Genomic DNA, 72,089 nt, shown 5'->3' with positions numbered 1-72,089 from the left:
TTCTCAATTGAATATCACCTTAATCATATGCACACCTGCCAATTCAAGCATTGATTTTTGACAGATGCTTTTATTCTGCAGGCTTTTTGACAGCAACAAGCTCACTGGCAGTATTCCTTCTACCCTTGGCCTTGTGCAGACTTTGGAGGTTGTGTGAGTATCTATACGACAAACTTGAATGACTTCATGTTGATGTTCCTGCTGGTGAATTTTTTCTTGAATGTCTTATCTTGGTTGCAGGCGCCTTGACAGGAATTCATTGACTGGACCTGTCCCTTCAAACCTCAACAAACTTACCAATGTCAGTGATTTGTAAGTATATGGAAGAGAGGCATTCAGGATAAAGCTGTTATAATGGTTTTACCCTCATCATTAGTAGTTTATATGTGGATTTTCACTCTGTTGTGCCTCTTGGTGATCAATATCAGGTTTTTGTCCAACAATAAATTGAGTGGACCTCTTCCCAACCTTACTGGAATGAATATTCTCAGTTACTTGTAAGATTTTGTGCAGTCTATTAATATAATCAGTAATAGTAGTAGGAAAATAACTATATTGTTGTCTATGTGCATCTTTTAACTTGAAAGTTGTCTGCAGGGACATGAGCAATAATAGTTTTGATGCATCTAATTTTCCACCTTGGATTTCTACCTTGCAGTCTTTGACAACATTGTATGTCTCTCTCTATCCCCTCCCTCACACCTAACTTTCAAGTCTCAATGTCATATTTCTTTTCTCTTTTAATAATGGCATAAAGAAACATTAAATCATATTTGCAGAAAATGGGATAGTGCTATGTCTGTATTCTTTTTTGTGTTTAATTCAAACCTTGCTAGAGTATCCTACACCTTTAAGCAAGAGAGGAAGAATCCAAATACAAATTAAAATAGGAATGCATAAAAAAGATACATGATTTGAGTTTATGTTAATATTAACAAAGGTTTATCAAATTTATGTTGTGTCCTTTGGATTATATCCATTTCCTTGTCCTTTTGTTCTTACTCTCTACATGTTATTTCCTTTTATATAGTTGTCTTTTTTTTTTCGTTTTTTTTTTCTCCCTTGAAATAGTAAGATTTAAAAAGTTATTCTTCTCCTTTTTAACTGCTATCTCATTTATGCAAATACATTGATTGACCATTAGCAGTTTCTATCTAAAAATACATTGTTACTTGCCAATCTAAAGATGCTCATCTCTGTAGTGTGTTTTTGACATTTACATAAATTAATTTCTATCATTTTCTATCTAATAAATGAGAGTGGCAGAAATATGGATGTTAAGATGGATGTCTAGTAGGATAAGATTAGAAATGATCACATCTTTCAAAGAATACATGTAGTACATATTGGAGATAAAATGAGAGAGGATCGATTAAAATGGTACGGTCATGTCAAATGCGGAGAATCAAATGCCCCAACGAAAGTATGATAAGTTAGTAGAGAAATGAGTAAGAAGGGGAAGAGGAGACCTAAAATGATGTGGAGACAAGTGGTGTCAAAAGATTTATGAGTTTTGGATATTGATGTAGATTTGGTATCTAATAGAGCTGAATGATAAAAAGGGACACATATAGCCAACCCAACTAGTTTGAAGTCAAGGCTTAGTTGTTGTTGTTCTATCTTACAAAACATGGCTTTCTATACAATCATCTCCTTCTACATTAAGGATTAAAGAAGAACATAATAAGAATGAGAAAAAAAAAAAAGTAAAGATATCAATGCGGAGGATAGGGTATTCTTGTAATTGAGAAAAAATACTTTTGGAAAATAAAAAATCAACAAAACAAAGTTCTCCAACCACACTTTTTGTCAATCAACACACCCTTTGATAGCTGAATCTGTAAGAAGTACACCTCTTTTGATTCCAAATCTATAGATCAACATATATGTTGGGTTTTTAGTTTTCTAAGTTCTCCTTTCCGTCATTGTTTGGTTATTCCCTGATTTTAATTTTTAACTCTATTCATCTAAACTTTTCATCTCATTGTAGTTATAACATGTGATGTTTTGTGTTTGGTTTTGTTGATGGAAACAATGTTGTTTTCACATGCACGCTAGGGAACTAGTTCTTGTGTAATTATTCACGTCCTTTGTTACAAGTTTCTTAGATGGTACAATAGAACACAAGCCTTCTTCTCGTCTTATATATATATATTCATGTAATGTCGACATTTGTTATGAAGTCGATATCTATATTTATGTAAATATTGCTTTTGCTACAAGCCTTTCTACCATCTTATGTCTTAGGAAAGGCCATTAAAGAACATAAATAAAAATATATAAGGCCTTAAAGGTGGTACTACGGATATATGTGTCCCGCCTGTGTGCTTTTGTGTTTGTCATTGTCTGTGGCTGACATGCAATCGCTTTCTATCCAAGTTGAAAAGGGTTTTAGTCTTTATTGTTAGCATAACTTATAATTTTGTGTGGCGAGTGATGGAAAATACACAACTTCAAGGACAAATTCCAACTCGCTTCTTCACCTTCCTTATTTACAGAGCAGTGCGTATCATCTTGATATCTAGTAGCCAACATTTAATTTTAGGATGTCAAGAAACGCCAAAGGATAATCAATCGTTAATTTTTAGGATTCTCGCACAAAGAAGCCTAGCTAGACATTTATATCCGATGATGGCATTGGCTAATATGGTTACAGGATCTAAGTAACAATACACTCAATGGCACTTTAGATATTGGAACAAGCTACGAGACCGATCGCAACTCATTGATTTAAGAAACAATTTAATTGCCGAGTATTCTCCAATACCAGACAAAAGCAAGTTGAAGTAATGTGAGTTGCATTCTTTATTCATGCTTAAGAAATTTTAACCATTGTGCTAACAAAAACTTAAAGTTCAAGGTTTTAAAACGTTAAAATGGCAGGGATGTTCTTCGCTTCTAGTGACCAGCTTATGCTTGTTTCATTTGTTGGACTTTGCGCACTCGTGAACAACCTAGTTTGCAAGGAAACAGGAGTATCGGCAGACATCGTACCATTCCTGCACCTAATTCTTCTAATGTGTCACTACCAAATAATTGTGAGCCTATTCTCATTGCTCAAATCGGATATCCATTTCAAATGTAAATGTGCATATCCATACACAGGACTTCTAGTTTTCATAGCTCCTTCATTCTCGTCTTGGACAACAAAACAAATTATATTTTACTCGTGCAAAGAACTAATGGATTCTTTTAGTTCCAAGCAACTTCCTGTGGATTCAGTTTCTATAAGTAATCAGAGAAAGGATCCATTTTCGTACTTAGAATTAAAACTTGAAGTCTTTCCATCTAACCAAGATCATTTCAATCAAGTGTTATTTCTCGATTGCGTTTGTACTAAGCAACGCCAATTTCAATCCTACAAAACCATTTGGACCTTACTTTTTCATGGAGATTCTTATCAAGATTTTTTGGTACTTCCAAAATCCATGTATTATTAAGATTTTTCCATCATTTTCTTTTTCTTCTTATAACACCATTCTCTCCTCCTCCGAGTTGTCATTTAGGAGAGGCTACAGGATCAAACAACTCATTAAACACCGGCATTATCATTGGAGCCGTTCTGGTGGTTACGCCCTTTGTACTATTGTTGCTTCTTGAAGGGGTTTATGCTTACCATCAAAAGAAGAGAGCGAAAAAGAGCAACCGAACGGAACAATCCTTTCTGGTACAATAAGGATTTAACCATTACTTATTGTTTTTGATTCGGATGGAGTGCATCATGTTTAATTGTTGCTTTACACTGAAAATGCAGCACACTCGATTCAACTAAGAGCAAGGTGCTGGTGTTCCTCAATTAAAAGGGGCGGATGCTTTTCTTTTGAAGAGCTTAAAAAATACACCAGTAATTTTTCAGAAGCAAATAATATTGGATCTGGTGGTTATGGAAAGGTTAAGTTTGATTCCCTTCTCTCTATCTCTTTGAAAATCATTTTGTAAAAGAAATTTACTAAGCCTTTCATACCATGCTCTAGGAGCTTGCTTTAAACCATATAAGGCTTTAGTAAGTTTATAAACATGATTTGGATGTTCATGATTTTCAAAACATGGAGGTTGTGCAACATACACTTCCTCATCAATATAACCATTTAAAAATGCACTCTTGACATCCATTTGATAAAGCATAAAATCTTTGAAACATGCAAAGGCACACAACATTCTAATAGCTTCAATTCTAGCAACCGGAGCAAAGGTTTCATCAAAATCAATCCCTTCCTCTTGATTGTAGCCTTGAGCCACTAGTCTAGCTTTGTTCCTAACAACATTGCCTTTTTCATCCATTTTGTTTCTAAAGACCCATTTAGTACCAATAATTGAATGATCTTTTGGTCTAGGTACTAAATTCCAAACTTTATTTCTCTCAAATTGATTTAGTTCTTCTTGCATAGCAAGAATCCAACATTCATCATTTTGAGCATCTTCAAAACATTTAGGTTCAATTTGTGAAACAAAAGCAACATTACCAAAATATCTTCTTAATTGTGCTCTAGTCATCATCCTCTGAGATGGATCATCAATAATGTCTTCTTGAGGATGGTTTCTATGGAATCTCCAATCTTTAGGTAAATCTCCATGCTGGGGCTCATTTACTTGTAATTCTTCCAGATTTGGCATTTCTTCATTAGTTTGATCTTCATTGGCATCATGGACATCTATAGTAGTTTCTCCTTGAGTTTCCTCATCTTTGTCATCAACTTGTTCCATTTCTTCACTTGATATTATATTCTCTTTTCCAAAAACCTGCTCATTTTCATCACAAGCATTTTTTCTTCTAATAGAAGAGTTAGTCTCATCAAACAAAACATGAATAGTTTCCTCAATAACCAAAGTTCTTCTATTGAACACTCTATAGGCTTTACTCTTTGTTGAATACCCAAGAAAGATTCCTTCATCGGATTTAGCATCAAATTTCTTTAGGTTATCCTTCTTGTTATTTAACACATAGCACTTACAACCAAATGCTTTAAAATAAGAGATATTTGGTTTCCTTCCTTTCCATAGCTCATAGGGGGTCTTTTTCAAAATTGATCTAATCAAAACTCTATTCAACACATAACAAGATGTATTAACAGCTTCAGCCCAAAAATACTTTGGCAAATTATTTTCACTCAACATAGTTCTAGTCATTTCTTGCAAAGTCCTATTTTTCCTTTCTACTACCCCATTTTGTTGTGGTGTTCTAGGAGCTGAAAAATTATGATTGATTCCATATTTATCACAATATTTCTCAAACAAATGATTTTCAAATTCAGTTCCATGGTCACTTCTTATAGATGAGATGCAAAAGCCTTTTTCATTTTGAACCATTTTACCAAAAGAGGTGAATTTTTCAAAAGTTTCATCTTTGTGAGCAAGGAAAAATGTCCATGTATATCTTGAATAGTCATCAACAATAAATAAAGCATATGACTTTCCACCAAGACTAGTAGGAGTTACGGGTCCGAATAAATCAAGATGAAGCAATTCTAATGGCCTAGTGGTAGACACAATATTCTTAGACTTAAAAGATGCTCTAGTATGCTTTCCTAGTGCACATGCTCTACATTGAAATTCATTTTCATACTTAATCTTAGGAAGACCATTAACAAGTTCTTTCTTAGACAGTTTTGAGAGTGTATGCATGCTTGCATGACCCAGTCTTCTATGCCATAAATAACTAGAGTTATCAAGAGATACTAGACATGTACCATGATTAGTTTCAAAATTATTCATGTCAAGCAAGTAAACATTATTTGATCTATTGGCAATGAACAATGTGTCATTATCTAAACTATTGATTGTACATAGAGACGAAGTAAATTTTACCTCAAAGCCTTTATCACACAGTTGGCTTACACTTAGCAAGTTGTATTTCAAACCTTCAACAAGCGATACATCTTCAATACAAGGTTTGGTGCCAATTGTGCCATTTCCAATTATTTTTCCTTTCCCTTTGTCTCCAAATTTTACATATCCTCCATCTTTCATTGCAATTTTTGAAAACTTGTCTTTTCACTACCATGTGCTTTGAACAACCACTATCTATATACCATTTATCACTTTCCTTCATTCCTTTGCAACAAACCTGAAATTTAATCATTTAGCTTTAGGTACCCAAGCAACTTTGGGTCCTTGGGGTTAGTGACCTTAGGTAAGGTTCCTTTGGTACCCATACCTTCTTTGTCTTAAGATGACCTTTCCTAAATGCACAAGAGCTAATCATATGACCTCTTTTATTGCAGAATAACATGTAACATTAGGCAAGGAAGATGTAGATGCTTTAATGAAATGATTCTTATATTTGTCATAGTTCATGAAACCATCAAAACCAATTCCATATTTTTCACTTAATTCTTTGGTTTCCAAGAAGTACATCTAGAGTTTCTTTTCCTTTTGTGAATTTTGCTAAATCATTTGTCAAAGACTCTACCTTAGTTTCAAGAACTTTATTTTTCTCAATGAGCATCTCACATGTTTCTTTTGATATTTTCAACTCTAAGTCTAATTCTTTAAACAAAGCAATTTGTCCTTTGTAAAATTCATTTTCTTTATACACATTGGACATGGCAGTGTTTTGTGATCTCAATGATTCAATCTCTAAATTCATTTTAGTGCACTTTCTCTTGTAATTTCTATACTCATCATATACTCTAGCAAATGCAAGTTCAAGTTCTTCTACATTAGGAGATTCATAAGAATTTACCTCATTGTCGCTTTCTTCATCTTTTTGTGAGCTCTCAACTTTCTCCTCACATGCCATCAAACAAAGAAGAGCAGCCTCTTTGTCACTTGATTCATCATTTGAAGATTCTTCACTGTTGCTCCATACTACTTTCATAGCTTTCTTGCTCCTATCTTCTTTTCCTTTCTTCTTTTTGAGCAATGGACATTTTGGCTTGATATGTCCAGGTTTGTGACACTCATAACATACAATTTCTTCTTTTGAATCTTTAAAGTACTTATCCTTGGGAGTATGCTTTTTCAGGAATTTCTTGTATTTGCTTCCTCCTTTCTTGAAAGCTCTTTTAAATTTTCTTGCAAGCACTGACCATTTCATCTTCATCATCACTTGAAACACTTGAGTTGTCACTTGAGTCAGCTTTGAATGCAACTCCTTTCTTCTTATCTTCATCTTTGTTTGATTTGAGAGCAATGCTTTTCTTCTTCTTTTGCTCATATTCAACTTCATCCTTCTTGTATACCATCTCATGTGCAATGAGAGAACCAATGAGTTCATCATAGGTGAACGTTTTGAAATCTTTGGTATCTTGGATAACTGTTGTTTTTGCTTCCCAAGACTTTGGAAGTGATCTAAGAATTTTCTTCACAAGTTCAAATTTTCCTCAAATTTTTACCAAGTGCTTTGAGAAGATTTACAAGATCAAGAAACCTTGTACTCATATCCGCAATTGATTCTCCGGCCTCATATCAAACAACTCATAATCTCGAATCGTAAGGTTTGCTCTGGATTCTTTAACAACATCAGTTCCTTCATAAGTCACTTCAAGCTTATCCCAAATTTGCTTAGCAGATTGACATCCTGAAACACGATTGTATTCATTAAGGTCAAGTGAGCAATGCAAAATATTAATAGCTTTAGCATTTATAGAGATTTTCTTCCAATCATTGTCATCATATTCATCTTCATGTTTTGGAACCTTTGTAGTTCCAGTACCATTCTTTTGAGGAACATGTGGGCCATTTTTAATAATTCTCCATGCATCAATATCTACAGATTGTATGAAATTTCTCATTCTTACTTTCCAAAATGAATAATTAGTGCCATTGAAAAGCGGTGGTCTAGTGATTGAGTATCCTTCAACTAAAGGTGCAGGTATACCGGCAGTATTACTAGATGAACTAGCCATTATGGATCACTCTAAGGTTGTAATACCCTAAGCAAGAGAGTCAAGCTCTGATACCAATTTGTTGTCCCAAATATAGTCCAAGAGGGGGGTGAATTGGACTTTAACAATTTTTCGGCCCTTGCTTGTAGCCTAATGAAAAATTGTGGCTATGTTCAACTAAGTGTTTCTCTATATGTAATGAAAATAATATGAGCTTCAACAATGTGTTCCTAAGTTGCAATTTAACTCTCAATCAATGTATATGGCAATATCTAACAAGGCATGCACCATACAATATACAATTGATTTCTCAAGTCACTTAATATGTCCTCAAATATATCAACTCAATCTTATTCAAACAACATTCAATATCATGTATAGCAAGAAAAATTTAAATTGCACAAAATTAAGGAGGTAAAGGTTAGAGAGATCAAACACAATGATTTTTATAGTGGTTCGGCTTAACTAGCCTACATCCACTCTCTCAAAGAACCCTCTTTGAGTCTTGTCTCCACTATTTGCTCTTTTGAAGGCAAGAGACCAAAAGCCCTTTACAACACCAAGCTTTACCAAGGTAGCTTGAAACCTCTACAAATGCTATCACAAGCACTTTCTCTCTCAAGCTTCAATAGGTGCTTGTACAACCTCTCTTGAATGCAATTTAATATTTCAACACTCACTCTTACTCAATACAAATCAAACTATAAAGAAGAGATGAGTTGATTTGCCAATGGAAGCTCAAAATCTTTAAAGCTCTTGAATGAAAGCAATAAATGAAAAATCAATGTTGGAGTTCAATTGTTAGCTTTCATCAAATTGTAAATGAAGTAAAGAAGGTGTATTTATAGTCCCAAATTATTTTAGACCGTTTGAAACCCTTTTGGAACGTTATACACACTGCCCAAGACAAAATAGCCGTTATTTTGTCCTTTTGTGCGAAGTTGAGCAGCTCTGATAAATTAGCAAACTAATAAAATTTTAGGAGCAGTCAGCAAACTGGTTAGCAAACTAATGTTTTTAGCAAACATATTAGCAAACCGAAAATTTTAGCAAACCAGTTAGGAAACTAAGTCAACAGCTGCATGTCTCAACTTGCAATGCAAAATGATTTAGACCTTTAAAAAATATTTCAATAATTGTGTTCAAGGTCATGATGAGAAAAAGTAATCAGAAAATAAATTTTCATTTTTGAGCTCCATATGACTAAATTCTCATCTATTCTTTTTCACAAAAAGGCCTAAGACTCTAACACTATACTCTTCATACCTTTTCTTTGAGTCTTGGCTTCCATAGTCTTTTTCTCATTTTGGATTTGTCTTGGAATGCCTTTGAGTATCTTTTCTTCTTAGATGCAACTTCAAAGGTTCTTTATGCATAAGACAAAGAATCTACACATCACTTAAAGGTTAGGTTAGATAGATTCTCTTTGAGTTTTGTTATCATCAAAATCAATGCTCATTTTGAGCTACACGGGGTCAACATAGTGTTTATAATACAGTAATGGAAAATAGTATTTTATGGGTATTAATGTGTTTAACAGTATGTGTAAGAGGGAATAATAAATTAGAGTTTTAAGAAAGTAAAGTGTTTCAATTTCTAGAATTAGGTTTTACAAATTTATTTGAAGAAAAATATTGATTTTTGTATGTTAATTATGCATAATTTTGTAACTGAGTATTATTTTATGAACATGGCAGGGTCTAGAAGCCCTAAATATTTTACACTAGTTTTACATGTGAAAGGAACTAAGGGTGAATGGAGGTATTACGATGGGGTAAGTTGGTCAATGCATTATTGTTAATTGGATGATATGAGTTTGTTAGAATATATAAATTATGCTAGGGTATCAAAGTAGAAAGGTTTGGATAGTTCCAGGGCTTGATTATAGAGATAGGTTAAGGCCATTAGCTTGTGACAATGGTGTTCTAACAATGTGCTAACATGCATAATTAGAGGGGGAAGTAGATGTTTATGTAGAGCACCTAACTGTGGATGAATTAAGAAGAGAATTTAGGAAAAAAAGTGAGGACATGCAACCAAAGAGTAAAGGGGTTATACTTAAGGAGATTGATGAGGATTTAGGTAATGCTACTCCAGAGAATAATTCAACAACTCATCATTTAAATGACCATCAGTCATCACTAGGCCTTCATGTCTGATAGATAAAAAGTACTAATTTTTTAAATTAATATATAGGCATATGTGTATGATTAAATCATGTACTTGTACTTTTTCTATGGTACTTATATATATATATATATATATATATATATATATATATATATATATATATATATATATATATATATATATCATTCTTTGAATAGGGGCTTGTAGTAGTAATTGCTGAAATGTTTCCAAATTCTGAACGTAGATTACATCTTAGACATATGTACACCAATTTTAGAGGTAGTTTTAAAGGTAAAAAATTGAAGGATGTGTTATGGAATGCAGCTAAATCCACCTATAAGTAGAAATTGGATTATTGGTAGATAAAATTGAGGATAAAAACCTTGACGCAAGAGAGTGATTGAGAGAAAGACCTTGTGAGCACTAGTCTAGGGCCTACTGTACCATTGTCCCTATGTTTGATGTGCTAACCAATAACTTGTGTGAATGTTTCAATAGATATATTTTGGATACTAGGGATAAAGCAATCATAACTATATTGTAGATAATAAGGACAAAGTTGATGAGTAGGCTTTTTAAGAAAAGGGAAATGATGGAGAAAGTTAATGGTGCAATTTGTCCTAAAATATATTAAAAAAAAATTGAATGAGATGAAAAAACTTTATGTTATATTTACATCACAATTTTCAGGCGGTCCTGAGGTTCAAGTATTTGGGGCAGGATGTCAATTTGTTGTTAATGTTGTTAGAAGAACATGCACATGTAGGTGGAATTTGAATGGCATTCCATGTGCCCATGCATGTGCTGTGTTTTTTTGGTAACAATCAATCATCTGAGAGTTATGTGAATGAATGCTATTTAATAAAGACTTATTTAAAGGTATATGGGCATGTCATTAATCCTATCAATGGCCATGAATTATGGCCAAAAGCCTTTTTAAACAACATCATCATTCCCAATAGCCCAATTTAGAAAAAGAGAAGTAAAAAGCAAAAAGCTAGGAGGAAAGAGCCGAAAGAATTAGAGAGGGCAACAGTTGAAGGGAGGCTAAGTAGGAAGAGAAGAGTATTAATGAGATGCAAAATATGTGGAGTCATAGGTCACAATAAAAGGTTCCATGGCAAAAATCTCACTAATGCATCTCCAAGCAATCCTCCTTCTGGTGCAACTCCAATTAATTTTAAAAAAAAATAGGAAAGAAAAAAGGGAAAAACCATTGGAACTACCTTAGCTAAAGCTAGTGTAAGATTTAATCCATGTTTATAAGTAAAGTCATTTCATTTTATGTCATATATATATGTGTGTGTGTGTGTGTGTCATTCAAATATATATTTTTGTATTTGCATTGTTTAGGAATGTGGAGGCAGTCAACCTTCATCTGCCATTGGAATGACCTCATCACCTCATTTAAATCCTCCAAACATAGTCCAATGGATGATGGATGTAAGAGAAAATTTTCCATTAGTCATTTTATCCTTCATAACGCAAATAATTCTTTTTAGTATTAATTGCTTTATTTACTTAAAACAAGGTTCAAGTCAAATACCTCCTAGATCAGCAAGACTTACTCAAGAAATTTTACATGATTCACGAGTTTTTACCTCAAATATATTGAAAATGTTTTAATATTTGTTTTATCATCTTTCTTTAAGCTTAAATGACTATACTTACACTCACTATACTCTTTGTAGTCACAATAAAGTAATGTCACAAGTTCCAACATGCAGCCCATAATTCTATCAAGGATTCAAAGCAAGAAGCATGTTATTGCAAAGAGCAAACCTAACACTAGATCAACTGTTGTAGCAAAGAAGAAAAAGAAAAAACCAAAGCAGCAAGAAAAAAAAGCCTTGGAAACGAATATTTCTGGTGTCAAATATTTATATTTTGATATTTTGGCAATATGTTGATTTTGTATAAATGACTTGGGTGATTAAGCTTATAATATTGATAGGTTGTAGAAGAGATGGTTATTTTGGACAGTAGATAAGATGTTTTATTATAAGGTTGGGATCGTTTTGGTTCTTTTTGGTTTAAGGATAATTATACTTGTTATTGGATGATGCTTCGAATGTGAAATAGGATGAAGCATATTTTGTTTCAACTCAGAAGCATTCTGTAAATAGCTTATATGTTGTCAAAGTCAATGGAAATATTTTGATTTGGAATTCTTCATTATTGTACTATACTTTTACAATTTGTTTAAAGGCTATTTATTTGTTCTATTACAGATCAATTCTTAATCCATTACTTCCAATTAATCAACAAAACAATAATAAAACTAATTAATGCAAATAACAATTGGTTTTCATTAAAACTAGGTAGATATTTATTAAAACTTGTAGTTTCCATTTTACATAAACAACAACCCATACAAAACAATTTCCCTTCTTGCAAGCTACTATGAATTGCATTGGTAATTTTCACTTTACCAATAGCCTAGCCATCAGAAGACTTTGTCCAGCAGAAGATATAAACCCAAAAACAATGCATTGTACATCCACTTTCTCTCTTTGTCTCTCACAGCTTCCATTTCATGTTCATGGCTCTCAATTCTTTTTGGTAATCCTGAAATCACTTGAGTTGCTCTAGATGGGCAACGATCATCATATCATCATACTACCAGAAATACCCATAATACTTTGATGTATGCAAACACCCACTAGCACACTAAGCTATAATTTCTATCAAAAAACTCAAAAAAAATAAAATACTATGCATATTTTCATAACTTACCCCGTAATTTTTGCAGTCATGAAAATGCCCACTAGGGTTACCACTAGTCCAAGAAGTGCGCAGATAAGCTTGAATGTTGCAAATACATCTCCGAACGATCACATCATATTCACTTTACTCCATTGTTTTCCTTTGTTAGCACAAAATCACACAAACTTTCTTCTTTTACTTTGAACAGAGAAGGAAAGTGAGAAAAGTAGAGAGAAGTGAGAGATGTTTTAAATCGATGGAGAGAGATAAAGGAAAAGATTTATTTAAATATCAAAAGGGGAGTGAGATTTGACTTCTCCATGTACGAGAGATAATATAAGAGATAGCACTTTTTTATGCATAAAAATGCTACGTGGATTAGCCACGTTATCACATGACTGGAGCCATTGACGAAAATCGAGCAAAGTAATTTCTTTGTTGGAAAAATTGAAATTTAATGACTTGCAAGTAAAAAATTGAAATTTAGTGATCTTACTATAAATACTTTAAAAATTGAGTGTAACACCCCAAAATTTTATTAATTATGGGTATTTTTGATATTTAAATTTTATTTAAATTTTAGGAATTTTTTTGAGATTTTTCGGATTTTAAAAATCGGGTTCGATTTTCCGAAAATATAAACTTTGATGATTTTTAAAAATTAATTTAAAGACCACGTGGCAAAACTAAAAATATATTTGGAGTCTACGTATTTTTCTGAGTTTTCGGGAATTTTTTCGGAATTTTTGGACCTCGTTTTCGGTCCCGAGGCAGAGTAAAAATTCAAAATTTTGTATTTCGAATCGAACCGGCCGAATCGAACCGGACCGGATCGGACCGGTCGAATCGGACCGGTCTCTTCTCTTTTCTTCCTCTTCCTCCGCGACGCCTCCCCTTCTCTCTCTTTTTCTCTCTCCTCCCTCCCCTGCCACGGCCACCGCCTCCCTCGTCCTCACGGCCGCCTCACCCAGCCCGGCCCGGGCAGCCGCCCAGAACGGCCGGAAAACGCGCGCGATTCTCCCCCTGCGCGCGCCGCGCCGCTTCAGCTTCCTCGGCCAAATCCGGCCGATCCGGTCACCGATTGGACCGGGTCTTGTGTCCAAAACCATCTACTCGGCGAGAGCTTTCCATAGACACCAAGAACGCCGAAATCCATCGAGCGGATTGTCCGATTTTAGCTCGGGAAGATTTTAGCCCATTTCGACTTTTGGGCTAGATTTCTCGAAAACCGTGAATCCCACGAGAAAACCGAGGCTACCAGCACGCTCCACTCGACGAGAGCTTCGCGGGATATTAATTTCAAAATTTTCCGACAACGTTTTTCGGTGGGTCCCACGGAACTTCGCAGTGTTTTTCCGAGCATTAAATGAGCTTAGAAAATTCTGAAAAATTTATGTACTAACCCCCGTGTTATGGGCTTCGTGTAGGTATTCTCAATTCGCGGAAATTCGACAGTTGACCGGGTCTGCAAATTTCGGACTGCATGCACTGCACGGGAAAAGTCTCGAATTGGGCGAGATTTTGCCTACCCCCATTGTCGACGCGTCGGCGCGTCCCGAGGTCGGAATCGGCAAAGGTAAACCGAACCTTGTTTTTTCGTAATTTTCTAGTGCTTAAATAGGATTAAAAATCCGTAAAATATTCGTGGTAGCTTAGAAAATTACGATTCTTTTTGCAATAGCTTAGTAATATTGCTAAGGACCGCGGGGCAAAGTTTTATAATTTTTAGAGCTTGTTTGGCGCTTTTGCAAAAATGATCAATAATAAGGACTAAATTGAAATTTTGCGTATCGTGATGGATAATTGATTTGATGGGCCCAGGAGGGGCTGTGTGATATGATTGAACTGTTGATATATGGATTGTGAATATAGAAGTGCGTTTTTAGCCCTTTTGCAGGTTGGGTAGGTCCTAGGTATAGGGGAGACTCTGCCGGATTTTCGGCACGACTTAGGACGTAATTGGTCTTTTTCTTTGTTTGTATTGAGTCAGATTGTATTAATTAGATGTAATGTAATTGTCGGTGAGCCGATGCCTTCTTCCTCCGCCCACCGCCACGAATTTGTCGCCAAGTCCGTGAGTAAAATATTAATTTTAATTATAATTTCGATATTATTATATGTTCAAGATGCCCATGCATCACTTATATGAATATATTTATGTAGTTAAACTCTAGGCACGATTTATGTTGCACTCATAAGCATTAATGTGCCATGAGTGTTGTTGTGGTAATTTGGAGCGGTGCGTGCGTTGGCGCGTGCGTGTGATGTGGTGTGGACTATGGATAGGACGGGTAGTCACGCGGCTTGAGTTCTTCGGGACCCGTTCCTTCGAGGGTAGTCACGGCTTGAGTTCTTCGGGACCCTCGATTTGGTTTATTAAGCGAAAGTCCGCTTGAGTTCTTCACGCACCGTGTTGGATTTAAGAGAGGCATGCAGGATCAGCTCCCAATATATTATGATTGATGCTACAGGGTGCGTGAGTGCTCCAAATTACCTTTTTGATGCTATGATGTGAATATGATGTTAATGTTGCATTTCACTCTACAGGTTGCATTAGTTTCAGATAGTTATAGAGATTATAGTTAAGATTGATATTTTACTCTCTGAGTCGAACGCTCACTCCTGTTCAAAAATTTTTACAGGCCACAGGAGGATATTTTATTCTGGGTTAACCTGCTTTTATCCTTCGCAGGTTGTTTATCCATGTTTGTGTAATTTTAATTACTCCTAGAATTTCCGCATGTGTTAGCAGTATTTATTTGAATTTGGTCTGTAATATTTTTATCATGTTGGACCTGTAAACTTAAATATTTTAAGTCTGTTTGATGGATTGGATGAGGGAGCTGAGCTCCCATTTATTATTATGTTGATGAGTATGTGGAGGGTGAGCTGAGCTCCCCAATGGATTGTTTATTGTGTTTACAGGTCGGGTGAGTCGAAAACTCCCCGTTGGAAAGTCCATTTTATGGCCGGACTCTGACAGTTTGTTTTCTTGATATTGGGCCCAAATGGGCCTTAGAGTTGGGTTATTTAATAGTTAAGGCTTACTACGGCCTCGGGGCTTTAGGTGCCTGTGTCCTAGTGCCGGTCCGGCCCATAGGTTGGGTCGTGACAAATGTGGTATCAGAGCTTAGGCTCCAGATTCTTAGGGAATGTTGTCTAAAGTGTCGGGAAGAGTCTACTAGGAGTCACATGCGGAAATATAGGGTCCACATTCGTCTTGCATTGTCATCTTTGCTTCTAGTTTCTGCTCCATATGTTATGTATAAATATGAGTCTATAGAGCTGTGTAATGTGCAGTTTTGAATTTTGTGGGCTAATGCTGCTGAATTTCAGGAAAATGCGTAGAAGCAGAAGAGCTGCCATCGCACTGAGCGGATGTGCTGACGAGGTGTCGACAGATGAGGCGCCGCCAGGAGGCGGGGTAGGAGGCCTAGAGCTGCTCAAGTAGAAGAGCAGCTACCCACAGTTCAGGAACAGTCTTTCATGGCACAGGGTCCCATGGACCCCATGGCAGCTACTCTAGCTGGTCTGCAGAGAACCATCGACATGATGGCGCAGTATATGGTCCACCCTTCACAGCAGCAGCAGTCCGCCGCACCAAGAGAGGAATCTTACAAACAGATTATAAATTTCAAGAAGTTGGTGCCTGGTACCTATGATGTGTCAGACGATGCATATCGGTTTTTGGATTCTGAGACAGGCGAGAGCAGTCTGATTGGTGATAGAAGATTGATAGAGTGTATGCAGCACGTCATGGGGCCTATGCCTAGACAATGGATGAATGACTACGTGTTACCCCGGATGGAGGGTTTGACATGGGCTCAGTTTGTGGAACTTTTTATTAATCGGTTTGTGCCAGAAAGCTTCAGAGATCAGAAGCAGTGGGCCTTTGAGGCCTTAAGACAGAATGGCAGGTCTGTAGATGAATATGCTACAGAAAAGATGAAGGTGAAAAGATTCCTAAAGGGGCTTGACAGGAGATATGCAAACCTGGCCATGATGTCTGATCAGTCTTTTGATGTGGTGGTTGATCGAGCTAGACAGATTGAGATCGATTATCTTGTGGATGACAATGGAAGAGCAAAGAAAACAGAGAGCGAGGGTTCCTCGTGTGTCCCTTCCATGGGTACTCGGATAGTGGTGGCCAGAGTAATTACAGAGGAAAGAGTAGGAACAAGAAAAGTGGTTTTAGACACAAACCACGAGGATTTCACTGTGGTGCGGATCGGCGGTGGTCACGATTCAGTACAGCCTGGTGCTGCTCAGATCCTCTTGGCACCGTGTCCACAAGTGTGGAAGAGGACATTCAGACCTTGTTTGATGGGGTCGAGAGCATGCTTCAGTGTGGCCAACCGGTCACTTTGCTAGAGATCGCCGTTTTGATGAGCCACGGATGGGGTCACAGGTTCATTGCAAATGTTCCTCGACAATTGTATCCGGTGCTTCCAACATGGCAGCGATCGATTCGGTGGCCAGGCCGAGGACAAGGGGGACGTGGATTTGGAGGCGGTCGGGAGGTAGAAGTCGATCAAGGTTACGCCACTCGGGTAGGGGTCAAGCTCGGGTTTTCACCCCGACCCACCAGATGCTCAAGCTTCAAATGCGGTTGTGGCGGGTATTCTTACAGTCATTCTTATGAGGCTCATGTTTTGATAGATCCGGTGCTACGCACTCATTTGTCTCCTGTGTTTGCCATGAGGTTGGGTAGAAACCCTACAACTTTAGAGTGCCCTTTGTCAAGAGCTACCCCACTTAGTGACAACATAGATGTAGACATGGTATTTCCGGTAGCCCGGTGGTAGTGGATGGAAAGATCCTCCCACAGACTTGGTTCCTCTACCAAGAATGGATTTCGATGTAATCTCGGGATGGACTGGTTGGCAACTCATTATGCCACCTTAGACCGCAGGAACAAAGGTATACTTCCACATACCGTGTGGAAGAGTTTAGCTTTGATGGTGACAGAGCGTGGCTCCATATAATTTGGTGTCGCAATTAGTGCCGTAAAAATGTTGAGGCGTGGATGCCAAGGGTATTTGGCATTGGTGAGAGATACATCCGTAGAAGGTGTCAATATGGAAAATGTTCTGTTGTCGAGAATTCATGGATGTCTTCCTGAAGAGCTTCGTGGTTGCCACGTAAAGGGAATAGAGTTCGCATTGATGTTATTCCGGTACAAACCCCATATCCATGCCACCTTACGAGGATGGCACCAAATGAATTGAAAGAGTGAAGGAGCAACTACAGGAGCTTTTGGACAAGGGTTTCATACGTCCGAGCACTTCACCCAGGGTGCTCTGTTCTATTCGTGAGAAAGAAGGATGGGTCGTTGAGGTTGTGTATTGACTATAGACAGCTGAACAAAGTGACTGTGAAGAACAAGTATCCACTTCCTCGGATCGATGATCTATTTGATCAGCTCCAAGGGGCTAGATTCTTTTCCAAGATAGACCTGCGATCAGGCTACCATCAGTTGAGAATCAGGGATGAGGACGTGTCCAAAACGGCTTCGTGACAAGATATGGTCATTATGAGTTCTTGGTGATGTCTTTTGGACTCACTAATGCACCAAAGACCTTCATGGACTTGATGAACAGGTGTTCAAGCCATTTTGGACCGCTTTGTCATCGTATTCATAGATGACATTCGTATACTCTCGCATCGAGGAAGAACACGTGTGGCACTTGAGGATGGTGTTGCAGACGTTGAGGGAGCACCAGCTATACGCCAAATTTTCAAAATGTGAATTTTGGCTAGAAAGCATCTCATTCTTGGGACACGTGGTTTCTAGAGACGGTATTCAAGTGGATCCCAAGAAAATTGAAGCTGTAACTGATTGGCTTAGGCCTACAACAATCCACCGAGGTGCGAAGTTTTCTGGTTTAGGCTACTATAGGCGTTTTGTACAAGATTTCTCCAAGATAGCGGCTCCCTTAACTAAGTTGACCAGGAAGAATGTTCCATTCATTTGGACAGATGACTGTGAGGAGAGTTTCCAGAAGCTCAAGGAGTGTCTAACCACTGCCTGTGTTGACACTACCTGTGAGTGGTGAAGGATACACCGTGTATTGTGACGCCTCGAGTTGGCCTAGGGTGTGTTTTGATGCAGAATGGAAAGGTAGTGGCTTATGCTTCAAGGCACTGAAGAGGCATGAGCAACTACCCCACCCATGATTTGGAAATGGCGGTGTAGTCTTTGCACTAAAAATGGAGACACTACCTGTATGGTGAAGTGTGCGAGATATACACCGACCACAAGAGTTTGAAGTACATCTTCCAACAGAGGGACTTAAACTTGAGACAGAGGAGATGGATGGAGCTTCTGAAAGACTATGATTGCACCATCGGTACCACCACAGGAAGGCAAATGTTGTGGCAGATGCTTTGAGTAGGAAATCTTCTGGCAGTTTGGCGCACATTTCAGTAGAGAAGAGACCATTGATTCAGGAGGTACATGAGTTGATGGATCAAGGTTTAATCCTAGATCTTTCAGATGAGGGGGTATTGTTGGCTCACTTTTCAGTGAGGCCAGACTTGAGGGACAGAGTTAGAGTTTCCCAAAGACAGACCAACAATTGATGAAGATTATAGAAAGAGTACAAAGAAGGTGAAGGTGGTGAGTTTAGATTTGCCAATGATGGCGCCCTAGTGCAAGGTTCTAGAATATGTGTGCCCGATGTGGACAATCTCAGGAATGAAATCATGCAAGAGGCACACTACACACTGTACAGTATCCACCCAGGTTCCACCAAAATGTACCATGATGTGAAAGATAGCTATTGGTGGAATGGCATGAAGAGAGACATAGCAGACTTTGTGTCCAAGTGCTTGACTTGTCAGAAGGTGAAGTTTGAACACCAGAGACCGTCAGGGAAGCTGCAAGAGCTCCCTATCCCAGAATGGAAGTGGGAAATGATCACTATGGATTTTGTGACGGGGTTGCCTCGTACCACGCGAGGATATGACTCGATATGGGTAATTGTAGACCGTCTGACCAAATCAGCTCACTTCTTACCTGTAAAGACTACATACTCTGTGGCACAGTATGCCCGGCTCTACATTCGAGAAATAGTCAGATTGCATGGAGTTCCGGCTTCCATAATATCTGACAGAGGGCCCCAGTTCACTTCTCGGTTTTGGAGAAAGTTGCAGGAGGCACTTGGCACACAATTGAACTTCAGTACAGCCTTCCACCCTCAGACAGACGGACAGTCCGAAAGGACAATCCAAACACTGGAAGACATGCTCCGCATGAGTGTCTTGGATTTTGGAGGTCAATGGGATGAGCAGCTAGCTTTGGTGGAGTTTGCCTACAACAACAGTTATCACTCCAAAGATAGGGATGGCACCCTATGAGGCACTATATGGAAGAAAGTGTAGGTCTCCTCTGTGTTGGACAGAAATGGGGGAAGCGAAGGTGCATGATGTAGACCTAGTGCAGTACACTTCAGAGGTAGTTCCTTTAATCAGGGAACGACTGAAGACAGCTTTCAGTAGGCAGAAGAGTTATGCAGACCCCAGACGGAGGGATGTGGAGTTTGCAGTGGGCGACTATGTATTCCTGAAGGTATCTCCAATGAAGGGAGTCATGAGATTTGGAAAGAAGGGCAAGTTGGCACCTCGGTATATCGGACCTTTTGAGGTTACTGATAGAGTTGGAGCAGTTGCCTACCGGTTGGAGCTACCACCCAACCTTTTCACGCTCATCCCGTGTTTCACATCTCCATGCTCAGAAATACATTCCCGATCCTTCTCATGTAATCGCACTAGGATGTGATAGAGCTAAAAGAGAACTTGACATTTGAGGAGCGACAGTAGCCATAGTGGACTACCAAGTGAAATAAAGTGAGATCAAAACAGATCCCTATGGTTAAGGTTTTGTGGAGGAGTCGATCGGTGGAAGAGTGCACTGAGTCGAAGCGCGACATGCGTAGCAAGTACCCTTACTTGTTCAATGTATAATCATGTACTTTATTCTGCCTTGTGTAAAAATTCGAGGACGAATTTTCTGTAAGGGGGGAAGAATGTAACACCCCAAAATTTTATTAATTATGGGTATTTTTGATATTTAAATTTTATTTAAATTTTAGGAATTTTGAGATTTTTCGATTTTAAAAATCGGGTTCGATTTTCAAAATATAAACTTTGATGATTTTTAAAAATTAATTTAAAGACCACGTGGCAAAACTAAAAATATATTTGGAGTCTACGTATTTTTACGAGTTTTCGAATTTTTCGAATTTTGGACCTCGTTTTCCGAGGCAGAGTAAAAATTCAAAATTTTGTATTTCGAATCGAACCGGCCGAATCGAACCGGACCGGATCGGACCGGTCGAATCGGACCGGTCTCTTCTCTTTTTCTTCCTCTTCCTCCCGCGCGCGACGCCCTCCCCTTCTCTCTCTCTTTTCTCTCCTCCTCCCGCCGGCCACCGCCTCCTCGCGTCCTCCTCGCCGGCGCCGCCTCGGCCGTCGGCCAGCTGGCCGCCTGAACGGAACGCGCGCGATTCTCCCCTGCGCGCCGCCAGCTTCCTCGGCCAACCGGCCGATCCGGTCACCGATTGGACCGGGTCTTGTGTCCAAAACCATCTACTCGCGAGAGCTTTCCATAGACACCAAGAACGCCGAAATCCATCGAGCGGATTGTCCGATTTTAGCTCGGGAAGATTTTAGCCCATTTCGACTTTTGGGCTAGATTTCTGAAACCGTGAATCCCACGAAAAACCGAGGCTACCAGACGCTCCACTCGGCGAGCTTCGGGATATTAATTTCAAAATTTTCCGACAACGTTTTTCGGTGGGTCCCACGGAACTTCGCAGTGTTTTTCCGAGCATTAAATGAGCTTAGAAAATTCTGAAAAATTTATGTACTAACCCCCGTGTTATGGGCTTCGTGTAGGTATTCTCAATTCGCGGAAATTCGGCGATTGACCGGTGCAAATTTCGGACTGCATGCACGGCTTCTGGAAAAGTCTCCGAATTGGGCCGAGATTTTGCCTACCCCCCCATTGTCAGACGTCCCGAGCGCGTCCCCGAGGTCGGAATCGGCAAAGGTAAACCCAACCTTGTTTTTCGTAATTTTCTAGTGCTTAAATAGGATTAAAAATCCGTAAAATATTCGTGGTAGCTTAGAAAATTACGATTCTTTTTGCAATAGCTTAGTAATATTGCTAAGGACCGCGGGCAAAGTTTTATAATTTTTAGAGCTTGTTTGGGCGTTTTGCAAACATGATCAATAATAAGGACTAAATTGAAATTTTGCGTATTGTGATGGATAATTGATTTGATGGGCCCAGGAGGGGCTGTGTGATATGATTGAACTGTTGATATATGGATTGTGAATATAGAAGTGCGTTTTTAGCCCTTTTGCAGGTTGGGTAGGTCCTAGGTATAGGGAGACTCACGATTTTCTGCACGACTTAGGGCGTAATTGGTCTTTTTCTTTGTTTGTATTGAGTCGATTGTATTAATTAGATGTAATGTAATTGTCGGTGAGCCGGACTGACCTTCTTCCTCCGCCCACAGTAATTTGTCGCCAAGTCTGTGAGTAATATATTTATTTTTATTATAATTTCGATATTATTATATGTTATGCATGCCCATGCATAACTTATATGAATATATTTATGTAGTTAAACTAGAGTCACGATTTATGTTGCACTCATAATCATAATGTGCCATGAGTGTTGTTGTGGTAATTTGGAGCGGTGTGCGTGCGTTGGCGTGCGTGTGATGTGGTGTGGACTATGGATAGGACGGTAGTCACGGCTTGAGTTCTTCACGGGACCCGTTCCTTCGAGGGGTAGTCACGGCTTGAGTTCTTCACTGGGACCCTCGATTTGGTTTATTGCGAAAGTCCCGCTTGAGTTCTTGGCACGGCACTGTTGGATTTAAGAGAGTCATGCAGGATCGGCTCCCAATATATTATGATTGATGCTACGAGTGCGTGAGTGCTCCAAATTACCTTTTGATGCTATGATGTGAATATGATGTTAATGTTGCATTTCACTCTACTGAGTTGCATTAGTTTGAGATAGTTATAGAGATTATAGTTAAGATTGATATTTTACTCTCCGAGTCGAACGCTCACTCTGTTCAAAAATTTTTACAGCCACAGGAGGATATTTTATTCAGGTTAACTCGCTTTTATCCTTCGCAGTTGTTTATCCATGTTTGTGTAATTTTAATTACTCCTAGAATTTCCGCATGTGTTAGCGGTATTTATTTGAATTTGGTCCGTAATATTTTTATCATGTTGGACTGTAAACTTAAATATTTTAAGTGCTTGATGGATTGGATGAGGAGCCGAGCTCCCATTTATGATTCTGTTGATGAGTATGTGGAGGGTGAGCTGAGCTCCCCAATGGATTGTTTATTGTGTTTACAGGTCGGGTGAGTCGAAAACTCCCCGTTGGAAAGTCCATTTTATGGCCGGACTCTGTCCGTTTGTTTTCTTGATATTGGGCCCAAATGGGCCTTAGAGTTGGGTTAATGAATAGTTAAGGCTTACTACGGCTCTGGGCTTTAAGTCGCGGCTGTGTCCTAGTCCGGTCGGCCCATAGGTTGGGTCGTGACATTGAGTGACTTTCAGTAAAATTTACTATTTTTTTTTCGTTTTTCATATGTTAGTAATTGTGTGGAATTAACAAACATAATCAATGGAAATATAATAAGAAATAAAGTGACTTTCAGTAAAATTTACTATTTTTTTTTTTCTCGTTTTTCATATGTTAGTAATTTTGTGGAATTAACAAACATAATCAATGAAAATATAATAAGAAATAAAGTGACACTCTAAAATTTTATAAAATCATAATTTAAAAAATTTAAAAACCCGCACAACATGTGGGCAAATGACTAGTTGATTGTAGTTCTCACTCTATTTCGTTGATGGTTAGTGAAAATTCTTCTAGGCATCCTCATAATGCATGCTGAGATTTTTTTAACACATCACAGAAAAATCATTTCAACAATAAATAATTATTTAAACAAAATAAATAATTAATGCACATAAAAAAATTTACACAAAATAATTATTTTCAAGACAAACAAAAGGAAAGATTATTTATTTACACAAAATAAATAATTTTCATCAATTATAATGACTTGAAAAGATATTAAAAAAAACTAAGAAAAATTTTGGGACAAATTTCATAATTTTTGGATAAATAAATAATTTGTTATGAATTTTTTTAAAATAATTTATTAAAAATAAATAAAAATAATAAAAAATGTTACAATTTTTTTTTAAAATCACAAATAATTTAAAAATAATTTTAGAAGTTTTATCAAATTTTCCAATAAAAAAATTCGCTCTGAAAACCCTATTTTGCATCTTTTGAAAATTTGTTAAGAGGCCAAAACAACAAGGCATGTAGCCCTAAAACGATGTGTCATTTCACCAAATTAGTAAATGCCGTTTGGTTTAGGTCTTCTCCAACCTCTAAAATGGGTACTAAAACCAGGAAATAAATTAAATATGATTATATTTTTAATAGATTTTTATATTTAATTTTTAAATATTTTAATAAAAATTTAAAAGATTAAATTTGTATTATTTCAATAAAAATTTCATATTATAAAAATTTAAAAGGTTATTATTTTTATTAATTAATTAAATTAAAAATTAAAAGAAAAAACTCAGTTAAATTCATAAAAAAAAAATATTTAGTTCAAATACTGCACGGCTCACTGGTCCTCCCCTATGTTTAAATGATGTCTCCGTCTGTAAAAAGCTTTAAAAGTGAAAAGGACCAATCAGGACTAACAAAAATGGCTGCTAGTGGAAACCGTTTGAATGAGTCAAAAGCTTAATTTTTTTGCTGACTTTTTAATTAACAGAAGGTACGGATTTTTTAAACAGAAGATATTTTACTGATTAAATTTTTTTAAAATAATTTTTATTTTTTAAATTTTAATAATTTTATTAAAATATAAAAATATTTAATATAAATATATATTATTAATTTAATATTATAATCAAACAAAAGAAAATATTTTCTAAAAAAAATTTTATTTTAAAAAATTTCTATGAAAACATTATATTTTCTGTGAAACAAAAACCTCAATATTTATTTTCTTTCTTTCTTTGTTTTTTCTTCAGCTTCATCATGGTTTATTGGATGATTATTCCCATAGGTAACTTATTCCTATGAATATGAGTGTTTCTTTGAAAAGGACTTCAATTGAATTATATTATGTTAGGACCAGCAATTAGCAAGCTTGGAAATGGAATGTGTGTGTGTGTGTTTATTATGATTATCTTCAAGTCTTTTTTCCTCTGTAAATTTGAATAAAATGAAACAGAAAAATGAAAACCCATCAATTTGTAGCTGATCAGAGATATTTATTAAATGCGATATCCATTTTTTGGTTGAAGAATTCAATTTTATTTAATACAACAGGCCCACTTTTCTGCTTCATCAGTTCAATTTGACGTGTCAATTTTCTTTCATTTTTGTCATTTAAAAAAAAAAATTTTGATATTTGACTTCTGTTTACTGATATGGCCAGTCAGCCAGCCACCAAGTTGTTTCTTCTCTCTCTCTTTCTCTCTCTCCCTCTTTTAAACGAGGATGATGGGTAACAGACTAACATGTGATTAGTCAATTTATATGATTTGTAATGTTATGCCAATGTAAGTAGTTCCACTCTATGTCTTTTCACACGGTTCGATTTTCGACAAAAAAGAAGTGGCTAAGGAAAATATTCAGTTTGAATATCTTTCAATTGAGATTTGATTGTTTGGGCTAAATGGGTTTTCAGTTGAGCAAAATATGAAAGTGAAAACAAAGAGTTTATGAGGTGTTATTCGGAGATGAATCCAAAAATTCTGGTTTTTCTGTTGGTTGCTTCCCTCCAAATTTGTAGCATAGCAGCACGGACTGACATTGATGATGGTAAGTTCAGTACGATTAGTATTCTCCCTTTTCTTGTTTTGTTCATTAGGAATTTGTTGATATGCCAATGACAACTTTAACTCTTTCAATTGGTGCATGTTCTGTAACTTTTTCTTTGGATGAAAATATCTCATGTTCACTGGCAACTTAAGGCCTTCTTAACTAACCATAGATTAACTTCAAAATGGAGATGTTAGATAGCTGCTTTTAAGTAGATGGATGTTTATCTTGCATTTGTGGGTTTGTGCAACTTTGCAATTTCCAGATCCAGGATTGGTATCAGAGTTAGTTATGTCTTTGGGAAGAGGAGTTTTTGAGTTAGAATATGGCCCTTTTTTTTGTCTGAAGTGCTAACTTTCTCAAATCATAGAGTAAGCATGGGTCTAGGAGTACTTCATCAAAACACTCATAGCAGGTTTTTCTTTTCTTACATGGTTTAATGATGCCCTGAAAATTCTTCCATGGATTAAGAGAAAATCAGGAGCAGTTTCATATCTTGGTTTTTATAGATCCTACAATATGTTTCGTACAAATAGGCAATACAAATACTGATAACTTGAATCATGTAAATGATTTCTTCGATCCCTGATGCAGTTGCTGCAGTGAAGGCTCTTAAGGGTATGTGGGAAAACACACCACCTAGCTGGGAAGGTCAAGACCCTTGTGGAGACCAATGGGACGGCATAAAGTGCATCAATTCACGTGTGAATTCCATGTAATTAATTGGCAATACTTCATCTTTTAATGCTAATTGAGGCTGGCAAATTCTTTCTTCTCCCGATTTTGAGATTAACCTGACTATTCTTAATTGCAGACAATTGTCAAGTATGGGATTGAAAGGACAGCTGTCTGGATATATCTCAGACTTACAAGAACTTCAAACTATGTAGGTCCTTGGCCTGCAATTTATCTCCTCTTTGATGCTTAGGATCTGTCTCATAACTAAATATGTTTGAGCCATCGTCAGCTATTATTATTATTAGTAGTAGTATTATTATTATTCTATTTATATTGTAGCATGCAAGCCTACATTTCTCTAGGATCATGCTCAATGCGTGAGGCACTTATTAAGCAGATGCATCATCCATAGGGCTCTTTGTAGCTTTAAGATTAAGATTGCTTCTTGTACACTATCCTGAACAGGGGATTGTTTTCACCAAGAAAATGATAGAATATAGATTGTTTTCGAGAGCAAGGATTCTTATTATCATTTCTGATTATTGGCATCTTCATACAGAGATCTATCATACAACAAGGATTTGGGAGGACCTCTGCCAACATCAATTGGGAGTCTGAAGAAGCTAGAAAACTTGTAAGAACACACAATGTTTCACCAAAGTATTAATTGACATCCAATTTTCCTTTTTGTCAAAATTCTCTAATTAACGAAATGATTTTTACTTGTATTCTAGAATTATGGTTGGTTGTGGTTTCTTTGGTCCTATCCCCGATTCAATAGGATCACTGCAGCAGCTGGTTTTTTTGTAAGGATTTTCAACTTGCAAGCTTTCTTTGCTTTATTGAAGTATGAAAATCAACATACTATTTCTTGTGAATGGCAAACGAGATGCTGGTTGGGTGGTCAATTTTAGTTCCCCATATCAGCATTTAGACTAATTCTAATAGTTTTGTTCAATATTAGGCTTTATTCTTTGTTATTTTCCACTTATTTTGAAGTGTTGTTAATATCCGGACCAACATTTCCCGAAAATCATTGTTTGCAGATCTCTAAATTCTAATAAATTCAGTGGTCAAATTCCACCTTCAATTGGCAATCTATCTCAACTTTTTTGGCTGGATCTAACTGACAATAAGCTTGAAGGGCCCATCCCCATCTCCACAGGGACTACACCTGGTCTTGATATGCTAATTAAAACAAAACACTTGTACGTAAAATCTTTTTGCACTATACAGCAAGCTGGAGCTTTTTTTTTTTATTTTTTTTATTTTTATTTTTAAAACCATTGAATCATTTTCCATTAATTAAAGTGTAAAAACTATTAACAGTCATCTTGGAAAGAATCAGCTTTCAGGCAGAATCCCACCTGAACTTTTCAGTTCGGACATGCGTCTCAAACATGTGTAAGTTTCATTGGCTGTGACAGTAGTAAATATGTTTTTAACCATCATTTCCAAGTTGCATAATTTTTCTCTGTTAAATCGCATCTTTTTTATGGGTGTTGCCTTTGTTGACTTTATCATGATGTATCATCGCCGCATAATTTGTTTAGTTTTCTGCTGTATTGTAAATTTTACAATAAAAATAAAAAAGGAAAGGGGAAACTAAGTTGTTTGTTTTGAAGTATCTTTTTCTCCGATAAAAAATAATTTGATGGACTATTTTAGAATTAAATTGCAAAGAAATAATAATCACAGATGAAACTATTAATTTACTCATTTTTCTTAGTGGATCTTCTCAATTGAATATCACCTTAATCATATGCACACCTGCCAATTCAAGCATTGATTTTTGACAGATGCTTTTATTCTGCAGGCTTTTTGACAGCAACAAGCTCACTGGCAGTATTCCTTCTACCCTTGGCCTTGTGCAGACTTTGGAGGTTGTGTGAGTATCTATACGACAAACTTGAATGACTTCATGTTGATGTTCCTGCTGGTGAATTTTTTCTTGAATGTCTTATCTTGGTTGCAGGCGCCTTGACAGGAATTCATTGACTGGACCTGTCCCTTCAAACCTCAACAAACTTACCAATGTCAGTGATTTGTAAGTATATGGAAGAGAGGCATTCAGGATAAAGCTGTTATAATGGTTTTACCCTCATCATTAGTAGTTTATATGTGGATTTTCACTCTGTTGTGCCTCTTGGTGATCAATATCAGGTTTTTGTCCAACAATAAATTGAGTGGACCTCTTCCCAACCTTACTGGAATGAATATTCTCAGTTACTTGTAAGATTTTGTGCAGTCTATTAATATAATCAGTAATAGTAGTAGGAAAATAACTATATTGTTGTCTATGTGCATCTTTTAACTTGAAAGTTGTCTGCAGGGACATGAGCAATAATAGTTTTGATGCATCTAATTTTCCACCTTGGATTTCTACCTTGCAGTCTTTGACAACATTGTATGTCTCTCTCTCTCCCCTCCCTCCCACCTAACTTTCAAGTCTCAATGTCCTCTTTCTTTTCTCTTTTAATAATGGCATAAAGAAACATTAAATCATATTTGCAGAAAATGGGATAGTGCTATGTCTGTATTCTTTTTTGTGTTTAATTCAAACCTTGCTAGAGTATCCTACACCTTTAAGCAAGAGAGGAAGAATCCAAATACAAATTAAAATAGGAATGCATAAAAAAGATACATGATTTGAGTTTATGTTAATATTAACAAAGGTTTATCAAATTTATGTTGTGTCCTTTGGATTATATCCATTTCCTTGTCCTTTTGTTCTTACTCTCTACATGTTATTTCCTTTTATAGAGTTGTCTTTTTTTTTTTCGTTTTTTTTTTCTCCCTTGAAATAGTAAGATTTAAAAAGTTATTCTTCTCCTTTTTAACTGCTATCTCATTTATGCAAATACATTGATTGACCATTAGCAGTTTCTATCTAAAAATACATTGTTACTTGCCAATCTAAAGATGCTCATCTCTGTAGTGTATTTTTGACATTTACATAAATTAATTTCTATCATTTTCTATCTAATAAATGAGAGTGGCAGAAATATGGATGTTAAGATGGATGTCTAGTAGGATAAGATTAGAAATGATCACATCTTTCAAAGAATACATGTAGTACATATTGGAGATAAAATGAGAGAGGATCGATTAAAATGGTACGGTCATGTCAAATGCGGAGAATCAAATGCCCCAACGAAAGTATGATAAGTTAGTAGAGAAATGAGTAAGAAGGGGAAGAGGAGACCTAAAATGATGTGGAGACAAGTGGTGTCAAAAGATTTATGAGTTTTGGATATTGATGTAGATTTGGTATCTAATAGAGCTGAATGATAAAAAGGGACACATATAGCCAACCCAACTAGTTTGAAGTCAAGGCTTAGTTGTTGTTGTTCTATCTTACAAAACATGGCTTTCTATACAATCATCTCCTTCTACATTAAGGATTAAAGAAGAACATAATAAGAATGAGAAAAAAAAAAAAGTAAAGATATCAATGCGGAGGATAGGGTATTCTTGTAATTGAGAAAAAATACTTTTGGAAAATAAAAAATCAACAAAACAAAGTTCTCCAACCACACTTTTTGTCAATCAACACACCCTTTGATAGCTGAATCTGTAAGAAGTACACCTCTTTTGATTCCAAATCTATAGATCAACATATATGTTGGGTTTTTAGTTTTCTAAGTTCTCCTTTCCGTCATTGTTTGGTTATTCCCTGATTTTAATTTTTAACTCTATTCATCTAAACTTTTCATCTCATTGTAGTTATAACATGTGATGTTTTGTGTTTGGTTTTGTTGATGGAAACAATGTTGTTTTCACATGCACGCTAGGGAACTAGTTCTTGTGTAATTATTCACGTCCTTTGTTACAAGTTTCTTAGATGGTACAATAGAACACAAGCCTTCTTCTGGTCTTATATATATATATTCATGTAATGCTGACATTTGTTATGAAGCTGATATCTATATTTATGTAAATATTGCTTTTGCTACAAGCCTTTCTACCATCTTATGTCTTAGGAAAGGCCATTAAAGAACATAAATAAAAATATATAAGGCCTTAAAGGTGGTACTACGGATATATGTGTCCTGCCCTGTGTGCTTTTGTGTTTGTCATTGTCTGTGCCTGGACATGCACTGTTTTCTATCCAGTTGAAAAGTTTAGTCTTTATTGTTAGCATAACTTATAATTTTGTGTGGCAGAGTGATGGAAAATACACAACTTCAAGGACAAATTCCAACTCGCTTCTTCAGCCTTCCTTATTTACAGACAGTGTGCGTATCATCTTGATATCTAGTAGCCAACATTTAATTTTAGGATGTCAAGAAACGCCAAAGGATAATCAACTGGTTAATTTTTAGGATTCTGCACAAAGAAGCCTAGCTAGACATTTATATCTGATGATGGCATTGGCTAATATGGTTACAGGGATCTAAGTAACAATACACTCAATGGCACTTTAGATATTGGAACAAGCTACAGAGACCGACTGCAACTCATTGATTTAAGAAACAATTTAATTGCTGAGTATTCTCCAATACCAGGACAAAAGCAAGTTGAAGTAATGTGAGTTGCATTCTTTATTCATGCTTAAGAAATTTTAACCATTGTGCTACTGAAAAAACTTAAAGTTCAGTGTTTTAAAAACGTTAAAATGGCAGGGGATGTTCTTCGCTTCTAGTGACCAGCTTATGCTTGTTTCATTTGTTGGACTTTGCAGACTCGTGAACAACCTAGTTTGCAAGGAAACAGGAGTATCGGCAGATTACTGTACCATTCCCAGACCTAATTCTTCTAATGTGTCACTACCAAATAATTGTGAGCCTATTCCCTGCCGTTCAAATCAGATATCCAGCCCCAAATGTAAATGTGCATATCCATACACAGGACTTCTAGTTTTCATAGCTCCTTCATTCTCAGTCTTGGACAACAAAACAAATTATATTTTACTCGTGCAGCAACTAATGGATTCTTTTAGTTCCAAGCAACTTCCTGTGGATTCAGTTTCTATAAGTAATCAGAGAAAGGATCCATTTTCGTACTTAGAATTAAAACTTGAAGTCTTTCCATCTAACCAAGATCATTTCAATCGAAGTGTTATTTCTCAGATTGCGTTTGTACTAAGCAACGCCAATTTCAATCCTACAAAACCATTTGGACCTTACTTTTTTCATGGAGATTCTTATCAGTATTTTGCTGGTACTTCCAAAATCCATGTATTATTAAGATTTTTCCATCATTTTCTTTTTCTTCTTATAACACCATTCTCTCCCTCCCTCTGAGTTGTCATTTAGGAGAGGCTACAGGATCAAACAACTCATTAAACACTAGCATTATCATTGGAGCCGTTGCTGGTGGTTTTGCCCTTGTACTATTGTTGCTTCTTGCAGGGGTTTATGCTTACCATCAAAAGAAGAGAGCAGAAAGAGCAACTGAACGGAACAATCCTTTCGGTACAATAAGGATTTAACCATTACTTATTGTTTTTTCAGTTCAGATGGAGTGCGTCACGTTTAATTGTTGCTTTACACTCTGAAAATGCAGCACACTGGGATTCAACTCAGAGCAGTGGTGCTGGTGTTCCTCAATTAAAAGGGGCCAGATGCTTTTCTTTTGAAGAGCTTAAAAAATACACCAGTAATTTTTCAGAAGCAAATAATATTGGATCTGGTGGTTATGGAAAGGTTAAGTTTGATTCCCTTCTCTCTATCTCTCTCTCAAACTGAGTTCATCTTGGCCCTGCATAATTTTGCACTTGTTTTTAATTAATTAATTTATTTATTTTTATGTTGCTGGCTCCAATGTCCCTGAAGTCCCAAAATGTGAGCCAACTTTGGGTTGGAGTGGCATAGGGTGCAGAAACTTAGATTCAAATTTAGAAAATGGGAATCCCAAATTAGTCAGGATAGATGTAGATCGAAATAAGGTGCACAAGCTACATATGTTGCCGATGTTGCATAAAAAGGTGTTCTGGTGCATGAAACTTGTTACAGTTTAGGCTATAGGGAGGATAACGCTTTTGTTATTTGAGGAGATATTATATGTTAAACTGGATTATATATCCTTATTTTGTTAAAACAACACAGAACTTGGCCAGCTCAGTGTATGTGTGTGCATTTTCATAGAGTGGCTTAGCATGTTCTCCTTGACCTTCAGTGGTTGTGTGATTGGAATTTCAGGTTTTGATAGTCTTTTAATTGACACTCTTATTATAATATTATTATTGCAAATTTTAATTTCTTTGAACAAATGTTGAACCATTGAATCAATTTGGTGTTATGATTTTTTTTTTTTTTTTTCATAATATAGCCAACATTTTTTTACAGGTATATAGAGGAATCCTTCCCAGTGGAGAATTGATTGCCATAAAACGAGCTCAACAAATATCATTGCAGGGTGGGCTAGAATTCAAAACTGAGATTGAACTTCTATCAAGAGTGCATCATAAAAATCTTGTAAGCCTTTTGGGATTTTGCTTTGACCAAGGTGAGCAAATGCTCATTTATGAATTTGTGCCAAATGGGAGTCTCAGGGACAGTCTTTCAGGTACTTTTGTTAACCATACTGATGCTTCAGCTTGATACTTCATGAATAGTCGCATGGAATATTCTATCTTATAGTAATAATTTATGGTTCATGGGAACTTGTGAGACTAAATCCTTTCATCCAACCAAAAAAGAGAAGAGTGACTTTGTTCAGACCAATATTATTAGAATGTCTTAATCAGAATATAGTAGGGGAATAAATCTACTTATCAAGGCTTTCATTCTTTCTGGATAATGATCTATGATTATATTCAAGTGAATATTTCTCTTTGAGACAATGCTAATCCCTTACTTGTTTCTTCTTTCCCATACAAGCAGGGAAGTCGGGAACCAGGTTGGACTGGATTAGGAGACTTAAAATAGCCCTTGGTTCAGCCAGAGGTCTGGCATATCTACATGAACTTGCAAACCCTCCCATTATCCATAGGGACATAAAGACCACCAACATACTTTTGGATGAATGCTTAAATGCGAAAGTTGCTGATTTTGGCCTCTCCAAGCTTATGGGTGACACTGAAAAGGGTCATGTTACCACTCAAGTTAAAGGGACAATGGTCAGTACATCCATATCCCATTGCTTGAAATGTACCATAATTGTTTCTTTTAACAATGGGAACTTAAAAGTAAATAAAGCATAAAAATGTGCTCCATAATGCTTGCTGTTATAATTTATGGCGAAATTGTTCACCAATCAAGAAATAAGATTTTGTTTTCCGGGAAAGAAAGCATCTGCTTGACACAAACGTATAACCAATTCGTTGGTAAATTCTTCAAGGTTTTGTTGCGTTGGATGGGCCAAGATATGCATGAGGTGGATTGATTTTAAAAATTAAAGATAACATTTGATAGTATATCAGGACTGACAAAATTTTTATATTTGTTTAGGGTTATTTGGATCCTGAATATTACATGACTCAGCTGTTAACTGAGAAGAGTGACGTTTATAGCTTCGGAGTTGTGATGCTAGAGCTACTAACTGCAAGAAAGCCAATAGAACGTGGAAAATACATAGTGAGAGAGGTAAAGATGGCAATGGATAGAAAAAAAGATCTATATAATCTCCATGAATTTCTTGACCCAGGCATTGGTCTAGAAACAACACTGAAAGGTCTGAATAAGTTTGTGGATCTGGCATTGGAATGTGTGAAAGAGTCAGGAGCAGACAGGCCTAAAATGGGTGAAGTGGTGAAAGAGATAGAGGACATCTTGCAGCTTGCTGGTTTAAACCCCAATAATGAATCGGCATCTACTTCAGCAAGTTACGAGGAAGCAGCCAAGGGAAGTCCTCGTCATCCTTACAGCAAAGATTCCTTTGATTATAGTGGGGCATTTCCACCTTCAAAGATACAGCCTCAATAAGCATTATTCCATTCAAATTTTGCTCATGCTCACAGTTTGAAATGTTTAAAAAGCACTGCAATATGTGTAGCTATTTGTCTTGTCTTGTATGAAGCTTGTAATGAATCAGAATTGTAGTTGAATTGAATTATTTGCTTATGAAAGTGATGTATCTGAGGTTGATAGCTGAAATGAAGAATAAACAGAAAAGATGTAAGACAGATTAGCAATGATGTAGAAATTTCAGATTCATTAGTTGTTTATATATCTGCTTTGACTTTGCTGTTACAGGGTGCATTTCCCTTCTTCTTTTACCCCAGGTTTTAAAGGAGTGTTTGCTAATTTCCAAGATTTATTTCACTTTGTAACTTGCTGTCAAGATATTTAAATGCCTTCTTTTCTGAATATAGTTGTTATAGAGACTACTACATGTTTAGAACACAACATATGATCTATTTGCATCTGATCAGTTTAGACATGCCACTCCTTTTTGTGGATTCCTCGGTCGAGCTTCATGCCAGCATTCCACCATTAGCTTCTTGAATCCAACACGGTCCAACATTGGAATGTAAGTCTGATTCAGCTGTGATCCCAGGCAGAAGAAATGATCAAGCCAGAAGAGTCCCCCTGGCATCAACACCCTGTATATATCATAAAATGTGAACTCAAGCATGGCTTCTGGAATCTAGTTGCTTAGAATATGCATGGAGTGAACCATTGTTGGAGGTAAACAGAAAAATTTTTTAAAACAGAGGAAAGAAGTTCTGCTAAAGATAATTGGTTCAAAGAGTGCTATCTTCTGCTATTACATAATCATATTTAAAGATACAAGTTTCTCAATGGCTTATACCAACTAAGCATGGTTACAAAACACTTTTCAGAAAGCATGCCTCCCCTTACTTTTAGGAGTACAAAAGTAGATTAACAAGACAATTCTGACCCATACTTGTAACTGACAAACAAGTTAAACAAAATAAATCAAAATAATCAGATTTTGAGATTTGATTTAAAAGTGTTAACTGTCAACACTCCTCCTTAACACTTTTACAGCAAATCCCTATAAGATTCTTCAAGTAATCAAATCTAGCCTTGGGCAAAGCCTTGGTTAGGATGTCAGCAAGCTGCATTTCTGAATTGCAATGGATAAGACAGACTTCATTCTCAATTTCAGCCTCACGAACAAAGTGATATTTGATCTTTATGTGCTTTGTTTTCCCATGAAAGACTGGATTTTTAGAGATAGCAACTGCACTCTTGTTGTCACAAAAGATCTTGGTTGCTTCACTTTGTTTCATCTTCAAATCTTCAAGGATTTTTCTCAGCCAAATAGCTTGATTCATCGCAATTAAGCTGCAATATACTCGACCTCGGTGTTGATTGAGCTCTTGTTCCTTGCTTTTTGAGTTCCAGCAAAACATACCAGATCCGATTGTAAAGAAAAAACTAGAGGTACTTCTCATGTCATCAATGGAACTCGCCAGTCACTATCTGTGTAGCCAATCAGCTCCATTTTCTCAACTTTCTTGAACATCATTCCATGATCCAGGCTGCCTCTTAAGTATCTTAGAACTCTTTTTGCTGCTTGAAAGTGAGTGACACTTGGAGAATTCATAAATCTTGATAGTAGACTTGTAGCAAACATCAAGTCCAGTCAGTTCTTTGTTAAATAGAGGAGACAACCAATCAAGCTTCTATAAATCCCAACATCAACTTTGTCGACTTATCATCTTTACACAACTTCAAACTTTGACATAATGGAGTGCCAACAGTTTAGAGTTTTCCATACCAAATCTTTTAAGGATTTCAGCTGCATATTTTCTTTGACAAATGAAAATTCCTTTCTTAGATTGAGAAATTTCCATTCCAAGAAAATAAGACATTTCTCCAAGATCTGTCATCTCAAAAGTTGTTAACATTTAGACTTAAACTCTTTAATCATATGTGAATTGCTTAGGTGATTAAAAGATCATCAACATAGAGAGAAATAATCGAATATCACAACCTTTTTGCTTCACATAAAGAGTAGCTTCACTAAAGCTTTTAACAAAGCCAATTTGTTCCAGATGACTATCAATCTTGCTGTACCAAGCTCTTGGAGCTTGCTTCAAGCCATATAAGGCTTTCTTGAGTAAATACACCTTGTCTTCACCGCCCTCCACCATGAAACCTTCAGGTTGCTCAACATAAATTTCTTCACCAAGTTACCATTAAGAAAGCACTTGACATCCAATTGAGAAATCTTCCAATTGTTTTGAGCTGCAAGAGCAATCAATAGCCTTATAGTGTCCAACCTAGCTACTGGAGCAAAGGTGTCACTATAATCAACTCCAAATTGTTGAGAATATCCCTTGACAACAAGTCTTGCCTTCAGTTTGTTCATAGAGCCATCTGGATTTAATTTTGTTCTGTAGACCCATTTCACTCCAATAACATTCTTATTTTCAGGCCTTTGAACCAGCTCCCAAGTCCCATTCTTTTCTATCATCTTCAGTTCTTCAACCATAGCATTTTTCCACCCTTCATCAATTGTTGCTTGCTTGAAGTTCTCAGGTTCAAGAACTGTAAGATTGCATTCACCATAGAAATCAGCAAGAGGCCTATGCCCTCTCACAGGAAGTTCATCTTCTGCTTCAATTGCATCTTGTTCATGGGATATATTTTCTTCAAGAAAATTGTATTTGTGAACATCATCACAATTAGCTTGCCAATCCCATACAGCTTCCTCATCAAACTTCACATCTCTTGCAATCACAACTTTTTTCGATCTCATATCAAGGATTCTATAACCTTTTGAATAGCTGCTGTATCCTAGAAAAATACCAGCAATTGATCTTTGATCTAGCTTATCTCTTTTTGCTTGTGGAACATGGAAATAACAAATGCAACCAAAGACCTTGAGATGATCAAGTGATGGTTTCACACCGTGCCAGGCTTCATATGGAGTTTTGTTCTCAAGAGCTTTCGTTGGAAGTCTATTTAACAAATAGATCAAGTATTGACTGCTTCAAATTTGAAATTTTTGGGAATATTCTTCTCAAATAATAAACATCTTGCCATAGCCAAGACTGCTCGTTTCTTCCTTTCACATACTCCATTTTGTTGAGGAGTATAAGGAGCTGAAAGTTGATGATGAATCCCACCTTTTGAAGAAATTGAGAGAATTCTGAGGAAGTATACTTCATGCCATTATTAGAATGAAACCTCTTGATCTTGGATTCAATTTGATTTTCTAATAAAGACTTGAATCTTTGAAACACAACAAAAACTTCAAATTTATGCTTAAGAAAGCAAACCCAACAAACTCTGGTGAAATCATCAATAAACACCACAAAATATTTGCTCCCATTTAATGAGGAAGTCTTCATAGGACCACAAACATCCGAATGAATGAGTTCCAGCTTGCTAGAAGCTCTCCACGCTTGATTTGCAGAAAATGGAAGCTTATTTTGCTTTCCAAATTGACAAACTTTACATACAGCACTACTAGCTTTCAAAGTTGGTAAATTTGTTGCTAGATCATGTATAGACATGTATTCAAGTGAAGTGTAATTACAATGACCCAATCTTCCATACCATAAAGCAGAAACGTCATTGACAGAAGATGTGGCATGCATAATTGATTGATCAAAGTTTAAAGTGTAGCTTTTACCTCTCATCTTTAATGAATAAAGCTTAGTGCCATTAGGATCAATGATTGTGCAGGATTTATCTTTAAAAATCAAGAAATATCATTTTTCAAGAATTTGAGGCACACTCAACAAATTTTGATTGATTTTAGGCACCCAAAGAACATCAGATCGCTTTGTACTGATGAAGTCCGAATTGAAATGACTCCTTTCCCTTTCACCTCTACAAACTCACCATTCCCAATTCTGACTTTTGAAGTGTAATTTTCATCAAGCTCTTTGAATAAGCTTTCATCAAAGGACATATGATGAGTACAGCCACTATCAACTAACCAAGAGTCTGCATCAATACAAGCTGAGTTAAAGGAAGCAACAAATAATTGCTCCTCCTGTTGAGTTTGACCTTCTGCCATTTGTGCCTGTTGTCCTTATTGCTGTTGAGGATGAGCTTTACACACTTTATCAGCATGTCCATATTTCTTGCAATTTTTACATTGCACATTAGGATGATACCAGCAAAACTTCTCAGCATGAGTAGTTTTCTTGCAATGTGGACATGTAGGAAATTTTTTCTTGTCTTTCCACCTGCTGCTTTCACCATCTTTCTTGCCCTTTCCCTTTTGGTTTTTTCTTCCACCATCAGATTTGGGTTTGTCATTGTGTTTTGCTTGAAATGCTCCTCACAGAGTCTTCTTGTCTAATAAATCTTCTTTGCTCGGGCTTGCTTGCAAGGCATTGACAAGCTCTGTTAATGGAAGCTTTGAGAGGTCTCTTGAGTCTTCAAGAGAAGAAATTTTTGACTCAAATTTCTCCGCAAGCTTACAAGTACTTTTTCAACTACTCTTATCTCACAACTCCTCACCAAGCATTCTGATTTGATTCACAACCTTCAAAAGTCTATCGTGAACTCTTGAACAAGATTCAATCCTTCATCTTCAAATTCTCAAATTCTCTTCTTAAGTTGAGCACACGCATCTGGATTGTTCTTTCACTGCCTTGAAATTCTTCTTTTAGCTTATCCCATGCTTCTTTTGCTGTTTCACAAGCCATGATGCGAGTGAAAATGCTGTCTGAAACTGCCGTTTGAATGCAAGTGAGAGCTTTAAATTTTTTCATGCTTTCTTCATTGTGATTCTTGATTTGAGCCAATGTAGGATTAGCTCGTAAGGGTGGAGGATCCTCACCTGTTTCCACAACATTCCACAAGTCAAAAGCTTTCAAATAAGTCTTCATTTTAGTTGCCCAAATCTGATAATTTTCTCCAGAAAAAACTGGAGGTGTGGCTAAAGAGATGCTGCTCATAGCCATGAAGAAAAACAGGGAAAAGTGTTTGGTCTTTGGCTAACTAAAATTGAAAATCTTACTTGTTTTCTCTCAAGTACACAGCCCTCTAAGAACTTTCTTGCTCTGATACCAATTGTTGGAGGTAAACAGAAAAATTTTTTAAAACAGAGGAAAGAAGTTCTGCTAAAGATAATTGGTTCAAAGAGTGCTATCTTCTGCTATTACATAATCATATTTAAAGATACAAGTTTCTCAATGGCTTATACCAACTAAGCATGGTTACAAAACAACTTTTCAGAAAGCATGCCTCCCCTTACTTTTAGGAGTACAAAAGTAGATTAACAAGATAATTCTGACCCATACTTGTAACTGGCCAACAAGTTAAACAAAATAAATCAAAAAAATCAGATTTTGAGATTTGATTTAAAAGTGTTAACTGTCAACAACCATATCCAATATGTTCTCAAAGAATGGAAGCCTTTGAGAAACACTAACATGGATCGGGATCAATCCTCTCGATGCAATGAAGCTGTTGAATGGACCATCCAGATTCATTGAGCTTGTGATAATGGTAATATTTCGTTCTTTCATTCTAGCTGCAAATGTTCCAGTCCCACCCCCTATGTCAAGTCCAATACGGATAGTTCCACGAGGTTTTGCTTTGAGAACTTGATCAATCTCATAATCAAGTCCTCCATTATCGAACATCCACCTTGTCTTCTCCCTCCCCTGCAAGTCGAAGCAATCTTTGCAGTCGAAGTAGCCTGGCACATTTTTTCGTTCGATGATGCACTTGTAGCTTTTGCAAGTATAAGGATCCCAGACAATGCTGGCGTCTGACGGGGTTGCCCAGAGGGACTGTGGTAATGGGATTGGCTCCTCGTAGTTTGCCGGAGACTTAGGACGACATCTCCGGCGAGGGAGAGGCTCACAACCTCTCATCATCAACCTTGATGATGAACATGGAGTTAACGATCACAATGTAAAGTCTTACCACGCTCTACGGATCTTGGTTCACCACCTCGCATGAATGACATTGGAATCAGGTACTAAGCCTTGATATTTGCTTCCACTCATTTTCCGAACTCACCAAGTCTAAAATTCAATTGACAATCTCACATAGGCAGTCATACAATGCAAGTAGCCATGGATACGGTCCAATTCGAAATTGGAATCAGATCAATTTAATTTGAAATCAAAACATGCTAAATTCAAATTAATTAAAATTGATTTTGAATGTGAATCGATCATTTTCAGCTATTCAGTTTCAATTCTCAGTTAAAAAAGGAAAAAAAAATTAAAAATTTCATTGGTTAAATTTGATAAAAATTAAAAATTTGAATGGAAACCCTTATCCAATTTGAGATTTGAAATATTTCAAAAATGAAATATGGGTTGCACATTAATTACAATATTTAGGGATTATTTTCCATAATTCCTGTTTTCTTTTTTATTATTTATATTTTCTAATTAAAGAAAAAGTTTTTAGAGAACAAGAAGATGAATTTAGGAAAATCACTTTCATGGTTTTTCTATGCACAATAACTTGTTTTTATATTTTAAAATACTAAAAATAAATAGATTTTATTTATATAAAATTTCCTTGACAATTAGACAACAAAAACAAAATAAATACTATAAATAAAATGTGCCCTAATTTATCCAATCAATTGCTTGATGTATAAAAAGAAATTTTAACTGAAGAATTTAATATAGGGTTTTTTTTTAATAAATAATTTTATAAGAAAAAAAATTCAATTAAATTCTCACACAATTATACTTAATTTTTATTTTCTTTAAAATACATTCTTTTTAAATTAAAAAAAAATTAAATTCTTTCATTTCAAATATCAAAATTAATTAAAAATAAATAAACTAAATTAAATTCTTACAAATTTCTAGTTTCTAAAACGAAGTATTATAGAAATTATTTCCACGAAATCATATTAAACAACAACCGTTAGTATTTTTTTGGTTTTTTTTTGGTTTCTATGAGGACAATATTTTCTAATGAAAATGCGAAATATTCAAAGTGTTTGAAATTGAGGTGGGGGCTTCCATGCATAGAAGTATCAAAATTGGGGCAATGTAAAGAAATTTTACTTCTTTACTTCACAAAAATTACTATTTTATTATTGGGATATGAATTCTCTAATCATGTTTAATTGGCTTTTTCATTAAATTTTCAAATTATGTTTTATTAGTGTTGGATTAATTTTACTCATCCACACTTTATTTAATAGTTAATTTATTTTCATTCCTCAATTTTAATTTATTACTAAAAGATGTTTAAAATTTAATTTTTTTCTAGAAAAAATCGTAGTCTTTTAGGTTTTCAGATTAAAAAAAATAATAATAAACTGCTATCTTTTTTTTTTTTAAAAAAAATAAGTTTTACTTTTTACTTTTTCCTTTTCTTTTACCCTTTCTTACACATTTTTAATTTTTATGGTTAAATTAATTAATAATTATTTATTAATACAATTATTTTATTTTTAATAAATTTATTTAGAGAATTATTTATTAATTTATAATTTTCAATTTATTAATATTAATTTTAATTTTAATTTTTCATTAATTTAGAAATAAATTTAATTTTAAATGTTAATTTTCATTACAAAATTAGTTTTAAAATCAGTATTTGTTTTAAATTTCAAATAGATAAATTAGTTCTCACGGAAAATTAATATTTTAAATTATAATTTATTTTTAAAATTGTATAAAATTAAAATTAATCAAAATTAAATTAAAAATAATAAATTTAACGAAATAAAAAATATATTATTAAATAATTTTATCAGTAAATTTAATAACTCAAATTTTTTTTGAAAGTAAAATAATTTTATAAGCAAATCTTGAATAATTAAGTACTAAAAACTATATCAATCGAAGAAAAAAAAAATAAAAAATACAACTTTACATTAGTTTTTATCAACGGCATTTATATAAAGTGCTAAAACAAACTATATAGGCTCAAGAAAAGCATAGAATGAAGAAGATCAATATATAAGTCAAAAAACAACTCTAGGTAGCACCGGTCTCATTAAAATTTATTATTTCGCATGGATAGTTCAAGGCTAATTATTAAATGTACCGATAATATTAACAAATAATGCTCTATTTTTTAGAAAAGTTGACCATTTCTATAATACAGAGAGTGAGTCCTACATAATTATGAGAGATGATGTATGTACACCGGATTACACCTAACAATTTCTCCATAGAATGACACATTGTTTTCCTTGCTATCAATTAGCATTTTCCTTGACAAAGTCTATAACCAATAGCTTATAGAATTCTAGTTTGACCAGATTACCTATATAAATGTTATGAAGCTGAACTTTAAAAAAAGTTAACACAATATTGCCATTTTTTGGCCAAGTGGCATCTTTTGCTGAGAAATAAGTTTTCCATCTCCATTTTAGTGGCCATTCCTATGCCAACGTTTTTAGTATAGTTTTCTTTTACTCTTTGGTTTCCTTCAGTTTCAAAATTTATCTTCCCTTCCTTAATAGTGATTTAATTAAGTATAAAGCCTCCCACCCCTTCAATTGTCATATGTTACAAAATTACATTTTAATTATTGAGGACTTATAAACTCCATATATTATACTCATTGTCAGGTTCTGTATCAAGAGTAACATTTCCATTTACGCCAGAAGCAAGTTGTGCTTCAAATGACCTTGAAGGCAACCTTTTGATGCATTGTGGAACTCATAGGAAGTAGCCTACACTGTCCAATGGTGAGAAATTGGCTAAGCTTCTCATAATTCCATCTCTATTGAATATATATGCAGCTACAAGAAGAACTACAGTGGTGGGTAAGGCGATTTCTCCAAACTTAAAGGTCTATATTTGGGTTAACAAATTCATATTCGTTAGCAAAGAATGGATGGGAACATGAGCTCTCCTGTGTAATCATAGACGTGAGGAAGAGGACTGACAAATGTGATCCCTATGAAATAGTGTTCCTTCAAAAGCTTACAATCAATCCGCCACATAATATTTTCAGTGACTTGTGGCAGCAAGAGAAGTCTTGTTCAAGACCCATCAGTTCACTATGAGAATCCTTTCAGCAAATAATCCAAGCTTCTTTGTGCGTTTTTTCTTTTTTTTTTTTTTTTTTTTTTTTATTAACAAGCTTTCAGCTAACTTCAGTTTATGTCTATTTATTAGGTCATAAGACTTTACAAAAGACAAAGAGCATGCTGAAATTGAATTTATTGTAAGTCACATATTTTGCCGTAGCATGCCTCTTCCTCTTTTTTACAGGGGTTGAAATTTGAGTACTTTGCAATGTATGAAGAAGATTCTTGGGTTTATTTATTTGTGGAAGATTGGATTTTCAGTGCAGATTGTAACTTCTCCAATAACCTGCGATTGTGAATTTTCCCTAGGAGAAGTTTGTGAGGTTAGTTAATATTAGAATCATTTTGGATTGTTTGTAATTGTGTTTTCCATATGATTGCTTCTTGTTGTGTTGTATGCTTGAGTTTAAGACACCATTATGGCATTTAAGAAGTAAATCATGTAAGCGCAACTCATAATATTGAACAAAATAAAGATTTAACAGGTATAGAAGTACTTAGAATTAGTACAAGAGTTGCTAAATTTAGAAAACAAATATGGAGTATAGTGAGTTTGAGATAGTGCTTTATAGACATTTTTATTTTCTTTTGGTGAAAGAAAATCATCTTTTCTTTTCAAAATGATATTATGGTCAAAACTTTCCATTCTGGATTTGTCTCCCTCATTCATTTACTTAAACTTAACTGTTTCTTTTCTTTCTCAGTAGTCTTTTAAACAACTCTCCCACCCTCCAACTTCAGGTGTTGCAAAATACATAATAATGAAGTTAATAAGATTATTAAAGAAAAATATTAGGATATGGAATCTAATATTCTTTCATTGAAAAGTGCATGTGAAGCATTTCTGTGTAATTGTGTATTGCTTTGACAAGTTTTAAAAAGAGTTAAGTAGGACTAAAATCAACAAATAACCTGGAGATCTGTTTAATATCAGTAGCAGAATATAATATATGCATGCATGTTATTTTTTCTGAGTAAAAAGCATGCAACATACACTTTCCATAATTTTTCTTTTTTACTTTTAGTCAGCTATAAGCTAAATTTATTTTTGACTCACTATATTCATATCAATTATTCTTAATGATCTTTTATTCTGAAGATCGATCCAATTCCCACAGAAGATAGTATTGGAAAAGAGGTCATGACACAAATGGCAGCAAACATGATCACAGGCAAGGTTTTCTATACTAATTCTAGTGAAAAGGACTTTATGATGTTGTCGTGAGTTTATGGAATCCAATCCCAAAGTTATGCCAGCCTGCAAAACTTATAGAAGTGAGGTTGGCAGCCTTTTAGCCAGAGACTCTGATGCTCAAGTTAGAATTCATGAGATAAGAGGAGTGTTTTGGAAATAATTGAATAGTAAATTTGATAGAGTTTTCGTACTTGATTTCTGGTCAGTTTTATTATTTGTAGACTTAAGCAAAATAGCGGTGATACTGTGTGTATATCCGCAAGTGCACGGGTCACAGTAGTATAGTTTTAAAAATTGATATCGATCCCACAGGGAATTGTGCTTAAATTGGAAATAAAAGTATAAGCAAATTAGAATGACAAAAATTAAAAGATATTAAAAATAAAATCTAAAAATTAAAATTAAGATAAAAATTAAAGATGTAAAATGAAATTTGCAATTAAAATTGGTATTTAAGTAATTAATGCTAAACCAAACAATTAACTAAAATTAATTAAACTAGATTACCAAAAATTAATTTGAAATTTCTATTTATGAAATTAAGAAAAATTAAATCTAAATTCAATAAAAATAAAAATAAAGTAATTCTAGAGATTAAATTTAAATTGGATTTAAATTGAAATTGCTATTTATGAGATTTGGAGAATTTAAATCTAAATTCAATGAAATAAAATGATTCTAGAGATTGGATTTTCCATATTGATTGCATGTGGTTTATCCCTAATTTAGCCAAACACATGAGAATTGCAATTTTGAGGGAAATCAATTCTTAAATTTTTGAAACCTTTTTCAAGCATCTCAAAATCGGTTTTCATTAAATCAAACCCTGTTTTCACGGTATTTCAAATCTAACAAAAACCCAATTAATGCTCTAATTGATTTTTGGAAAGTTCCCCTTAATCTTCTTAGCTTATTTCTAACACCAAGAAAATAAAGTTTATTGCAAGATTATCTATCCCCAATATTCACTTTTCAGTCCATCTATTAAGGATTAAAACTTAACTTAATGAGGGCCCATTCATCAAGCAAGGAAATAAGCACACAAGCAATAAATCAAAATATAACAATCTTCATTTAAATGGCTAAATCAGTTCAAAACCACAAAACAAATCAATATTTACAAACCCATCTCTAGAATCTCAATAAACTACTCACAAATCATTGTTTAAAGACAAACCCAAATGAAGAAATGAAGAAATAATGGAAATGTAAACTAAAAGGGGTAGAAAAACCCAGCAAATCTGCAGCAGGATCTCTGCAGAAAAGTGCAGAAACTTGATCCTTGCTGCTGCTGGAAGAAGATGCAGAAAGTGCTCCCTTCTCTCTTTCTAATCTTGCCAAAAATGCCTCCCTTGCTCTCTATATGGAAAGAAAGTGATAAAATGGGTCTTTATATAGGCTAAGGGACTGTTCTAGAATGGGTAAAAGGGGGAAGGATCCGTAAAAGGTGAGGTAAAAAGTCGAGTAACGGAAATGCCACGTCAACAATTTTCCAAGAAACGACATAAGCCGAGCCGGTTGTGTCGCGGGTTGTGTCGTTCGGTGTGAATATCGACGATCGACACAACCTTCGACATAAGCTAATTTGGTTGTGCCGCAGTTGTGTCGCTCGGCCATTTTTAACTCAACTTCAAAATTTTGCAATTCGATTTTAATCTCCTCCAAATGGCTACTCGATCAAAATACATCAAATTTCTCCATTTAACCTACAAAACAAATAAATTCCAAAAATTAAACTAAGAAATGTGAAAATTGTAAAATTGACTAAATATATATTAATATCTAAAATAATAGCTATGAGTAAGGGTAAATTATGTGCAAAAATAACACCTAAATGATGATCTAAAATGCATGCATCAAATTCCCCCATACTCAAACTCTTGCTTGTCCTCAAGCAAAATTTCATTGAAACTCATTTGGAAGGGAATAGAATCAGTCTTTGAAAACTCAAAAATTCACTAATCCAAACTACCAACTTACCTCTAGCCACCAACATTCCAAATTCCCACCAGCAAAAGCACAAAGAATGAAGCAAGCACTCTCAACTATTACAGAATAGCTAAGAATTAACCAATCAACCCAAGCAACAAATACCAACCAACTACAAGAGTCAATTGTGCCAAAACAAACCTAAATGAAATAGATAGCCAATGTGTCTCAAATAGATGGTGAGTAATGTATGAAAGATTATATTGCCAAACCCATATGCAAGCATAAAAGATCTAACTCTACTAATGTAACAAGCATTTTTCAAAGAATCATTAGGTCTTTTTAAGGGTTGTAATGGGGTCAAATAGGGTAAGATTGTGGTTAACAAAGAAAGGGAATAAGGTAAACAAAATATGAGAATAATATTAACCATGAAACTCAAAGTGCATCCATTTTTTTTTTCTCTTTTTTTTTTTTTTTTTTTTTTATCAAGAGGAAAGAAATTCACAATGAATCTTAAGTGCTATCACAATGATTATACAAAGGGACTACTTTTTATGCTTATTTTATTTTATTTTATTTTGATTTTGTATGTGTCCCTATTTTATGTCACACCCAAAATTACCTTTGGGATATTTTGGTGACCTTTTCAACTACTCTAGCACTTTTCAAGATGTTTCAATCCTCCGAGATTTTTTTTTTTTATTTTTTTATTTTTTTATTTTTTATATATCATTATCATTTTTTTTATGCACTTAATTGCTAAAATACTATTCTCATAGATAGGTGGTAGTGTTTAGGTTTAATGGCTAGGTAAATGATTTGGGTTCCAAAGAAATTAGGGATTTAAGGTTCAAGGGGGTTTGCAAGGGTTAAAATGAAATTAAGGTAGGTTAAGGCTAAATGTGAGGTTTAAAATATGAAGAAATGCCTAAGTCATATTCTTATCAAATGCAAGTTAAAAATTTCGCTTTGAAAGATCTAAGATGCTTGTTCTAGGAATGGTGAGACGACAATGACCATTTTCTTTCTTAAAGGCTTATCCAGACACTCAAAACTCAAAATAACTAATCAGAATCTGCATACCTAGATGAATGTATTAATTTTCAGCTATTAAGTAAGAGAAAGAATAATGCTTAAGACTTTGTACCCAGCTGGAACTTTCATTCCACTAACCATCTAAAGGCAAGTTGGATTGCTTGAATAAGTGGCTTATGGAATTCAAAGACTGGTTTAAAAATCCAAAAATTTTAAATGAAATGCATGAGTGTAAATGTCAAGTCAACCTATATGCAACTAAGTATGACTAAGTATAAGAGGCTATATGCAAGTGTATGTTTGTGAATATGTATAAGTATGAAGTAATGAGTGTGTTACTATATGCATATGAAAAAGGAAAAATAATTTTTGCAAAAAATTTACCCTCTCCCCCATACTCAGAATGAACATTGTCCTCAATGTTAAAAATGTGCAGAAAATGGGATAATGTGCAGAAAATGGGTAGCTCATATGTGCATAAAGAATTATTACCCTGTTGCATAAGCGAGAGCACAACTTGTGTTGACAGTGACACAAGCTGAGATGAGAATTGTTACCTCATTGAAGTGCAGCCAATTTAATTAGATAAAATTTGGACAGCTGCTGCACTCATTGCAAAAGAAACAGTGCGATGGAATCCATTAAATCAATTAAACTCAAAAAGTTGAAATAGGAAGTTAAGCTCAAAAATGTAACCATCAAGTGTAAATTCGAAGTAGCACATAAAAGCAAGTGAGCAATGTACTAAAAACATAAAAGAAAAATGTATTTTATGAGGAACTAAAAAAACTGAATAAGTAAATGGTTCAAGTAAAATAAAAACTAAAATTTAAAGCTAAAATTTAAAGTTAGACTAAAACAAGAAAAAATTTTTTATGCTCATTTGCTTGCAATGCATTGCATCCCATCTGCACAAGGAAATTAGGACAATGTTAAACTCTGAATAAGGAGTATATAAAAAACTTAAAACAAATGAAAGAAAAAATGGGAGTTATGCACAAAAATGCTAAGTTTAGGTCTTTAGCTTGACCATACTCACTCAAAATGTTATGGAGAATGAGAAAGATAGCAAGTTGCTATTTTCTCAATTGGCTCACCAACTGAATAGTGCCTCAACCTTTGTCCATTTACCTTGAAATTACCAGATTTTTCACCAAAAATTTCCACAGCACCATGAGGTAAAACTTTCACAATTTTGAATGGACCTGACCACCTTGATTTTAATTTTCCTGGAAAAAATTTCAACCTTGAATTGAATAAGAGAACCAAATCTCCTTCTTTAAAGTCTTTTTTCTTGATATGCTTATCATGCCATTTTTTAGTTCTTTCTTTATAGATCCTAGCATTTTCATAAGCATCAAGTCTCAATTCTTCTAATTCATCAAGTTGCAAAAGTCTTTTATGTCCAGCAGCTTGTAAATCAAAATTGATTGCTCTAATGGCCCAATAAGCTTTGTGTTCTAACTCTACGGGCAAATGGCATGATTTCCCAAAAACTAACCTATAAGGTGTAGTTCCTATGGGGGTTTTAAATGCTGTTCTATATGCCCAAAGAGTGTCATCTAATTTAAGGGACCAATCTTTTCTGGACTTATTGACAGTTTTCTCCAAGATTTGCTTGATTTCTCTATTTGTGATTTCTACTTGGCCATTTGTTTGAGGGTGATATGGTGTGGCAATCCTATGCTTTACCCCATATTTTCTCATCAATTTTTCAAATTGGTGGTTGCAAAAATGGCTACCACCATCACTGATTATGGCACGTGGGGCACCAAACTAGTCAAAACAAATTTTTTCAGAAATTTCACCACAACTTTTGCATCATTGGTAGGTGTAGCAATAGCTTCTACCCATTTAGATACATAGTCCACCCCTACCAAGATATATTTATTCCCATAAGAAGATGGAAATGGCCCCATGAAATCAATTCCCCATACATCAAATAATTCAACTTCTAATATGGACTGTTGGGGCATCTCATCTCTTTTGGAAATGTTGCCTACCCTTTGGCACCTATCACACTTGCTTACAAAGTCTCTCACATGTTTAAACATTTTAGGCCAATAGAAACCTGATGTCAAGACTTTTTCAACAGTTTTTGAGACACTAAAATGACCACCATATTCAGAGGAATGACAATGGTAAATAACATCATGTATTTCTTCCTCTGGTATACATCTTCTAATTATTCCATCATTGCATCTCCTAAACAAAAGAGGTTCTTCCCAAGAATAAAATTTAACATCATGCAAGAATCTTTTCTTTTGCTGCCAAGATAAATCAGGTGGCAAGACACCACAAGACAAGAAATTCACAATATCAGCAAACCATGGAAGTGCAGAATTCAACACATACAATTGCTCATTCATGAAAAACTCATCAATTGGCACAATTTCATCATCTTTATTTTCAGTTTTCATCCTAGAAAGGTGATCAGCCACCACATTCTCAACACCCTTTTTATCTCTTATTTCCAAATCAAATTCTTGAAGTAACAATATCCATCTAATCAACCTAGATTTAGCTTCTTTCTTGCTCATTAAATACTTTATTGATGCATGATCAGTGAAAACAATTACCTTTGAGTTGACCAAATAAGAACGAAATTTATTGAGTGCAAATACTACCGCAAGGAACTCCTTTTCAGTTGTGGCATAATTAACTTGAGCTTCATCAAGGGTTCGGCTTGCATAGTAAATGGCATAAGGTTTCCTATCTTTCCGCTGGCCAAGGACAGCTCCAACAGCAAACTCACTTGCATCACACATGATTTCAAATGGCAAAGTCCAATCTGGGGGTTGCATGATAGGAGCTGTTGTTAATGCCGTCTTTAACCTGCAAAAAGCAACCATACAATCTTGATTAAAATCAAATTTAACATCATGATTCAAAAGATTTGTTAAGGGTTTAGCAAGTTTAGAAAAATCCTGAATAAATCGCCGGTAAAACCCGGCATGTCCAAGGAAACTCCGCACTCCTTTGACAGTGGTTGGAGGTGGCATTTTTTCAATAATTTCTATTTTAGCTCTATCCACTTCAATTCCCCTATTTGAGATTAAATGCCCTAAAACGATTCCCTCTTGGACCATAAAGTGGCATTTCTCCCAATTCAACACCAGATCATTATCAGCACATCTCTGCAAAATTTTAGACAAATTAGTCAAGCATGAATCAAAATTAGTACCATAAACTGAAAAGTCATCCATGAAGACCTCCATAATTTCTTCAATAAAATCAGAAAAAATGGCCATCATGCATCTTTGAAATGTGCCAGGCGCATTACACAATCCGAATGGCATCCTTCGATAGGCAAAGGTGCCATAGGGACAGGTGAAGGTAGTTTTTTCTTGGTCATCAGGATGTATTGGAATTTGAAAGAAACCAGAATATCCATCTAAGTAACAAAAGAATGAATGCTTGGCTAATCTCTCTAACATTTGATCCATAAAAGGAAGGGGAAAATGGTCTTTTCTTGTAGCATTGTTTAACTTCCTATAGTCTATGCACATTCTCCAACCTAATAGTTCTAGTGGGTATCAATTCATTATTCTCATTTTTAACAACTCACACCCCACCTTTCTTTGGTACAACATGCACAGACTAACCCACTCACCGTCGTAAATAGGGTAAATAATTCCAAAGACTAGTAATTTTAGGATTTCCTTTTCACAACATCCTTCATTGTAGGATTCAATCTTCTTTGGTGTTCAATGGAAGGTTTACTATTTGGCTCAAGGAAAATCCTATGCATACAAACTGTTGGACTAATTCCCTTTATATCATCAATTGCATAACCCAAAACTCTCCTATATTTTCTCAAAACTCTCAACAATTTGTCAATCTCAATATCAGTCAAACATGCATTAATTATAACAGGATATGTTTCATTGGGTCCAAGAAAAGCATACCTGAGGTTGGAAGGAAGAGGTTTAAGATCTACCTTTGGGGCATCCTCTACCTTTAATGATGGTGGTTTGATCTCCAAATTTTGCACTCCTTCAAGTTGAAAAATTGTGGCTTCAGGATGTGGTGGAGAGCTCTCCAAGTGTTGTGCAAAAATAGCCGTGTTGTGATTATCATCATTAATGCTCCCACCATGGACTAAGCAATTTTCAAGTGGGTCTTGTGGATAGCTTTGTCTGAAATGCTCTTGAACAATCTCATCAATAATGTCTACCCGCAAACAAGACTCAACTTCTTCATGTTTCCTTTTCATGGCTGGATTGATGTTGAATATCATTTGATCATCTCCCACTCTAAGTGTCAATTGCTCACCCTTTACATCAATTAATGCACCAGCTGTTGCCAAAAAGGGTCTTCCCAATAAGATAGGAACTTTTGTGTCTTCTTCCATATCTAAAATGACAAAATCCACCGGAATGTAGAATTTCCCAACCTTGATAGGCACATTTTCAAGAATGCCTTCCGGATACTTAATTGAACGGTCAGCTAATGAAAGATACATGTTTGTGGGCTTCAATTCTCCCATATTCAACTTCTCATATATTGAAAGAGGCATTAGGCTGACGCTAGCTCCAAGGTCACATAAAGCATTTGCCACACAATTATCACCAATATGACAAGGAATGGAAAACACACCCGGATCTTTGAGTTTGGGAGGTAACTTTTTCTGAATTATAGCACTGCATTGCTCTCCCAAGTTGATGGTGTCATAATCTTCTAGCCTTCTCTTGTTGGAAAGAATCTCCTTCAAAAACTTGGCATAACTTGGCATTTGGGATAGTGCCTCAGTGAATGGCACATTGATATACAATTTCTTTAGCACTTCAAGGAATTTGCCAAATTGTTTGTCTAGTTTATGCTTGATGAATCTTTGAGGGTAGGGAAGGGTGGGCTTGTAAGGTTCAGGTGGGATGTATGGTTTCTCTCCCTCATCTTGCTCACTTTTGCTTTCTTCTTCCTTTTCATTTTTCTTGCTCTCAACTGGATTTTCTTCTTTTGTGCTTTCTTTTTCTTCTCTCTTGTTTTCACTCTCTTGACCAACTTTTTTACCACTTCTCAAGGTTACAAACTTACATTGTTCATGAGGGTTTTGTGGTTGGCTAGGTAATTTCCCATAGGAATTACTTCCTGATGAGCTTGCTTGTTGCGCTAATTGAGTCTCCAACATGCGGTTGTGGACTTGTAATTGATCCATGGTTTGTCTCATGTGTTGCATTTCTTCCTCCAATTTGCTATTCATCTTGCTTTGTTCAGCAAAAAATTTCTCCATCATGTTCTCCAAGGTTGGCTTTGGTTCATGGGATGGAAGGGATTGTTGTGCTCTTGCTTGATATCCAAGTGGTGGTTGTCTTGTGGGCTGAAATTGAGGCTTGTTCTGCTGTATAAACTGCTGGTTATGAGGATAATTTGAGCTTTGGCCTTGTTGAGCAAAAGTTGCTTGTGGTCTCCATGTTGAGTTGTTCATATTAGAATAAGAATTTCCCATAGGTTTTTGTTGATAACTTCCTGCATAAGCAGCTTGCTCTTGCAAATAATCATCACCATAAGAAGAATAATCAACTCCACAACTTTGAGTTCCATTTGTGAAGGCAACTTGTTGCATAGTTGTAGGAGTTGAGGTTGTTGCCTTTGTGCAAAAATCACTAAGAAGCTGAGTCAACTGATCAAATCTTGCATTCATGTAGTTAACTGAGTCAAGTTCATAGATCCCAGCTTTCTTTGGCTCAAGTGCTCTAGGATTTCCCCACAAATGGGTATTATGAGCAATCTTCTCTAATAGATCATAGCATTCTTCACTTGTCATTCTCATGAAATCTCCTCCTGCTTGTGAATCAATTGTGTTTCTTATGGTCGAGTAACTCGTGTAGAAATTCAACAATCATCCATTTGGGTATTTCATGATGAGGACATTGCCTTTCAAGCTCCTTAAATCTCATCCAAGATTCATACAAAGTTTCATCATCCCTTGGTTTAAAAGCTACCATCAAATTCCTCAAATGAGTAGTCTTCCCAGGTGGGAAAAATTGAGATAGAAAAGCTTGAGATAGCTGTTCCCAAGTAGCTATAATAGCTTGTGGGAGTGAGTCATACCACTCCAATGCTGAATCCCGAAGAGAGAATGGAAATAAGGTGAGCCGAATAACTTCATCAGAAACTCCAGGTTGTCTTTGTGTACCACATATCATTAAAAATTTCTTCAAATGAGAATGAGGATTTTCAAGTGGACTACCTCCAAATTGTGAATTCAACCATTTGAATAAGACCGATTTTAATTCAAATTGATTAGCTCCAATAATAGGTCTGTTATCTCTCACATCAGTACATCTAGGAAAAGCATAGTCTAACATGGATCTTCTTTGAGGATCATTTTGATTAACAACAGCATTTTGCCCGTTTTGCTCGTTTCCTCCATTATCTCCTCCAATAGCTCTATTTTGATTCTCCATATTTTCTATTGTCTCCTCTTGCTCAAATATTTGTTGTTCTTCTTTTCTCGCTTCTTTTCTTCTTTTGTATTCCTTTTGTTGGCTCGTAATTTTTCAATTTCAGGATTGAACAACAATTCAGTGTCACTTGTGCTTTTCGATCGTCTCATAAACAAGAAAAGTACCTGAAAAACACAAGGAACAATAGTGAAAATAAAATAAAATAAAAATTCTAATTAGCTTAAAACAATTAAAATCCAACTTAAAACAAACAATTCCCCGGCAACGGCGCCAAAAACTTGATACTGTGTGTATATCCGCAAGTGCACGGGTCACAGTAGTATAGTTTTAAAAATTGATATCGATCCCACAGGGAATTGTGCTTAAATTGGAAATAAAAGTATAAGCAAATTAGAATGACAAAAATTAAAAGATATTAAAAATAAAATCTAAAAATTAAAATTAAGACAAAAATTAAAGATGTAAAATGAAATTTGCAATTAAAATTGGTATTTAAGTAATTAATGCTAAACCAAACAATTAACTAAAATTAATTAAACTAGATTACCAAAAATTAATTTGAAATTTCTATTTATGAAATTAAGAAAAATTAAATCTAAATTCAATAAAAATAAAAATAAAGTAATTCTAGAGATTAAATTTAAATTGGATTTAAATTGAAATTGCTATTTATGAGATTTGGAGAATTTAAATCTAAATTCAATGAAATAAAATGATTCTAGAGATTGGATTTTCCATATTGATTGCATGTGGTTTATCCCTAATTTAGCCAAACACATGAGAATTGCAATTTTGAGGGAAATCAATTCTTAAATTTTGAAACCTTTTTCAAGCATCTCAAAATCGGTTTTCATTAAATCAAACCCTGCTTTTAACGTTATTTCAAATCTAACAAAAACCCAATTAATGCTCTAATTGATTTTTGGAAAGTTCCCCTTAATCTTCTTAGCTTATTTCTAACACCAAGAAAATAAAGTTTATTGCAAGATTATCTATCCCCAATATTCACTTTTCAGTCCATCTATTAAGGATTAAAACTTAACTTAATGAGGGCCCATTCATCAAGCAAGGAAATAAGCACACAAGCAATAAATCAAAATATAACAATCTTCATTTAAATGGCTAAATCAGTTCAAAACCACAAAACAAATCAATATTTACAAACCCATCTCTAGAATCTCAATAAACTACTCACAAATCATTGTTTAAAGACAAACCCAAATGAAGAAATGAAGAAATAATGGAAATGTAAACTAAAAGGGGTAGAAAAACCCAGCAAATCTGCAGCAGGATCTCTGCAGAAAAGTGCAGAAACTTGATCCTTGTCACTGGAAGAAGATGCAGAAAGTGCTCCCTTCTCTCTTTCTAATCTTGCCAAAAATGCCTCCCTTGCTCTCTCTTTTGAAAGAAAGTGATAAAATGGGTCTTTATATAGGCTAAGGGACTGTTCTAGAATGGGTAAAAGGGGGAAGGATCCAGAAAAGGTGAGGTAAAAAGCTGGAGTAACGGAAATGCCACGTCAACAATTTTCGAAGAAACGACATAAGCCGAGTCGGTTGTGTCGCGGGTTGTGTCGTTTCTCGGTGTGAATATTCGACGATCGACACAACCTTCGACATAAGCTAATTTGGTTGTCTGCCGCAGTTGTGTCGCTCTCGGCCATTTTTAACTCAACTTCAAAATTTTTGCAATTCGATTTTAATCTCCTCCAAATGGCTACTCTGATCAAAATACATCAAATTTCTCCAGATTTAACCTACAAAACAAATAAATTCCAAAAATTAAACTAAGAAATGTGAAAATTGTAAAATTGACTAAATATATATTAATATCTAAAATAATAGCTATGAGTAAGGGTAAATTATGTGCAAAAATAACACCTAAATGATGATCTAAAATGCATGCATCAAGCGGTTATAGCTATCTGCTACAATCTCGAAAGTTGGGTTGATATTTCGAGATCATCTCCTATAAACTAGGGCTTAATCTTGACTCGGTAATGTTACAGTTGCTGCTTGGTATGTGTGTTACTCGGCATGGCAAGCGATTCATTATTGCAGAATTCACTATCGACTTATTATTGTCTGGTTCGGGCCTAAACCAAACCATCCTTTGCTTGACTCGATCTTCATTGGTCTGGACATTTGGTCGACTTCTTGCTCAGTAAGACCCATTGACCGAGCATCCTCATTTTAATTGCCATGTTAGAGCTTCTGTTCCAATTGCTGACTATTTAACTTAGTCTTAGTCGGGTAGTATCACTTTCTAAATTGATTAACTCTCATAAAGGTTAGATTTGATTTTCTCAACTTAGACACCAATTAGGATTAGTTTCAACCTCGCAACCACCACAAGAAAAAAATAGATTTGAAACCGAATATTTGGTTTCAAATAAGTGAAAATCGATTTCTAAATACATTTAGAAATCGATTTGAAACTGAAATATTCGGTTAAAAATCCACATGTTTCTAAATAAATTAGAAACGAAATACGACGTTCGTTTCAACTTCTGAAATTGTTTTCAAATTGCTATTCCGTTTCAAAGTTAGAAACCACATTAATTCGATTTTAAAATCCGTTTCGATTTAGAACCTAACATTTTTTGTTGTAATTTATCTAATATGGATTTCTTTTTTCAATCCATTTCTAAATTGTCAATACAAATAAAACACTTTTCTTTTTTTTAAATAGAAATGGAAATTCTATTTCAAATCAATTTCTAAAATTATTTTTATTTTGAAACTAAAAATGTTGCTGTTTTGGATTAGAAACAGAAATTTTTTTCTTATTCATTTCAAATTACTAGAAATGTCTTTTTTAATACATTATTTCCTGCATTGAAGCATATAATATAATACAACTCAACTCAATTAAGCATTTATCCCAAGAATTTGGGGTCGGTTATATGGATTCTCTTTCTCCATTCTAAACTATTTTGGGTTAAATCCTCGGAAATGTGTAATGCTTTTAGGTCATGTTATACTACTCTCCTCCAAGTCAGTTTAGGTCTACCCCTTCTTTTCTTTCTATCCTCTAACCTAATGTGCTCTACTTGTCTAACTAGAGCCTTCGTATGTCTACGCGTCACATGACCAAACCACCTCAATCTCCCTTCTCTCAACTTATCCTCAATTGGCACCACTCCAACTTTTTCTCTAATACTCTCATTATGGACTTTATCTATTCTAGTATGACCACTCATCCACCTTAACATTCTCATCTCCGCAACTCTTATCTTAGACACAAACGACTCCTTCAATGCCCAACACACACTACCATATAACATGGCCGGTCGTATGGCTGGAAGGTAAAATTTTCCTTTCAACTTATTGGGAATCTTACAATCGCATAAAACTCCCGTGGCACTTCTCCACTTCAACCATCCAGTTTTAATCCTATGACTAATATCCTTCTCACATCCCCCATCTACTTGAAGGATTGAGCCGAGATATTTAAAGTAATTAATTTGGGGCATTACCACTCCATCCAAACGAACTCCTTCCCTATCACTAGTTTGGCCTTCACTGAACTAAAACGCTTTGACTCTAGAGTATTTCTCCAAAGCTCTAGCTTTCTATTGACTCCTTATCGCCTCTCATCTATCAGAACTATATCATCTGCAAACATCATACACTAAGGAATACTCTATTGTATATGTTTTGTCAATTTATCTAAAACTAATGTAAAAAGGTAAGGGCTTACAGCTGAACCTTGATATAATCCAATTGAGATAGGAAAATCTCTTGTGTCCTCTCTCAGTTGGATTACACCAAGGTTAATATCGCAATATTTACAATACCAGGCTATCAAATATCAATCAATATTATATATAGATATGATAGTGAATGTAATGACAATAATGTACTGTATGGAAAAATAAAATATCATAATAACAAAAAAACAAGCTACTTGTCATCAACAATATCATCACTCATCACCACTATCGGCCTTTCTACCATTATCCTGATGAGTTGCATGAGCTGGGTTTGTAAACTATGTACCTTGCATTATTTGCGCCATCATGTTTTGCATCATTTGTTACATGCGCTCCTCCAGTGTCTGCTCGTGTTATCGGTATCTCTCCTCCAGCATCAGCTCACGCTGTCGGTCTCTCTCCTCTATTACAGCTAGACTATCCTTTAGTGTTGCAACAGTCTGATGCAATTGTTGAATCTCTTCCTCCATTGCCTCCGACTGAGCATGATGGGAATCGGTAAAAGATGATCCATGCGATGAGCTAGGGTAGAAAATTGATGCTTGGGATCCACTATGTGGGGAGTCTACTTGTTACTAGCAGGGACAAATGTAAGCGGTTTGAGTCTGGGTTAAGGCCTAACTTGAGGTTACAAGTAGTTGGGTTCTGACATGAGAACTTCTCTGAACTGATATCTCAAGCCTTGGAGTTAGAGAGAATAGAATCAGAAAGGGTATCTGAGAAGAGAACAATTGAAAAAGAGAAAAGTGGGAAGACCACAGGTTAGAGTTCAAGTAGTAATTCGGGTACGAGAAAGAGCTTTGGGGGACCGAGTAGCAGAAAATTTGGTAGAGGAAGATCTTCAGGGCAGAGGCCACCTAAATCCAACTAGCAAACAACCAGGAGTTCCTTTCTTATTTGTCTCTATGAGACGTGTGGCAAGACTCATGGAGGGGTATGCTACAAGGCCATAGGTAACTGTTATAACTATGGTGGTACAGGGCACTTTGCTAAAGATTGTACTAGTGCCTGTAGATCTGGGCTACCTACCACCACTGAAGGATCAGTCCAAGGTTCTACTACTAAAGGTTCACAGTCAGCCAGCAGAGGCAGATATAGTACTTCTGGCAGTCAGGGGATAGTGAAATAGCCAGAGCAGAGTGGCGCCCTAGTTAGAGTGTATACAATGCGCTAGAGGGAAAAGGCTGAGACATCTGATGTAGTGGCTAGTATATTCTCCATCTTTAACAAAGATGTATATGTATTATTTGATCTCGATTCTAGTCACTCCTATATTAGTGCCAGTATTATATGTTTTGCTGATATTCCCTGCATGAAAATGGATTTTGAGGTGCTAGTGTGTAACGCCCTCACCATAGGTAGTCCATACATTTTACTGTTCCGATGACTAATGTCTGTTCGAACAGTCAAAATGTCTGAAACTACACTAAAACTATAGTGAGAAGGCATAAATTGAAGAAATAAATGTAAAGAAAATATAGAAAAAATTTAGAGAATTTATAAATTGGTACAAAAATAATAAAAATGACACGATATGCATTATGAAGGGCATTTTGGTCATTTCACTCCCAGAGATAAATTTTGACCTATATGTCAAAATAAAATTTAGAGAATAAAAATTAATAAAAAAATTAATATTATTAATTGAATTAAGAAGAAAAAGAAAAGAAGAAGAAAAGAAAAGAAAAGGAAAAAGAAAAATAAGCTTATGACAAATTTAAAAATTAAGTACACAAAAATATAAATATAAATACCCATAAGAAGACAAATTTCACCAACCATCTTCTTCCCCACTCCCTCTTCTCTCTCATGGCCGGCAAACCTCCTCCCCATTCCGTCCATTGATGTTAAGCTTTCAAGCTTGATTTCCTAAGCTTCCACACACCAAAACCCATAGTCCCCTTCATTAAAAATACTCCCCACACCTTAAGGAAGCTATAGATACCCATAAAGAGGAGAAAAGTTGAAGTTTAGGAAGCTTGAAGTTGGGTCACCACAAAGGTTAGTGCTTTAAACTTTTATTCTCTTCTTTAAGCATGAATATCATGCTAAATCAAGTGAAAATTTGCATGAAATTGAAAAAAAAATTTGAAGGAAAGAACCCTTGATTTTTAGCAGCCATGGAACTTGAGGTTTGTTACTTTTAAGTGATGAAAAATGGTTCCATGAGAATGTGTGATGAGTTGAAATGGTTGAGAGTTTGATTGTGTAGTGTTTGTGTAAATTTGAAACTTTGAAAACTAGGGTTTGTGTAAATGCTTGAGGACTTTGTGTAAAATGTTGAAATTGAATTATTGAGTTGAGATTGTTGCTTATAGAAGTGTATTGCATGTAAATTGAAGTAAGGAAGTTGGAGGAATTGAGATATTGGGAGTGTTTGATTTTCTACAGGTTGGGACTTAATGAGTCCAGTCCCTTTATTGAACCATAACTGAAAATGCGTGACTCCAATTGGTATGAGACCAATTGGAGGTGAAATTAGACTCAAAATAGCCCATTTTTCATGTAGACACCATGCCTAAATTTTGTCAAAATCATGACCAATTCTCTGCCCAAACCCGGATGACCAAACACTGAAACCCAGAAAATGACCAAATGAACAGTGGTCTTAACTCTTTCTATACTGGTCCAAATGACCTAAAATTTACATCAATAGAAAGCTTAGACATAGGGCTACACTTTTCATGAAGAAAACTTGACCCAGTTTTTTCCTTTAACCAAGTCAAATTGTTAGTAAAATTGGGTCACTAAAACTGCCAACTTAGAAATTGATCAAACCACTGTTTCTTTGGTATGCTTGACCAGTTTTGGCAAAAATGCCATAACTTGGTCTCCAAAGTTGAAAATTGAGTGAAACTAGTGCCAAAAGTTTTATAAGACATAGCTCAACAATTTTTATGCCTTCACCAAGCTCCAAAACCCATTGCATCCTAGGGAAAATATTAGCCAAATTTAGGAATTGAAATCTGGAAAATGTTAAGTTGAACCCAGAATGCCATTTGATACCCGTGTGTTCATTTGGCCATAACTCCCACTAGGAAATTCCATTTGAGATGTGCCAATATGATCTGGAAACATGATACTTAGGGCTACAATATTGATTTAGACACATTTGCTAAATTTTAAGTGTAAAGACCCTAAAAAGAGGGTCAAACATACTGCCCTGAAGTTTGACTATTGCCTTTATAGGATTAAGAGTCCAGGTCAATACATTGACCATAACTCACTATACCAAGCTTGAAAAATTATGAAATTGTACCTGGGAGTCCCTAAGACATAGAGAAACAAATATTATGAAGAAACCTAAGTCAAAAAATAAGCATAAATGATCAAATGACTGGTCACAATTTATTTACCAGGAATTGCCAATTCTAGACAGCTTAGAGGTAAATGGACCAGTTATGGTATTTTGACCATAACTTGAGTTCTATAACCCCAAATTGAGTGATTCAAAAACTGAAATTCAAGTTTAAACATAGAGGAACAACTTCTAAGAAGGAAGTGTGGCCAAACAGTGGCTACAAACTGATCAAATGGATAGGTACAAGTGAGATACAAAAACTGAAACTAAAGAAAAGGTCCATGATATAAATTATCTTATGGTAGGGAATTTAACCCTAACAAGTTATTGAATACTAAACCATATGAAAGAGGTATGTGGGACCTATTCTCCCACTATAAAGTTATATGAACATTCAAATAAATATGTAATAATGTGTAATTGCCCATAGTATACCTAGACTTATTTATTTAGTTTGGATCGATTGGTATACCAATTAGGGACTATAGATAGCAGTACTGCCTACCGAGAAAATCATGAACTGAACATATATGTCTGGTATGATTATTCTACAGGTTATATGCCTACTTACTGGCCATTGTGCCTACCTTATTTCTGGCTTTAAGCCTGACAGCGGGTCTCGTGCCCGATACCGGCCTCGTGCACGACAAATGTATCTGAGGTAGACATATGGTCGTCTAACTCATATACTCCCGTGCATCCAGCTTTTATAATTTGTTATAAGTTTCTTGGGCAATAATAAAAATTAATTAAGACTTAAAATATAATAAGTAATCATAAAAGATCCCGATAATGTTAATTGTTTCCAAAGTGCAATAAAAATGTAAAAGACCCAAAAATTATGATTTGTAAATATTAATTCAATTGTTTAATTATTATTATTATAAATTAAGCACCACTAAGTGTTATGCTTAGCACGTTGGTTTTCCATTACGTAGGTACTAGAGATCAATCCCAGCAGCCACAGCAGCAGCAGTAGTAGTGAGCACACAGAGCCCGATCAGATCTGCCAGTGCTTACTAGTCACCTCTACAATTGTAATTCTTTTTGTTCATTGTACCTAAAAACATGATGTATTCCATTTTTAGATTTGTAATGTAAACTTGAAATTTATTAACTATGAATTTCTATATGAATGCAATAGATGATATTTCTTTAGAGATCTCATAAATAGTTGTGAATTATATGATAAAAGAGAATATGATATGAAAATGTGTGAAATGAATATGAACATGTTAATAGGTGATTAGTGGAACCCGCCAGATGTTAATAAAATAGAGGAGGCTCTGTCCGGGTCTCTACAGAAATAAGTTATAAAAAAAAATTTTTCTACACATGGATAACTACTTTTAAATGATATTAAAAGTTTACAATAGATATGATAAAACAAGATAGGATGCTCTGGCATCGAATGTGGCACTTCTTGCTTGGCTATATAGTAGACGGGTAAGGGGCGTCACATTTAGTGGTATCAGAGCAAAGGTTTAAACGGTCCTAGACCTAGATAGTTAGAAATCGATAAAATGCATCATATGCATGGGTCTTTAAATAGAGTCGAGGTGACACTAATGCAGATATATTCTTTATCTATTTTATAAGATCGATGGCATCTAATCCTTCAGAGCACGGACCTTCAAGACCGATAGATGAGGAGGTAGAGAGTCATGCACCCTCACCTGCTCTTAGTTGAGGGCAAAGTAGTAGTAGAGCAGATTCATCTCGAGGTGTTATGAGTAGGGGACAACAGGCCTTCTATGAACAGATGACACAAATACTCCATCAGGTCATAGGAGCCATCCCATAGCCACAACCACCTCCACCTCCACAGCCACAACCACCACCACCACCACCACCTGTACAGCCACCTCCACCCCCACAGCCGCAATCTGTACACAGATCCCCATTAGAGAGATTGCGGAAGTATGGGGCAGTTGACTTCAGAGGTAAGAGGGACGATGATCCAGCCACAATAGAGTATTGGCTGGAGAGAACAGAGAGGGTATTACAGTAGTTGCACTGCACCCTAGAGCAGCAGTTGGAGTGTGCCCTGTCACTGCTACAGGAGGATGCATATAGATGGTGGGTGACAGTATTGAGAGTGGTACAGCCTACACAGATCACATGGGAGTTCTTTCTGGCTAAATTCAGAAAGAAATACATCAGTCATATGTACTTGGAGGCCAGGAGGAGAGAATTCCTGACACTGAGATAGAGATAGCTTACAGTCTCCGAATATGAGTGAGAATTCATGAGACTCAGCGGATATGCATTGGAGTTGATGCCCATATAAACTAAGAAGTGCAGAAGGTTTGAAGACGGACTGAATGACAACATCAGGTTGATAGTGACATCTCACCACTTCACTGATTTCTCTCTATTGGTAGCATCAGCCCTTGATGTGGAGAGAGTCAGAAATGAAGAGCAATCCAAAAAGGATAGGCAACACAAGAGGGGTTCTAGATCTGGTCAGTCTGGTTCAGCAGACACCGGTAGTAAGAGGCCCAAGGAGTCTCAGGGTCAAACTTAGGGTCAGGGCAAGATGCAGAAGTCTCAGTTTGCTCCAAGGAGAGGAGGAGGCGATGCAGTGCATCGGTGGGTAGTTCACAGTGCACTGACGGATCAGCCCACCTGCTTGTGTACATTGTGGTAGACCCCACTGAGGAGAGTACAGATTGTTGACGGGTAGATGTTTCAGATGTGGGTCTACGGATCACTTCTTGAAGGATTGTCCACAGAGGAACACTAGTGTACCCACTGCTCCACCCTAGATGGAGAGGTCTACCCCAGCAGCACAGAGGGGTAGAAGACCTGCGAGGACTGATACAGCTAGTACATTATAGAGGCCTACTGCAGAGACAGTGCAGAGGCAGGAGATTAGAGTAGCACCTCGTGCTTATGCTATGAGAGCTCGAGATGAGCTTGAGCCAGCTGATGTCATTAGAGGTACCTTTTTTCTACATGATCTGTTAGTATGTGCATTGATTGATCCGGGTTCCACACATTCATATGTGTGTATCACACCGCCAGTTGATAGAGGGGTATAGATAGAGGAGTTAGAGGAGGACATACAAGTCACAAACCCTTTAGGCCATAGTGTCATGGTCAAAAAGGTCTACAAGGGTTGTCCTCTGAGGATACAGGGTTATGAGCTCCCAGCTGACTAGATTGAGCTACCATTCCATGAGTTTGATGTGATATTGGGTATGGACTGGTTATCACGTCATTAGGCAATGGTAGATTGTCGACTAAAGAGGATGTCACTATAGAATGCAGATGGGGATGAGATTACAGTTGTGGGTGAAGGAACGGGCTGTCTTTCTACCATTACATCAGCCACAGCAACAATGAGATTGATAAGAAAGGGCTATGAGGCTTTCTTAGCACATGTGGTTGACACTAGGAAGACTAGCCCAAGCATGCAGGAGATCCCCACTATATGTGATTTTCCGGATGTGTTTCCGAAAAAGTTGCCAGGTTTGCCACCTGATAGAGAAGTTGAGTCTGCTATATAGGTTATGCTGGGTACTGCACCTATGTCCATTGCTCCATATAGGATGGCACCTACTGAACTGAGAGAGTTGAAAGTTCAGTTACAGGAGCTACTAGACAAGGGCTTTATACGCCCTAGTGTGTCGCCCTGGGGAGCACCAGTGCTATTTGTGAAGAAGAAGGATGGTATGCTTCGACTATATATAGACTACCGGCAGCTGAATAAGATGACTGTGAAAAACAAATACCCTTTACCTAGGGTAGATGGCCTGTTTGATCAGTTGAGGGGAGCTGGAGTATTCTCTAAGATAGATCTTAGATCCGACTATCACCAGTTGAGAGTGAAGGAGACAGATGTTCCTAAAATTGCTTTTAGGACCCGATATGGACACTATGAGTTTCTAGTGATGCTATTTGGGCTAACAAATGCACTAGCAGCTTTTATAGACCTAATGAACCGTATCTTTCATCCCTACTTGGGTCAGTTTGTTGTGGTCTTTATAGATGATACCTTAGTGTATTCTAAGAACCGGGAAGAGCATGATGAGCACCTGAGAGTGGTACTACAGATACTGTGGGAAAAGCAGTTGTATGCCAAGTTGTCCAAGTGTGACTTCTGGTTGGATGAGATATCTTTCCTTGGACACATTGTGCCAGCAGATGGGATCAGGGTAGATCCAAAGAAGATTAAAAAAATAGTTGAATGGAAGCCTCCCAGAAATGTAACAGAAGTCAGAAGCTTTTTGGGGTTAGCTAGATACTATAGGAGATTTGTAAAGGGATTTTACGTTATAGCAGCCTCACTGACTAAGTTACTGCACAAGAATGCGAAGTTTAACTGGAATGATAAATGTCAAACCAGCTTTGAGAAGCTGAAGACTATGCTTACAGAAGCTCCAGTGTTGACACAGCCAGAGTCAGAGAAAGGCTATATGATCTACAGTGATGCCTCTCACAATGGGCTTGGGTGTGTTCTGATGCAGGAAGGGAAATTAGTTGCCTATGCTTCCAGACAGCTAAGGCCATATGAAAAGAACTACCCAACTCGTGATCTGGAATTGGCGGCAATAACATTTGCATTGAAGATATGGAGGCATTACCTATATGGTGAGAAATGTTACATATATACGGATCACAAGAGTCTGAAGTATTTGCCAACCTAAAAGGAACTCAATCTGAGACAGAGGAGATGGATTGAATTCCTTAAGGATTATGACTGTGTGAAGTATTTTTTAATGATTAGATGAATGAACGAACCCATCTAATCATTTTTTATTCAATAAATATTTTTTACTTTTTAAATTTTAAATATTTTTTTATAATTAATAATTAAAAGAAGATAATAAGTTAGTTAAAATAAAAACTTAAACATTTTATACTACATAGATTCTAAATATTTTATATTTTAAATAAAATCAGCTTAAACAGGTGACATTTTTTGATCTCTGTCGTTTTCCTTTACCTTTCAGTTTGCAATGTTGAATGTTGTTGAAAAGCAAAATTGTTCTTCGAATTAGAAAATTAGGTTGAATATATATATATATATATATATATATATATATATATATATATATATATATATATATATATATATATATATATATATATATATATATATATATTTATTTATTTATTTATTTATTTATTTATTTATTTCATTCTTTGAATAGGGGCTTGTAATAGTAATTGCTGAAATGTTTCCAAATTCTGAACGTAGATTACATCTTAGACATATGTACACCAATTTTAGAGGTTGTTTTAAAGGTAAAAAATTGAAGGATATGTTATGGAATGTAGCTAAATCCACCTATAAGTAGAAATTGGATTATTGGTAGATAAAATTGAGGATAAAAACCCTGATGCAAGGGAGTGAATGAGAGAAAGACCTTGTGAGCACTGGTCTAGGGCCTACTGTACTATTGTCCCTATGTTTGATGTGCTAACCAATAACTTGTGTGAATGTTTCAATAGATATATTTTGGATACTAGGGATAAAGCAATCATAACTATACTGTAGATAATAAGGACAAAGTTGATGAGTAGGCTTTTTAAGAAAAGGAAATGATGGAGAAAGTTAATGATGCAATTTGTCCTAAAATATATTTAAAAAAAAAAATTGAATGAGATGAAAAAATTTTCTGTTATATTTACATCGCAGTTTTCAGGCGATCCTGAGGTTCAAGTATTTAGGGCAGGATGTCAATTTATTGTTAATGTTGTTAGAAGAACATGCACATGTAGGTGGAATTTGAATGGCATTCAATGTGCCCATGCATTTGCTGTGTTTTTTGGTAATAATCAACCACTTGAGAGTTATGTGAATGAATGCTATTTAATAAAGACTTATTTAAAGGTATATGGGCATGTCATTAATCCTATCAATGGCCATGAATTATGGCCAAAGCCTTTTTAAACAACATCATCATTCCCAATAGCCCAATTTAGAAAAAGAGAAGTAGAAAGCAAAAAGCTAGGAGGAAAGAGCCGAAATAATTAGAAAGGGTAACAGTTGAAGGGAGGCTAAGCAGGAAGAGAAGAGTATTAATGAGATGCAAAATATGTGGAGTCATAGGTCACAATAAAAGGTTCCATGGCAAAATATCACTAATGCATCTCCAAGCAATCCTCCTTCTGGTGCAACACCAATTAATTTAAAAAAAAAAAATAGCAAAGAAAAAAGGGAAAAACCATTGGAACTACCTTAGCTAAAGCCAGTGTAAGATTTAATCCATGTTTATAAGTAAGTCATTTCATTTTATGTGATATATATATGTGTGTGTGTGTGTCATTCAAATATATATTTTTTTTTATTTGCATTTTTTAGGAATGTGGAGGCAGTCAACCTTCATCTGCCATTGGAATGACCTCATCATCCCATTTAAATCCTCCATACATAGTCCAATGGATGATGGATGTAAGATAAAAATTTCCATTTGTCATTTTATCCTTCATAATGCAAATAATTTTTTTTAGTGTTAATTGCTTTTATTTACTTAAAACAAGGTTCAAGTCAAATACCTCCTAGATCAGCAAAACTTACTAAATAAATTTTACATGATTCACGATTTTTTACCTCAAATATATTGAAAATGTTTTAATATTTGTTTTATCATCTTTCTTTAAGCTTAAATGACTATACTTACACTCACTATACTCTTTATAGTCACAATAAAGTAATGTCACAAGTTCCAGCATGTAGCCCATAATTCTATCAAGGATTCAAAGCAAGAAGCATGTTATTGAAAAGAGCAAACCTAACACTAGATCAACTGTTGAAGAAAAGAAGAAAAAGAACAAACCAAAGCGAGAAGGAAAAAGCCTTGGAAACGAATATTTCTGGTGTCAAATATTTATATTTTGATATTTTGGCAATATGTTGATTTTGTATAAATGACTTGGGTGATTAAGCTTATAATATTGATAGGTTGTAGAAGGGATGGTTATTTTGGACAGTAGATAAGATGTTTTATTATTAGGTTGGGATCGTTTTGGTTCTTTTTGGTTTAAGGATAATTATTTGTTATTGGATGATGCTTCGAATGTGAAATAGGATGAAGCATATTTTGTTTCAACTCAGAAGCATTATGTAAATAGCTTATATGTTGTCAAAGTCAATGGAAATATTTTGATTTGGAATTCTTCATTATTGTACTATACTTTTACAATTTGTTTAAAGGCTATTTATTTGTTCTATTACAGATCAATTCTTAATCCATTACTTTCAATTAATCAACAAAACAATAATAAAACTAATTAATGCAAATAACAATTGGTTTTCATTAAAACTAGGTATATATTTATTAAAACTTGTAGTTTCCATTTTACATAAACAACAACCCATACAAAACAACTTCCCTTATTGCAAGCTACTATGAACTACATTGGTAATTTTCACTTTACCAATAGCCTAGCCATCAAAAGACTTTGTCGAGCAGAAGATATAAACCCAAAAACAATGCAATGTACATCCACTTTCTCTCTTTGTCTCTTACAGCTTGCATTTCATGTTCATGGCTCTCAATTCTTTTTGGTAATCCTGAAATCACTTGAGTTGCTCTAGATGGGAAATGATCATCATATCATCACACTACTAGAAATACCCATGATACTTTGATGTATGCAAACACCCACTAGCACACTAAGCTATAATTTCTATCAAAAAACTCAAAAAAATAAAATACTATGCATATTTTCATAACTTACCCGTAATTTTTGTAGTCATGAAAATGCCCACTAGGGTTACCGCTAGTCCAAGAAGTGCGCAGATCAACTTGAATGTTGCAAATAAATCTCCGAACGATCACATCATATTCACTTTACTCCATCGTTTTCCTTTGTTAGCACAAAATCACACAAACTTTCTTCTTTTACTTTGAATAGAGAAGGAAAGTGAGAAAAGTAGAGAGAACTGAGAGATGTTTTAAATCGATGGAGAGAGATAAAGGAAAAGATTTATTTAAATATCAAAAGGGAGTGAGATTTGACTTCTCCATGTAGGAGAGATAATATAAGAGAGAGCACTTTTTTATGCATAAAAATGCTACGTGGATTAGCCACGTCATCACATGACTGGAGCTATTGACGAAAATCGAGCAAAGTAATTTCCTTGTTGGAAAAATTGAAATTTAACTACTTGCAAGTAAAAAATTAAAATTTAGTGATGTTACTGTAAATACTTTAAAAGTTGAGTGACTTTCAGTAAAATTTACTATTTTTTTTCTCGCATTTCATATGTTAGTAATTGTGTGGAATTAATAAACATAATCAATGAAAATATAATAAGAAAAAAAGTGACACTCTAAAATTTTATAAAATCATAATTTGAAAAATTTAAAAACCCGCACAACATGTGGGCAAATGACTAGTTGATTATAGTTCTCACTCTATTTCATTGATGGTTAGTGAAAATTCTTCTAGGCATCCTCATAATGCATGCTGAGATTTTTTTAACACATCACAGAAAAATCATTTCAACAATAAATAATTATTTAAACAAAATAAATATTAATTCACATAAAAAAATTTACACAAAATAATTATTTTCAAGACAAACAAAAGGAAAGATTATTTATTTACACAAAATAAATAATTTTAATCAATTATAATGACTTGAAAAGATATTAAAAAAAAAAACTAAGAAAAATTTTGGGTCAAATTTCATAATTTTTGTATAAATAAATAATTTGTTATGAATTTTTTTAAAATAATTTATTAAAAATAAATAAAAATAATAAAAAATGTTACAATTTTTTTTAAATCATAAATAATTGAACAATAATTTTAGAAGTTTATCAATTTTTCCGATAAAAAAATTCGCTCTGAAAACCCTATTTTGCATCTTTTGAAAAATTGTTAAGAGGTCAAAACAACAAGTCATGTAGCCCTAACACGATGTGTCATTTCACCAAATTAGTAAATGCCGTTTGGTTTAGGTCTTCTCCAACCTCTAAAATGGGTACTAAAATCAGGAAATATATATATATATATATTAAAATTATTTACATATTAATTATTATAATTTATTTTATATATGTTATCGCTACTAATTTAAACGATATTATTTTGATATATTACTCCTTAAATATTTCTTATATTAAATCTATTTTTGTATAATTAATATATAATTTACGTAATATTATTTAAATAATTTTATATTATTACACACATAAATATTATTTCATTAATTTTAGTTTTTTAAATGAAAGTATATTTTGCTGGTTTATTTTTGTTTTTTAGTTATATTATTTTTTTTAAATCTTAATTTAAAATACGTGTATTTATAAATAAGGGAGGTGAATTCCAAACGACTTAGATGATAATTTATTTATATAAATATTATTAAATTTATATTATAAATATTTTTTTTAATTAATTATCTAAATATTTGTTAAAACTTATATTATTTATTTTAATAAATAAATATTAATTATTATTTAATAAAAATATAATTTATAAATTTTTATCAATTAATTATAATAAGTAAATGACTATTTAGATTTCCCCCTTCATTTCTACATTTGCCACACGCACACATTTACATGTGGCCTTTCATATTTGCGTTTGACATACACGCATATATATATATATATATATATATATATATGTGCACATCATTAAGTTTAGATGTAAGTTAATAGTTTTATTATAAATTTTTATATTTAAATATGATTATATTTTTAATAATTTTTTATATTTAATTTTTAAATATTTTAATAAAAATTTAAAAGATTAAATTTGTATTATTTCAATAAAAATTTCATATTATAAAAATTTAAAAGGTTATTATTTTGATTAATTAATTAAATTAAAAATTAAAAAAAAAAACTCAGTTAAATTCATAAAAAAAAAAAATTAGTTCAAATACTGCACGGCTCACTGGCCTTCGCCTAAGTTTAAATGATGTCTCCGTCTGTAAAAAGCTTTAAAAGTGAAAAGGACCAATCAGGACTAACAAAAATGGCTGCTAGTGGAAACCGTTTGAACGAGTCAAAAGCTTAATTTTTTTGCTGACTTTTTAATTAACAGAAGGTACGGATTTTTTAAACAGAAGATATTTTACTGATTAAATTTTTTTAAAATAATTTTTATTTTTTAAATTTTAATAATTTTATTAAAATATAAAAATATTTAATATAAATATATATTATTAATTTAATATTATAATCAAACAAAAGAAAATATTTTTTAAAAAAAAAATTTATTTAAAAAATTTCTATGAAAACATTATATTTTCTGTGAAACAAAAACCTCAATTATTTTCTTTCTTTCTTTTTTCTTCAGCTTCATCATGGTTTATTGGATGATTATTCTCATAGGTAACTTCTTCCTATGAATATGAGTGTTTCTTTGAAAAGGACTTCAATTGAATTATATTAGGTTAGGACCAGCAATTAGCAAGCTTGGAAATGGAATGTGTGTGTGTGTGTTTATTATGATTATCTTCAAGTATTTTTTTCCTCTGTAAATTTGAATAAAATGAAACAGAAAAATGAAAACCCATCAATTTGTAGCTGATCAGAGATATTTATTAAATGCGATATCCATTTTTTGGTTGAAGAATTCAATTTTATTTAATACAACAGGCCCATTTTTCTGCTTCATCAGTTCAATTTGACGTGTCAATTTTCTTTCATTTTTGTCATTTAAAAATTTTTTTTTTGATATTTGACTTCTGTTTACTGATATGGCCAGTCAGCCGGCCACCAAGTTGTTTCTTCTCTCTCTCTTTCTCTCTCTCCCTCCCTCTTTTAAACGTGGATGATGGGTAACAGACTAACAAGTGATTAGTCTATTTATATGATTTGTAATGTTATGCCAATATAAGTAGTTCCACTCTATGTCTTTTCACACGGTTCCATTTTTGACAAAAAAGAAGTGGCCAGGGAAAATATTCAGTTTGAATATCTTTCAATTGAGATTTGATTGCTTGGGCTAAATGGGTTTTCAGTTGAGCAAAATATGAAAGTGAAAACAAAGAGTTTTTGATGTTTTATTCGGAGATGAATCCAAAAATTCTGGTTTTTCTGCTGGTTGTTTCCCTCCAGATTTGTAGCATAGCAGCAACGACTGACATTGATGATTGTAAGTTCAGTACAATTATTATTCTCCCTTTTCTTGTTTTGTTCGTTAGGAATTTGTTGATATGCCAATGGCAACCTTAACTCTTTCAATCGGTGCATGTTCTGCAACTTTTTCTTTGGATGAAGATTAGTATATCATGTTCACTGGTAACTTAAGGCTTTCTTAACTAACTATAGATTAACTTCAAATGGAGATGTTAGATAGCTGCTTTTAAGCAGATGGACCAGATCCAGGATTGCTATCAGAGTTAGTTATTTCTTTGGGAAGAGGAACTTCTGAGTTAGAATATGGCTTCATTTTTTTTTTTTTTTTGTCTGAAGTGCTCACTTTCTCAAATCATACAGTAAG

General features: G+C 34.9%; 3 protein-coding genes, 1 non-coding gene and 1 pseudogene across 8 annotated transcripts in view; 4 read left to right on the top strand and 1 right to left on the bottom strand.

Annotated features, from left to right (window-relative positions):
* LOC131172110 (leucine-rich repeat receptor protein kinase HPCA1-like) overlaps positions 1-2,790 on the top strand; it is a 5,285-nt gene extending 2,495 nt beyond the window's left edge. Inside the window, exons 8-12 of the mRNA XM_058133061.1 lie at positions 82-153; positions 241-312; positions 429-497; positions 598-672; positions 2,691-2,790. Coding sequence (XP_057989044.1) covers positions 82-153; positions 241-312; positions 429-497; positions 598-672; positions 2,691-2,790 — 388 coding nt within the window. The remainder of the gene's footprint in view (positions 1-81; positions 154-240; positions 313-428; positions 498-597; positions 673-2,690) is intronic.
* A 22,391-nt stretch (positions 2,791-25,181) lies between these two features.
* On the top strand, positions 25,182-34,236 carry LOC110660049 (leucine-rich repeat receptor protein kinase HPCA1). Of its 4 annotated transcripts, none has more exons than XM_058131911.1 (19): positions 25,182-25,560; positions 26,155-26,275; positions 26,375-26,446; positions 26,798-26,872; positions 26,973-27,044; positions 27,285-27,446; positions 27,568-27,642; positions 28,055-28,126; positions 28,214-28,285; positions 28,402-28,470; positions 28,571-28,645; positions 30,405-30,476; positions 30,631-30,768; positions 30,923-31,401; positions 31,497-31,655; positions 31,747-31,886; positions 32,529-32,748; positions 33,063-33,301; positions 33,633-34,236. In XM_058131911.1, exons 1-19 carry the CDS (start codon positions 25,461-25,463, stop codon positions 34,104-34,106), a joined length of 2,886 nt encoding a protein of 961 aa, XP_057987894.1. In that variant the 5' UTR covers positions 25,182-25,460; the 3' UTR covers positions 34,107-34,236. The 4 variants fall into 4 exon arrangements, with proteins under 4 accessions (XP_057987894.1, XP_057987897.1, XP_057987895.1 ...); XM_058131912.1 differs by having other exon boundaries at positions 25,185-25,560; positions 33,066-33,301; XM_058131913.1 differs by lacking the exon at positions 25,182-25,560 and adding an exon at positions 25,732-25,975.
* Positions 34,237-34,556: 320 nt separating this feature from the next.
* LOC131172109 (probable methyltransferase At1g29790) lies at positions 34,557-39,974 on the bottom strand (annotated as a pseudogene).
* Positions 39,975-53,101: 13,127 nt separating this feature from the next.
* LOC131172334 (small nucleolar RNA R71) lies at positions 53,102-53,208 on the top strand. Its single transcript, XR_009142816.1, has one exon. It is a non-coding gene; the product is annotated as a small nucleolar RNA R71 (small nucleolar RNA).
* An 18,165-nt stretch (positions 53,209-71,373) lies between these two features.
* The window catches only part of LOC110660047 (leucine-rich repeat receptor protein kinase HPCA1), a 9,668-nt gene continuing 8,952 nt past the window's right edge, over positions 71,374-72,089 (top strand). Inside the window, exon 1 of one of the 2 annotated variants that reach the window (XM_058131916.1) lies at positions 71,374-71,741. In XM_058131916.1, coding sequence (XP_057987899.1) covers positions 71,645-71,741 — 97 coding nt within the window. In that variant the 5' untranslated portion in view covers positions 71,374-71,644. The remainder of the gene's footprint in view (positions 71,742-72,089) is intronic. The other variant, XM_058131915.1, reaches the window with a different exon arrangement.

This window comes from Hevea brasiliensis, chromosome 13 (assembly GCF_030052815.1).
Source record: "Hevea brasiliensis isolate MT/VB/25A 57/8 chromosome 13, ASM3005281v1, whole genome shotgun sequence".
Lineage (NCBI taxonomy): Eukaryota > Viridiplantae > Streptophyta > Magnoliopsida > Malpighiales > Euphorbiaceae > Hevea > Hevea brasiliensis.
Note: the sequence above shows the minus strand (reverse complement) of the source record. Positions and strands in the feature narration are given on the sequence as shown.

Coding starts and splice junctions, on each gene's coding strand:
- LOC110660049 (XM_058131911.1), top strand. CDS start 25,461: ATGAGGTGTTATTCGGAGATGAATCCAAAAATTCTGGTTTTTCTGTTG. Junction 26,276..26,374: donor AATTCACGTGTGAATTCCAT/GTAATTAATTGG, acceptor TCTTAATTGCAG/ACAATTGTCAAGTATGGGAT. Junction 30,477..30,630: donor CTTCCTTATTTACAGACAGT/GTGCGTATCATC, acceptor ATATGGTTACAG/GGATCTAAGTAACAATACAC.